The 72,089-nt window shown below is 43.1% G+C and overlaps 1 protein-coding gene across 1 annotated transcript; it reads left to right on the forward strand.

Annotated features, from left to right (window-relative positions):
- The first annotated feature begins 8,636 nt into the window (after positions 1-8,636).
- On the forward strand, positions 8,637-25,585 carry LOC134569186 (suppressor of cytokine signaling 1-like). The gene is made up of 3 exons (XM_063428096.1): positions 8,637-8,674; positions 9,763-10,371; positions 25,498-25,585. Exons 2-3 carry the CDS (start codon positions 9,821-9,823, stop codon positions 25,583-25,585), a joined length of 639 nt encoding a protein of 212 aa, XP_063284166.1. The 5' UTR covers positions 8,637-8,674; positions 9,763-9,820.
- Positions 25,586-72,089: the final 46,504 nt, after the last annotated feature.

Below are 72,089 nucleotides of genomic sequence, written 5' to 3' on the forward strand. Positions count from 1 at the left end.
GTGACTGCTGGAAGTCGACAGGACAGCAGCATGCTCTCCCTTACCATCATTAAATGACCCTCCTACTGTCACGAACGTGGGCTATTGGCCCAGCTGAGACAGTGGGGAGAGTGTGGAAGTGAAAGAGTTAATGACACCAGACCCCTGTTTACCTGTTGCTTGTCCCAGCAACCACTAAATTAACCCCTGCAATCCGTTCTACACTAACCCCCTAGTACACACTTTACTGCCACCACCAAGAATTTATATCTGGGCTTCGTAGGTTACCCCACACACAGTATAATTATACTATCACAACCTTACTTTACTGATCAGACATATATAATTATCCATTTTGGTAACGTGTTTACCTGAGCTTTCCTCAGAAGAGTGAGATCATAGAGAACAAAGACACAAGCTGATTAAGTAAATATTTAATCTGACAAAAGGATTCACAGTGCTGGGTACAAAACGACAGAAATAAATGACATAAAGAAACACAAATAAATAGCAAAACAGTCCATAAAATAAAATAGGAGAAAACACAAGACATATATTTACCGCTTATATAGCATTCTTGTGGGAGATTCAGATGTTAAAGTTCAGTTAAAGTAGCTGTTAAAAAGAAATCTCTCCCTGGATAGTCCAAGATCCTCAATATATACCTTAAAACTAGTTGTTTCTAAGTGGGCAGACCCCTGGGTGGATCAGAGGGGTTTGACCTGGCAGTTTATTGCCCACACCATATTTTCTTAAATTACGTTGTCTTTGAAGACCCCAAAGTCAGAGCATATGCACCAATGTAGTCTTTACCACTCTATACAAATAAAATGGACAGAGTGCAAGCCTATCCAAATTGAGAGGAAAGACAGGGAGTGAACACGGAATAAACTATAGTTGGACAGTAAAACCTTGGCTCACACTATTCTCAACTGGTAAGGTAAGCCCCCATTAAAAGCTCAGAACATAAAATATAAACCTCAAGGATACAAAATCCTAAACGTACCAAGAGACGTGGAGTGGGAAACAAATAACATAAAAAAACAAAACAAAAATAAATATAAAATAAAATTGATGTAAAAAAATAATAATAGGGAGGCGGAGCTAAGCTACTGAAGAAGAAGGTCGCATGGCCGCGAGGCTCCCGACATTAGCTGACTTAAAAGACCATTATCCGCGCCCAAACACGAGCCAGCCTGTCCTCAAAATAATCTTTACTTACCTAAGGGCACGATGGGCCGAAAACTGAAAAAACAGAGAGCGGACAAGCCCCGGCTGGGCATGAACATAGGGGAACTCTGGCGGCAGGCCCACGATGCCACAGACGCCAAGATGGCGTCCCTGCACGGAGGCTGCACGGATTTCTCAGATGAGAACTCCGACGACGCTGACAAAGTCCTGATACCAGCCCCGGCACTGCCACCGCCGATGCGGGCACAGACCCAGCCGGCAGGAACAAACCCCAATCCGGTGACCATGGAGGCCTTGAGCACACTCATGGCGGAACACCACGGCAAGATAGCCGCGGATGTGGCCCTAATCCGGGGAGACCTCAAACTCATTGCAACGCGGCTGGGAGCAGTAGAGGAGACAACCACCAAACACACTTGCCAAATCAAGGAGCTCCAGACAGCCGTGCATAATCTGCAACAACTAACCCTGCAGCACGAACACCAACTTTCAACGATGGAAGATAAACGGCGCCAGACTCACCTAAAGGTCAGAGGGATAGCAGACACGGTACCTGAGGCAGAGCTCCCACACCTCATTAGGAGACTGCTCACCGCACTGCTAAACCCGAAGACAGCCAAAGCCATCCTTATCGATGGGATCTTTCGGGTGCCTCGACCAGCAAATGCACCGCCTAACACCACCAGGGATATGGTGATCCGTTTTCAAACCCTTAAAGACAAGGCAGCAGTACTGGAAGCTACTAGGGGCCACACCACCTACTCTTTCGAGGACATGAATCTGTCCTTCTACGCGGATCTCTCCAGCGGGACACTGGCGTGGAGAAGGTCCTTGCGTCAATTTACCGCTGAACTGCGACAACACCAAATTAAATACCGGTGGGGACCAGGCCGCACTTTACAAGTCACCGCCGGGCAAACCTCACATGTCATTCGGGATCCACGCGAGGCCGCGGAGGCCCTGCACAAGCTTAATCTCCAGGGGAACTCACCTACAGAACCGGGGACCACGTCCGGACAAGGACATTCCTTTAGCAGAGCAGCAGCCGAAGCCCCAGAGTTTGTGCCACTTCGCCCAACAGCAGCATCCTACGCGGCAATTACGACCTGAACCCCAACCCAGGGACACTGCTATCTTGGCACACATCACTGCCCCTCGGCCCCCTGGACACAACCTGATAGTGGTGACTTCTTTCACGCAATTTTGCCGCAGAAACCGGATTGAGGACCGGACTCTCCACATACATGATCAGTACCTTGCTTACCACATTGAGGGACTGTCTGTTGTCAAGTTGGGGGGGCATCTCGGAGTCCATCGGCTCCATAGTATTATATACCAATCTGAGCGTACCCTAGATTTATTACCCACATATAAGGTACCACTGCCCAACACTACACAAGGCTGTAGGAGCAGCAGAGTTCAGTTTCACTCATTGTATAGGCATTAGCCATCCAACAATGTCTCCAGGACACTGTGTTTACAAGTTAGTACCCTGATAAGGGAAATTGTTTATCTTATGTTAATGGTTTCCATAACTATAATCTCCTCCACCGTATGATGCTCTAATCTGGCAGTCAATTGTATGACCATTACAGGTTGCTCCTGCATGTTATCTACTTAAATGATACAAAGTACAACAAATGCATATAATACTGTGTTTTACCACGCGACTCCACGTCACGAAACGTGCCGCATGTCCGACAAGTTAGAGTTCTCCTCTTTGGAAGTGTCCTCATATATTGTTTGTCCTGCCTAGCCTGACTTCTCCTATATTGCACACGCACTGACAACGATTGCCATAATAGTGATTATACCGCCTCTGACCCCCCGTGGATATTTCTGTTGTAGGTATTACTGGACTAAACGCTACGACACCTCTTGCCCGGGGAGACCGCTAAACGTAAAAGGGGAATGTCGGCCCCACTTATCTTAGATGTAAATATTGAAATAAGATGCCCAGAGAACGACCAGAACAGTAAGCGACCTCTAGCTGCCCCATGCCGGTCATAGCAGACACAATACTGGTATGCCAGCACACAAACACAAATTGCCACTACCTGCCTCTTTAGACACACAAGGCCAATCTACTAGAGATGCTTATCGCAGGCAACATCCAATAGCAATACGACAACCCTAGCTCCCGGGGTCTGCTCCACCAAGACATCGGGTCCCATCTTTACTGATTTTAACATTTAATGACTACCCATCACACAATTAGTAAGACACATCACACATCTACTCATCACTCAGCTAATATGTACCATGTTTCTTGTCATCAACAGTTTGTGTAATTTTGTTATGTTCATATCCATAAAATAGAAAATGCGCAATTGTTTCTGCCACTGTATAACTTGTTACTAACTACGTGTACGCTGTTGTGGCGTTTAATAGATATGTTTGTACTCACCTGCGCAAAAAAATAAAGAATTAAAAAAAATAATAAAAAAAAATAATAATAGTAATAATAATATTGAGGGAATAGACAGGAAAAGAGCTGCCCCGAAATGATATGCCTGATATTCCGGCGTGTTTGTAAGTGTTTTTAACCATGTGCTAAAGATTAATAAAGGGTATACGGAGAACACCATGTCTCTATTCTTATGCCACTTTTAGATTCCAAGACATCTTGCAACACAAGAGACCGTTTTATGCACCTATAAGAAGATTTTGTACCTATTCTCACCACTTTGCTGATATATGTCCTATATTATAATACCAGCATCAGATGATTTTAGCTCCTGCTATTTGGTAACAGGAGTCCATCATCTTGGTAGCTGATACATACTTGCTGCATTCATTGCTACTTTGGCTTATACAGACTTTGATTTACACAGACTGTGCTGTTATTTTCATTAGTTGCTACTTGTATCTGCTGATAAACATTTTTTTTACTGTAATTTTTTAACTGGTATTTGTATATACATTTTTTAACTGGTATTTTTTATCTGCTCTTATCCCTTACTATTATTTTATGTTTCTCTTTTCTGCCATTTTGAAAACATTTATATTCACCACTTAGTAGACTGTAGCCCCCTTCATTTCGGGGCAGCTCTTTTCCTGTCTATTCCATTATTTTTTTATTTTTTTTTAACTTCAATTTTTTTTATATAATATTGTTTATTATGTTATTTGTTTCCCACTCCACGTCTCCTGGTACGTTTAGGATTTTGCATCATTGAGGTTTATATTTTACCACTCTATAACCTTAAAATGACACTATAGTCACCCAGATAACTCTAGCTTAATGAAGCTCTGAAGTTTCACTGCTCAATTCTCTACCATTTAGGAGTTAAACTACTTTTGTTTCTTTTTGTGCAGCTGTAGCTACAACTCCCCTGCTGTAACTGACACAGTCTGCATGAAAGCAAAATGGTTTCATTTTCAATCACATCTAACTTACTAGAAGTTTGTATCTTCCTGCTCTGTAAATTTAACTTTAATCACATACAGGAGGCTCCTGCAGGGTCTAGCAAGCTATTAACAGAGCAGGAGATAAGGCATTCTAAATTAAACAGAATTTGCAATAAAGGAAATGTAACATTAGATGACTCTTTACAGGAAGTGTTTAGGAAGGCTGTGTAAGTCACATGCATGGAGGTGTAACTAGGGCTGCATAAACAAAGTGATTTATCCCCTAAATGGCAGAAAATCGAGCAGTGAGACTGCAGGGGCATGATCTATATACCAAAACTGCTTCATATTGAAAATATCAATCATTCATATGGGACTATAGGTTCCCTTATGTCCACCCTGCTTTGCAGCACAAAATTATAATTTAAAAAAAGATTACTTACCTTGCCTCCAATACTAGGACTTCTCTGCTACAGCCTCCCACTCCATCTTTAAAGACATCAGCATGCCTACTGATTTCTTCCGAATCTCCTCCCATCCATTTCTTCTAATAGAGAATTATCAGCATTTTATTCCCAGGCTAAGTTTTTTAGTGTACAGAAGCACCTCTAGTGGCTATCAGGAAGACAGCATCTAGAGGTGGATTTTACCCAATGTTTTATATAGCAGGCTTAAAATGACAGGATCACTGCACCCGTAACACTTCATTGAGATGAAGTGTTCTGGGTGACTATAGTGTTGTTTTAATGTTAATCACAGTGCTCTTAAGGGGGTAATACATTATGTCACTATGTTTAACACGTTTATGTTTTATTTTATCCCTGCACATCTTGGAAGAGATAGGAAGTTACTCTAGTTCTCTCTCCTCTTTTAAAGGAACATTTCAAACCCCACCCACACCCCCATATTGTAAGTAGTAAGAGTGTTTTTAAAACACCAGGGCTAGGAAAATGCTGGCACCATAACTACTAAAGCACACTGTCAAGGTTATGGTACGTCAAGTGTTCCTTTACAATGTCAGCCTGTCTGGGAGGCATAAAGGATGTTCATTGCAGACATTCAAATACTCCTTCCAAGTTGTGGTGGTTGCCCGGCAGTTTTCTAAACTCTTTGCATAGGTTTAAATTGCTGTTGCACACTCCATTGTAGTGAAGCCATTTGCACCCCCAGGAGCACACTGACTGCCTGTAGGGCAGTAGAAGCGGAGGAAATAGGAAATGCAAACTGTATTGAAGCAACTCACAAGTACCATGGCACACTTTTCAATGTAAAATTTCCACTCACCAGGACTGAAATTCCACTCAATCAATGGCTTGTGGGCAAGTGGAAATTTTGAGCCCTTTAAACTGTCAAAAGTAAAGACAAATAAGTCAATGGGACCTGATGGAATACACCCAAAGCTATTAAAAGAGCTTAGTGGTGGACTAGCAAAACCATTAACAGATTTATTTAACCAATCATTGATAACAGGAGTAGTCCCAGAAGATTGGAAGTTAGTGAATGTTGTGCCCATTCACAAGAAAGGTAATAGGGAGGAGTCGGGCAACTATAGGCCAGTAAGCCTTACTTCAGTAGTGGGGAAAGTGATGGAAACCATGTTAAAGGATAGGATTGTTGAACATCTAAAAACACATGGATTTCAAGATCAGAGACAACATGGGTTTACTTCAGGGAGATCATGCCAAACTAATCTTATTGATTTTTTTGATTGGGTAACTAAAAGTATAGATCAGGGAGGTGCAGTGGACATTGCTTACCTAGATTTCAGTAAGGCTTTTGACACTGTTGCACATAGAAGGCTTATCAATCTTTGAGTTTGGATTCCAATATTGTTGAATGGGTAAGGCAGTGGCTGAGTGACAGGCAACAGAGGGTTGTAGTCAATGGAGTATATTCGAAGCTTGGGCTTGTCACCAGTGGGGTACCTCAGGGATCTGTACTTGGACCCATTCTCTTTAATATTTATATTAGTGATATTGCAGAAGGTCTTGATGGTAAGGTGTGTCTTTTTGCGGATGATACTAAGATATGTAACAGGGTTGATGTTCCAGGAGGGATAAGCCAAATGGAAAATGATTTAGGTAAACTTGAAAAATGGTCAGAGTTGTGGCAACTGACATTTAATGTGGATAAGTGCAAGATAATGCATCTTGGACGTAAAAACCCAAGGGCAGAGTACAGAATATTTGATAGAGTCCTAACCTCAACATCTGAGGAAAGGGATTTAGGGGTGATTATTTCTGATGATTTAAAGGTAGGCAGACAATGTAATAGAGCAGCAGGAAATGCTAGCAGAATGCTTGGTTGTATAGGGAGAGGTATTAGCAGTAGAAAGAGGGAAGTGCTCATGCCATTGTACAGAACACTGGTGAGACCTCACTTGGAGTACTGTACACAGTACTGGAGACCCTATCTTCAGAAGGATATTGATACCTTAGAGAGAGTTCCAAGAAGGGCTACTAAACTGGTTCATGGATTGCAGGATAAAACTTACCAGGAAAGGTTAAAGGATCTTAACATGTATAGCTTGGAGGAAAGACGAGACAGGGGGGATATGATAGAAACATTTAAATACATAAAGGGAATCAACACAGTAAAGGAGGAGACTATATTTAAAAGAAGAAAAACTACCAAAACAAGAGGACATAGTCTTAAATTAGAGGGACAAAGGTTTAAAAATAATATCAGGAAGTATTACTTTACTGAGAGGGTAGTGGATGCATGGAATAGCCTTCCAGCTGAAGTGGTAGAGGTTAACACAGTAAAGGAGTTTAACCCCTTAAGGACCAAACTTCTGGAATAAAAGGGAATAATGACATGTCACACATGTCATGTGTCCTTAAGGGGTTAAGCATGCGTGGGATAGGCATAAGGCTATCCTAACTATAAGATAAGGCCAGGGACTAATGAAAGTATTTAGAAAACTGGGCAGACTAGATGGGCCGAATGGTTCTTATCTGCCGTCACATTCTATGTTTCTATGTTTCTTTAACCCCTTAAGGACCAAACTTCTAGAATGAAAGGGAATCATGACATGTCACACATGTCATGTGTCCTTAAGGGGTTAAGTAGTATGTGTTTTTTTGTTAATATCAAAGTTAGGATTATCTTTTTACTAAAAGATAGGATAATCTGCAATTACCTGGAAGGTTATAGTAGGACCCTGAAAAATGTTGGTGCTTGACTGAATTTATTCCAGCTATGGTACAGCATCATCCTATTATTAATGACAGAATGAGTTAATGTTAGAGATCAAAGAGGTGAATCAATACTAATTGTTACAAAGTGAAATAGCTGTTTAAGGAGGATCCAAGTTCTCGGTTAACAATAAACCAAAGTTAAATTGGCACAATCACATTTCAGTTTTTAATGTGATGTACTTTCAAAATAAGTGCAAATACATTTACTTTGAAGTATCGCTCTTTACCCTTATAAAATAATATTTATTATACATAATACTGTGGAAAAATGCCACGGATGGTGACGTCTTCTGTGCAGTTATTCCCAGTAATGAATTCCCATCTTAATGCAGTTCAGTGGCCCTACTCTTGACTTTCATGTCCCCGACTGCCTGAGATTTGTTTGAGCTACACTCTTGATTAACAGCTGCTGCCAGTTTAGTTTATCATTCTCCCTTGCTGAATTAATGGGAGCAGATATAAAACCTGCCGCATGAGACTATAACTCTTGTTAATTTTGGGAAGCACTGAAACATGTATAGGACTGAGGGTTAATACTAATCCAAAGAATATAATTTATTTTAAAAGATAAATAACGGTGTCCTGTGTATTGTGGGAAAAATAATGTAACTAAGGAGTTCTGGAAACGACATAAAGGGTTCTGTCTGGAAGGAGTAATCACAGGTGAAATGTATGTTTCTATGGAGTTTGTCCATTAGAATATTGCACCACTTTTCATAACTGGGCACTCTGATACATTTATCCCTGTTGTATTTGCCTATTTGAGTCAGTGTTCCACTCAGGTGTTTAGCGCTAGCATAGAGCTACAGGTGAGAAAATCAGCCTGGATTTTCTCTTTGTACTCAACACACCTGCTGCTGATTATTAGAGGCAAACATTTGTTAATTATGTAAGTTATATAAAAGGGAGACAGTGCTGCAAAAAGAGCAGAATGGGAAGCTGACATTATCTCTGTAAGGAAACTGTGGTGTTTATTTTGCTGGCAATGAGATTTCAGCCAAGCTTAAAAATGTTTAGTAAATACTCAATTTAACAATCCTGTTACTCTTCCAGGGGGATATTTACATGGTTATTCTCATAAGTGAGAATTGTTGGGAATTCAAAGTGAATTTCAAATTTAAGGCCAAAATGCAGAAAACTGTGCTTTAAATTTGACCTTAAAGGGACACTGTAGGCACCCAGACCAGTTCAGCTCATTGAAGTTGTCTGGGTGCTGTCCCTACTGTGCTTAGTGCTGCGATGCAAAACACTGCAGTTCCAGAGAAACCCCAATGTTTACATTGCAGCTCTAAGTCTGCCCTCTGTGGCTCTCAAACAGCCACTAGAGGGCTTCCAGAATCCAAATGGACTTTTGGTCCGTTATCAGATGCTGGATGTTCTCACTGACCTCCAGTGCCAGACTTTACTCACTATAGGATCCCTTTAAATATATTTTATGGAAAAAGTGTTATGACAAACTAAAGTGTCTATAGGAATTATCCCAATACCACAGAAAAATGGAGACCGCAAAAAAAAAAAAAAAAATAGACAAAACTGAACATATTTTGTGTCTGAGACCCTTCCTCAGCAGTTAACTTATTAATTTAATGAAATGTGTGGTGGGTTTTTTTTTTTTTTTTTTTCCTCTATCCCCTCCATGCCCCATTTGGAAGTGTGTGTGTGTGTGTGTGTGTGGGGGGGGGGGGGGGTATTGGGATAATTTCCATGGACACTCCTATTTTTTTATTTTATTTTTTTTTTTACAATCTGGTCTTGTTTTATGTTCGGTGAATAGTGGTGTGTGTGTGTGTGTGTGGATTTTTTATTATTTTTTTCTTAAATTTGAAGGGAACTGTGCATGACTGGGTAAATGTTTGCTGTTTGGATTCTCACGCTAGTGAATAAATCTGCAAAAGTGAGTTTAAAATTTGCCTCCCAAAAAATGGTTTAGTTGGATTAATTGCAGGTTTGATTTAACTTTTACACCACTTGCTTTGCTATGATTTATTTTCAGTAATGTGAAATCCATGCATTTATTTTAAACTTGCTCTTGTCTCTATAGGTTGATAAACAGAAGTTCTGGAGATTAAGGATGTTCCTTGACGTATGGAGTCTTTGAAATGGTTGGCGCGGGGGTTTGTCCCCAGCAAGAGTCAGCTCGGATTCTGTACCCAGCAAGTCTACCTCTTCTGCCTGAGTCCCGGTACAGACTTTTCAGGGGAAGTGAGCGCCAACTTGTGGAACGTTCCTTGGTTACACTTCAGACCAGTGGTTTTTACTGGGGACCCCTTCCCACGGCTGAAGCGCATGCCATGCTGGAGAGAGAGCCAACTGGCACCTTCCTAGTGCGGGACAGCTCCCAAGGGAGCCATCTGTTTAGTGTTAGCATTAAAATGGAATCTGGCCCTGTCAGCGTCAGAGTCTTGTTTTACAGAGGCTGCTTCTGGTTAAGGGAGATTTTCTCAGACTGCCTTGTTGGACTTCTAGAACTAGCAGTGGAACAAAGCCGCTGCAACCCTCTGCGCTGCCAAAATGGCTCCTTTCTTGTGCTTTCACGGCCCCTGCGGAAGACCAGGACTCTAAGCTTACAGGAGCTCTGTCGCAGACGTATTGTAATCCAGTATGGAAGAGAAGGTCTTGCTAGGCTCCCTCTTCAACCAGCCCTTCGGAGGTATATTGAAGATTTCCCTTTTAAGATTTAATGTTTGTAGTCCGAGCAGAGAGAATATTTTGCCAATTCAAGTTGATGTGAGATCATGATCTGACATACAAGTGCCTTTAAATTGTTAATTCAGTGTTATATTTAAGCTAGATTACTGAATGTGTATTAGACAGTATGCATTCAGCATTAGATACTAAGCTATTACATTAGTAGGCAATATTAACATGGCAAGGGAAGGATTATTGTACACAAAGTGCCTAAAAAAAAAAAAACACTTCTTAAATTCACAGTAAAGGAAAACCTGATCCTTGTTTAGGACCTACTGCTTTATCTTCATTTTTAAAGGGAATTTTTTTTTTTTTTCCACTTGGTTTTTAAATCTGTCTTTATGGTTTGTCATCTCTGGTTTAAATAATGTTATAATTCACTTTGTTTAACATTTGGCCTTCCAGCTGAGGATGGAAGGTCTATTAAACTCTAGTTTGTTCTAAATCTGCTTGTGTGACGTGGCTTCCTGGTCACAATTTACAAACACTGCTGCATTTTAGTGTGTGGGGTAATATGTTGCAGGAAATCTAACTAAAGTAGCTTACATTTTTTTTTTTTTTTTTTTTTTTTTCGTGAACTTGTTCCTTGGTTAACAATGCCACACATTAACGTGGGCCCTTTAGGCACCAATTGCCACTTTTTTACTTATTGAAGTGGTTATGGTGCTAGGATATCAAAACTCTCAATTCTCTCAATTTAATTTCTGAGAACGAGACTCAAATTAAAGCTTAGTCTTGCCTAAAAGTCATCTCAGTGCTGAGAATTGGACTCCTGGCTGTCATTCCAATTAATGAATTGATGCATTGGCATCCTAGACTGAGTGAGTGGGACTTTCATTCGTTGTTCCCTGGTAGAGCACACTTCCAAGTCAGATCAGTGTGCTGAGCTGTGCATGGTTAATATTATAAACCAGTACCTGGAACACCTTCTCATGCAACAGGGTTCCTGACTGATAGGGCTCCTAGGTGGAGGTTTGAACTTCTGTTTTAAGAACCTAAAGCTTATTGAACTTTACATATTGCAGGACTGGACTTCTCATGTACTGCCTATGCACATAAAAAAGCAGAACCTTAAATTTGAAGACTATCGGGGTTCTTCAGTGTAAGAAGTCAGCTATGTTTCAGTTTTGCAAATTTTTATATATTTTTTTTTTTTTTTTTTTGGGGTGCTAATTTTTATAACTATTTTAGAAGTTTTATTTCCCTGTCTTGAAAGATGCTGGGACAGTTGTGGGTTTGGGGTGTCTTTATTGGGGGTGGGGAGGGGGGAATTTATCTCTCCCTGGGTTACTGCGTACTGATCCACTTCCCTTGCCTCTACAAAGAAATGTTAAAATAACAATATTGCCAAGATAAAGTGTTAAACAAAGTGAAATTATGTATAGTGAAAGTTAAATTTCCCATAATTGAACCACCACCCAATATTAAATGGATACCTAATGTTATGTTTACATGGTCACCTAGATCTATTTTATGAATAGAACTGTTGGCTGGCTTTTTTTTTTTTTGGGTAGGCAAACTTGCTGCCACCCCCACACACTTTATAATGCATTAAAAGGACACTCCTAGATAGATATATTCCTTGCATAGGTTATGGTGCAAGGTTGTTCTATATCACATTCTCACTTTAAACGGCATAAGGCTATCCTAACTATAAGAAAAGACCGGGGACTAATGAAAGTATTTAGAAAATTGGGCAGACTAGATGGGCCGAATGGTTCTTATCTGCCGTCACATTCTATGTATCTAGATGTGCACTTTATAAGAATTGCCCTTGCTCAACTCATAAGAGTGAAATATACTTGCATTATTGTGAGAGCTGTATTTTACCAGTTCTTCATTAGAAAGCTGACATACAAATTTATATTCCCATAACCTCCTCTGGCATCTCTTGCATTAGAAATGAGGAAATCATGCAATTTGTGTTTCATTTTTTTTTTTTGTTTGTTTTTGAGTTTATATATTTTTTGTTTTTGACAGATGTTCATAGCAAGCCTGGACCTTTACAGCAAATGCATGCATAAATATGAGCTTTTTACATAATCTGTAATTTATTAATCTGTGGCTTTTTTTTTTAATTTATTTTATTTTTTCCTCTTTACATATTTTGAATGTAAGGAAGCCTTACTGTCTAATATGAAATGGAACAGCCAGGATTACCTGACCTCTCATTTCCTTCAGATGGATGTATGGATCCATAATGCAACTTGTATAATGAAAGGGATGGGCAGCTGTAGCCTGAACAAATTGCAGTACCGAACATCAAATTGGCTCGAGCTAGAATATCCAATAACATTCCTCTGAAGTGTACCCATTTTGGGTCAAAATCTGCCCATCTTTTCTATTCCCATGCACTTAGGGCCACTCGATGGGCCCCATATCTTCAGGGGCCCAGTCAGCGCTGCGGGCGTGGTATAGCGCGACCGGGCCCCTTTAAAAAAAAAAAAAAGCAGCCGCAGCGCAAGTGCTGCTAGGAGCGCACTCTCCTCCCAGCGCACTCCGCGTGGGAGGAGAGACAGCCCGGCAGTGAGGAAGAGTCAGCCGACTGCTCCCATAATCCCCAGCCACCCTCCTGCAACGAAAAGGTAAGAAACAGGAGGGTGGCTGGAAAATGAGCTTTGTGTGTATGTGTCCATGTACGCCTGTATGCGTGTCTGTGTGAATGTCTGTGTATGTGTGAATGTCTGTATGTCCTTATGCATGTGTGCATGTATGTTAGTATGTCTGTCGTTCACTATGTACGCCTGTGTGTGTGTGTGTATCTGTCATTTTGTATCAGTGAATGTGTGAGTGAGTGTGTGTATTCCTGTGGGCGGTTTTGGAGGCGGGGGCCCAGATCCTGAGCTCAGTTAGGGGCCCCAAAATTTCTGGTGGCAGCCCTGTAGTCGTGTAATATAATAATTTCAGTTTCTGTAATAATGTTATATTGCTGGACTATGGGGGACAGGGCTCCCAGTCCACTTCAATGTGAGGTGGTGTATGTGCCCATAGTGTACCCAAGTAAAACTTGCAGTAAGTCACAATTGCTAAAACTTTTATTTTCTCAACTTTCTTGATTGTAATTATTAGAATGCATCCTGAGTACGAACACTAATTGTGTTAAGTCCATAAGGTCATTATATACACTAAATGCCTTTCGTTTGAAATGGCATACTAATTATATTGTGTTTTTGTGTTGGACAAATCATGTTTCCAAATATATCCGCAGTTGCTAAACCACTATAAACATTACATTGCAGTCTATATTACTGTGATGGTCTATTAAAGGACCACTCTAGGCACCCAGACCACTTCAGCGTAATGAAGTGGCCTGGGTGCCAGGTCCAGCTAGCTTTTACCCTTTTTTTTTTTATAAACATAGCAGTTTCAGAGAAACTGCTATGTTTATACTGAGGGTTAAGCCAGCCTCCAGAGCCTCTAGTGGCTGTCTCATTGACAGCCGCTAGAGGCGCTTGCGTGCTTCTCACTGTGAAAATCACAGGAGGGGGAGCAAAAATATAATCTTCACATTTCCCTTTTCAATTTAAAGGGACACTATAGTCACCAAAACAACTTTCACTTAATGAAGCGTTGGTGTATAGATCATGCCCCTCCAGTCTCACTGCTCAATTCTTTGCCATTTAGGAGTTAAATCACTTTTGTTTCTGTTTATGCAGCCCCCCCCTCAGCTGTGACTGACATGGGGAAAAAAAGTTTAATTTTCAATGACAGTGAACTTACTTTAAAGGTTTGTATCTTCTGCTCTGTAAATTAAACTCCAATTACATACAGGAGGCTCCTGTAGAGTCTAGTAAGCGATTAACAGAGCAGGATATAAGAAATTGTACCTTAAACAGAATTTGCAATAAAGGAAGTATATAAACATTAGACTCTTTACAGGAAGTGTTTAGCAAGGCTGTGCAAGTCACATGCAGGGAGGAGTGCCTAGGGCGGCATAAACAAAGTAATTTAACCCCTAAATGGCAGATAATTGAGCAATGAAACTGCAGGGGCATAATCTATACACAAAAACTTCTTAGTTAAGTTTCAGTAAAAAAAATTTTCTATAGTGTCCCTTTAAGCCATTCCTGCTAAATCGTAGATGTAGAAATAAAAACCACTTAAATAAAAAAAAAAAAAAAATTTATCCCTCCTTTACAAAAAATAAATAAATATATAAATCTTTAGCAATTGTGCTAAAACACATTGAGTTAATGCAGTAAGTGAGCGTGCTACCCCTCTTCCCCCGCCCCTTGCCACCTTCATATAGCAAAATCTTATATTTACTCCAGTCTGCACATGAGTTTATTGAATTAAAAACTATATATATTTTTTATATATGTGTGTGTGTGTGTGTGTTCGTTCGGCTTGTCAAGTAGGCAGATCAGAGGCAGCAGAAGACAAACAGCCCTGGCCAATCCGCATCTCTTCAGATACATTGAATCAATGTATCTCTATGAGAAAAGTTCATTATTTCCATGCAGAGGGTGGAGACACTAAATGGCAGTACTACCCCAGGAAGCACCTCTAGTGGCCAATGGAGTTATCAGTAGGCTGTAATGTAAAAAATGCATGTTCTCTGAAAATAGTGTTTACTTCAAAATACCCTGAAAGGAATGATTTATACTCACCAAAACAAATACAATAAGCTGTAGTTCTGATGGCTATAGGGTCACTTTGAGGCTTATCATGACTCTAGGGCACTTTAATTCCCCATAATATACCGTCAACAGATGTACAGGGGAAAAACTCCAATTTACGTTTAAAAACTACAGAACAAAATTATAAACGCAACACTTTTTTGTTTTGCCCCCATTTTGCAAGAGCTGAACTCAAAGATTCAGGACTTTTTCTATGTACACAAAAGGCCTATTTCTCTCAAATAGTGTTCATACATCTGTTAGTGAGCACTTCTCCTTTGCCGAGATAATCCATCCACCTCACTGGTGTGGCATATTAAGATGCTGATTAGACAGCATGATTATTGCACACGTGTGCCTTCGGCTGGCCACTCTAAAATGTGCAGTTTTATCACACAGCACAATGCCACAGATGTCGCTAGTTTTGAGGGAGTGTGCAAATGGCATGCTTACTGCAGTAATGTCCACCAGAGCTGTTGCCCGGGAATTGAATGTTCATTTCTCTACCATAAGCCATCTCCAAAGGCATTTCAGAGTTTTTGGCAGTACATCCAACCGGCCTCATAACCGCAGACCTTGTGTAACCACATCAGCCCAGGACCTCCACATCCAGCATCTTCACCTCCAAGATCTTCTGGGACCAGCCACTCAAACAGCTGCTGCAACAATCGGTTTGCATAACCAAAGAATTTTTGCACAAACTGTCAGAAACCGTCTCAGGGAAACTCATCTGCGTGCTCGTCATCCTCATCGTGATCTCGACCTGACTGCAGTTCGTAATCGTAACCGACTTGAGTGGGCAAATGCTCACATTTGATGGCGTCTGGCACTTTAAAGAGGTGTTCTCTTGAAGGATGAATCCTGGTTTTCACTGTACAGGGCATATGGCAGACAGCATGTATGGTGTCGTGTGGGTGAGCGGTTTGCTGATGTCAATGTTGTGGATCGAGAGGCCCATGGTGGCGATGCGGTTATGGTATGGGCAGGTGTATGTTGTGAACAACGAACACAGGTGCATCTTATTGATGGTGTTTTGAATGCACAGATACCGTGACGAGATCCTGAGGCTCATTGTTGTGCCATTCATCCATGACCATCATCTCATGTTGCAGCATGATAATGCACGGCCCCATGTTGCAAGGATCTGCACACAATTCCTGGAGGCTGAAAGCATCCCCGTTCTTGCATGGCCAGCATACTTACCGGACATGTCACCCATTGAGTATGTTTGGGATGCTCTGAATGAGGGAACAACCGATTTTATCGGTTTTACCGATATTATAGGCCGATATTCGGTATTCTCGGCAATATCGGTATTGGCCAATAGAGATACCGGGACCACTGAGCCTGGCGGTCCTGGGGAGAGAGGGGGGGGGGGGGGCGCAGCAAGAGCTTACTTACCTTTCAAGCAGCTCCCAGTGTAAATCTTGCGAGACCCGCGGCCATGAGAGCGTTGCGACAGGTTACCATGGCAACGCTCTACGCGGCAAGCAGGCCGCGAGATTTACACTGGGAGCTGCTGGAAAGGTAAGCTCTTGCTGCTGCCCCCCCTGCTGCTCAGTACATACCACTGGACCACCAGGGATTGCTATAGCCCCCTCCCTGGCCAGGTAACAAGCAGGGAGGGAGGACAAAATAAATAAAGCATATAAATATTAAAAATAAAATAAGTAACAAGTGTTGGAGATGAGAGATTTTCAGAAAATTCAAAGAGATAATCGCAGCATAGTTTCAATTAGATTCCAGGCAGGGTATACATTTGCTAGCATTCTCAGCAAATCTTGCTTTGTTTTGTCTTTTGCCAAATGAGTACTACATTTAAATGGACACAAATGACATCCCTTCAGAAACACACACAAACACACACACACTCTGCATTCATTATATACACAACTATACAAACACACTGCATTCATTATATACACACTACACAAACACACACTCCATTATATACACACTACACAAACACACTCTGCATTCATTATATACACACACTCTGCATTATACACTACATTCACTACACACTGCATTCACTTTACGCATACTACACACAGACTACATTCACTATACACACTACACAAACACACACTCTGCATTCACTATATATACACACTACACAAACACTGCATTCACTATACACACTACACAAATACACATTGCATCCACCAGACAAACACACAACTCCCCTGTCTAAACACACTGCATCCACTACATGTGGTATGTATATGTTGTGCATTTAGCTTAAGAAATTGTTTTATTTTTTCAAAATGGAAAATGTACAGAATATCGGAAGCTATCGGCCTGAAAGTTCACAGATTATCGGTATCTGCTCTAAAAAAAAAAAAATCAATATCTGATGTTCCTTAATCTGAATCGGCGTATACGACAGCGTGTTCCAGGTCTGCCAATATCCAGCAACTTCGCACAGCCACTGAAGAGGACCCACATTCCACAGGCCACAATCAACAACCTGATCAACTCTATGTGAAGGAGATGTGTTGCACTGCGAGGCAAATGGTGGTCACATCAGATACTGACTGGTTTTCGGACCTCCCCCAGACCGCTCCGGACCCCTCCAATACAGTAAAACTGCACATTTTAGCCTCTTATTGTGGCTGTCTAATCAGCATCTTGATATGCCACACCAGTAAAGTGCTCATTAACACAGATTTGTGAACAATATTTGAGAGAAATAGGCCTTTTGTATACATAGAAAAAGTCTTAGATCTTTGAGTTCAGCTCATGGAAAATGAGGGCAAAAACAAGTGTTGCGTTTTTATAATTTTGTTCATTGTAGATTCCAGTTGAGTGGAAACCTAAGTAGCCAATCATCATAAACAGAATAGAACTGAAATATTGGACACTGGCCAAACATTGACAAATGGAAAACTTCTGGCAGTCCTTTTCCTCCTGTAAAATAGACAATTTCTTGGAAAAAATTAAGGTAGAACATGTCCTTTTTGAGATACCATATATGAACTATTCCAAAAGGTGTACTTTTAAAAAAAAAAAAATATTTATTTTATTTGTGCATAGGGTAAACAAGCAAATTTACACTGCCATAACAGCTGGTGCAAACAGATCTTTAGACATGTGTTTACAGTGGTGTTGCATCAAGAACATTGCACTTTTTATTTATATATATATATATATATATATATAATATATATATATATATACACACTTTTTTTGGGTTAAAACGCAAGCCTACATGTCATATCAATAAACCGTAAATACTCGCATGTAGGTGTGAGGAGGGTGTAGAAATTGAATTGTGACATTCTATATTTTGGCGGGCAAATTAATGTGGTAAAGACAAACATGCTCATTATTGTGGAACTGTTAGAGCATTTGCTGTTCCAAGTAGACAAACCATGACTTATTTTAAACGATACAATAAATCAGGGGTCAGCGACCTATGTGCCATGCACGGCACTCGAGGCTGCCAGAGACAAAAGGGCTCTGGCCTATCAGAAGTCCCAGTGGGACGTCAGATATTTGCTACTGCAAACCGAGCAGTGATTGCAGCTGATGTCAGACACTCGATTCACGCATTGCAGCACATAGAGGAAGTGATCTCTGATCACTTCCTCCCAGGACTTGTGAATGGGAATCTGCACTGGAGTAGAGCTGCCTGCAGCAGCTATCGTAGCTCCTGCATTTGACTGGTACCTTGCCAACCCGGTCCCTACTGGACCCCAGCGAAGCCATCCACACAGGTAGATAAACACAGAGCTGCAGAAGAAGCCTCCTCCTTATACAAAGCCCACAAACCCAACACCACTGACAATCCACATACAAGCACACAAGTAGCCGTTCATGCAATACCACAAGCAGCCCCACACAATGTGACATATCATCCATACACACAATTCCACAAACCGCCACCATTCAAAGGTATCACACACAACAACACAAACTACTCATGAACATATACAATATAATAGCCCACATACGCACAAATATTAAGTTACAAAGCAACTGCAGCACCCATAAATAACACAAGCAGAAACACCCCAATTATAAAAATTGGATCGGCACACCAAAGGACTTCCAAATTCATGTTTTGGCATAGTGCTACTACCAAAATGTTGCCTAACCCTGCAATAGATACTGGTATGAGCTGATGCATAAGGGGAGATATTGGTAAATGCTATGAAAAGCATAACCACTTGTTTTATTGTCCGGCATTACCATGTGGTCATGTTGTTTATGACAGGGTAATGCTAATAATGGAACTCTGTATCCTTGAGAATGGGGTGGGGAGGTGGGCGCAAGTGGTATCCACCGTATCTGGATAGACTTATATTAGCTTAGTGCTGGCATTACTTTAAAGAGGGTTACCGCTTAAGCAACCATATCGTGCGCTTCATAAGCATAACAAAACTTAACTTCAAGAACATTATTACTGGCAAGATATGCCCAATGCAAGACTACTCAACCTTTGTCTGTGGCAGAGCATGGGACAAAAGGGGTAATTGCGGAAAAGTCCCAGGTTGTGGTGGTCCCTGTGTTTGGGCTGGATATGCCCAAGGACTACAGAAAGGTAGCGGAGTTAGCCATTGTGGCGAGTCTATAAGTTTTGCCTTCTTTAGTGGCCGAAAGCGAGTGTGCCCTCCCCCAGCAATATTGAATGTTGGCTGCCCTGAGTAGCTTTGTTATAGGCAGGTAGGATCGGCGCCATTCCCGTGGTACGACCGCAATGGTCTTGTAGAGCTGTGAAGCTTGAGGCCTTGAATTGTAGGGATGACTGCGTCTGCAGTGTCTCCATAACCATCTTTTTGTTGCGGAACAACGAGTAGCGGACCAGCAATCACTAGGCACACCTACCGGCGCTTTATTCGAGGTGGTTAATCGGTGACCGCTTTCAATTAGCAGTGATTTGGCTTGTCGTTGGGGCAGGACAGTTGCCAGCAATCTTCTAACAAAGTGTGGTAGTTCGTAATTCCCCACCATTTCAGCGATGCCCCGGATTTTTGCATCTGTGGTAATCATCTAGGGCATCTAGGTGATTAGCCATCTTTTGCTGCAAGGCCTTTAGTTGGGCCAGGTGTTAAGGCCCTCTGAGATAGTGTCTGGAGCATCCAGGAGTTCCTCCTCCTGAGGTATTCGGCTCCTGCCGCACTGCCATCTTGGGCCTAGGTCCATGCTGTAGCAGGTTGCTGATGTCGTGGGTTCCCTCACCTGACAGGGCTTTGAGCTTCTTGTGTCTCTTCCCCATACCGTCTGTGAGGTGTCAGACAGGTAACTTTGGTGTTTGGCTGGAGAAAAACAAATGTTTGCTTGGTTATCAGCTCTGTATCGCCAGAGCTCAGGAGCCATGCGACTGCTCTCCTTTCTGTCCAAGCAACACCCCAAATTTCTTTCTTTTTAACCCCTTAAGGACCAAACTTCTGGAATAGAAGGGAATCATGACATGTCACACACGTCGTGTGTCCTTAAGGGGTTGAGCACACCCACACTTTTTTTTTGTTTTTGTTTTTTTATTGTATTTTTTACCTTTTTATAACAGAGGTTTTTTTTATTTCATACCTCCTGCATGTATGCAATCTAGTGTGTGTGTGTGTGTATGTAGCTATCTCACATGAGAACTCCTAAAGAATAAGGGGTTTATTCATCAAACCGTTGACGATAGTGAAGCGAAACACAATCACCAATTTAACTCTTCTCACCGCTTGGCTATTTAGTTAATTTTGTTTACAGTTCCTTGAATATTTCACTTGCCCAGGTTTTAGCAATTCCTAGGATTTTCAGCACATTTTAGCAGTTACAAGCTTTATTGTACAAAGAGCACTTTTTTTTTTCCCCCAAAAAACTTATGCTGGGTCTAAGCATAATAGTGGCCTCCTTGTTACAAATATCTACATAAAAGTGTATAATTTGTAAACTTGATTCAGCCATTTTTTTTATCACCATCTACGTAAATTTCTTGTAATAGTACATTTTTGTCAGACACATGGAACTTTTTTGCTTAACCCCTTAAGGACACATGACATGTGTGACATGTCATGATTCCCTTTTATTCCAGAAGTTTGGTCCTTAAGGGGTTAAAGGTACATTGTAGGCACAGAGTCCACTTCAGCTAATTGAAGTGCTGTGACACTTTTGGACTTAATGCTGCAATGTTAAACAATGCTGTTCCAGAGAACTGCAATGTTTACATTGCAGCTTTAAGTCTGCCAGACAGCCACTGGGGGAGCATTCCAGAATCCTCACCGACCTCCAGCGTCAGATTTTCCCCATAGGAAAGCATTGAATAATGCTTTCCTATGGGTAGGTCTAATGCTCGCGCGACCATTGCCGCGCATGTGCTTAGTTCTCCCCCGCCGTCTGACATCAGCGGGGGAGGTGCGTGGGCGGAGCCTGACTCAGCACTGAGGGACATCAGCGCTAGATTCAGGTAAGTGGCTGATGGGGGCACGACGTATGGGGGGGACCTATGAACCCTATTTTCCTGGCACTATAGGATCCCTTTAACCCCTTAAGGACCAAACCTCTGGAATAAAAGGTGATCATGACATGTTACACATGTCATGTGTCCTTAAGGGGTTAAAGTACCCCCCAAAGGCACCTGTACCATTTCATCTCAATGAAGTTGCCCAGATGGAGTGGCTTTAGTTTTAGCCCTGCAAATTAACACATTGCTGTTTAGTAGATACAGCAATGATTACATTGCAGTGTTAAATAAACCTCTCGGCTAACTAACAATGGGAATGCAGAGCTGCCACACGTGCAATCAGTCCCCAATGCTCTGAGATGCTTAGGACTATTGAAGTCTCAATGTGATGTAGGTCAAGCAGCTGCAGGGACTTGATCTCGGTATTGGAAATGGAGGGAGGTGGAGTAACCCCCATAGTTTTTCTTTTTTTTTACCTTTTGAGTCTGATTAATGAAACACAGATTTGTACTCCTAACATTCTATTGCAATGTTAATAGTAACCCCTCGAGTAACTTGAAGCGGCTAAACATTTGGTTTGAGTTTGGGATAGTGTCCTTAATTGCCCTTTGGATCTGTCTATGTATTACGTGATCATATACTGGGGAGGGAACTACTCTTAACAGCTCTGGTCTGTTAAAAAATAAAAATCTGCATTTCCCTGCTCTGAGTGTGTAGACCTCACTTTGTGTGTGTGTGTGTGTGTGTGTGTGTGTGTATATATATATATATATATATATATATATATATATATTTTTTTTATATCAATTGAATTGGAATGCAAACTACAACAGTCCTGCTTGTGCCAAAACACTTCTCATTAATTTATGTGCAGAAACCCCGTACACCGCACATTGTAACAGGGTACTGCCACTGATTTTTGTCAAGTTTAGGGAAAGATGCATAAGACAAAGTTATAATAAAGAAAGCGCACTGTATGCTGTGGTAGTGCCCCTTGAAAAAGAGGGGAGACTACCCAGCAAGCTGGTAAGATGACAGATGAATATAGATATGAGCCTAATCTATCTTAAGATTAGGAGTCCAGTAGATAGGGGTGAACTAGGGGAACAAAATATATATATATATATATATATATATAGGAAAAAACAGCAATAGATAGTGCTGGAAGTAGTGGATACAGTGCAAGAAAAAGTATCTCGAAATCAACAGTGTTACACTGAAACTTTATTAACTGCTTATAGAGAGGGATACACTTGCCACTGTGTATCCAAACATACTTCTGTATCCTATAAATGTTTGAAAAGTCTGTCCCTGGTATGCAAATGAATACTTTGTTCAGAGTGCTATTCCCAGGGAAGTATGCGACAATCAACCCCTAGACAGTATAATCCCTTAAAGATATAAATCGTGCCGTCTATATATGTAACAATGAGAGGCACAATATTCCATAGGGAGAAAAAAAGGGAAAACGTTTAGCCAATACTGATGCACAGTAGTAAGGTAAAAGAGAAGATGTCTAATGACAGACACAGGTAGCGATAATAGTACTTTATCACGAGAGAAAGATCTTTGTTAATACAGTTAAATCGCTAAACTGCTGTGATTCTCTTAACTACTAATATGATCCCTTAAAACTATCAATCGTGCCGTCTATACGTATAAACTCCTTCGTCAGGGGAGTTTTCAGACTCCGAAACGCGCGTCGGGTTTAGACGAGGGGTATTCCCACTCACGGCACTTGGACACTTCACGTGCACCACCGAATATGCACTAAGGGAAACCCCTCTCTGCACTTTTTTCATTATGTTTAATTTTTGTTAACCACTCTTATTGATCATCTAATTTTGGTTTGGAGTCCGATACCATTGATAGGAACAGTATCTAGTTTAACCATCTAGCGTTAGAACACCCACGAAGGTGTTTATTAGCAGAAGCAAAGGGATTTCAAGCAGTTTAGCGATCAATTGGTGTTACCCAAGATTAACCTTTTTTCATTACACTTTACCATTATCGCTGCCTGTGTCTGTCAGCAGACATCCTCCCTTTCTGCTGTATTACTGTGCATTAGTACTTGTTGAATGTGTTTCTCTTTCCTCTTTTCCCTACTGAATACTGTGCCTCTCATTGTTATACGTATAGACGGCACGATTGATAGTTTTAAGGGATCATATTAGTAGTTAAGAGAATCACAGCAGTTTAGCGATTTAACTGTATTAACAAAGATCTTTCTCTCGTGATAAAGTACTATTATCGCTACCTGTGTCTGTCATTAGACATCTTCTCTTTTACCTTACTACTGTGCATCAGTATTGGCTAAACGTTTTCCCTTTTTTTCTCCCTATGGAATATTGTGCCTCTCATTGTTACATATATAGACGGCACGATTTATATCTTTAAGGGATTATACTGTCTAGGGGTTGATTGTCGCATACTTCCCTGGGAATAGCACTCTGAACAAAGTATTCATTTGCATACCAGGGACAGACTTTTCAAACATTTATAGGATACAGAAGTATGTTTGGATACACAGTGGCAAGTGTATCCCTCTCTATAAGCAGTTAATAAAGTTTCAGTGTAACACTGTTGATTTCGAGATACTTTTTCTTGCACTGTATCCACTACTTCCAGCACTATCTATTGCTGTTTTTTCCTATATATATATATTTTGTTCCCCTAGTTCACCCCTATCTACTGGACTCCTAATCTTAACCCCTTAAGGACCAAACTTCTGGAATAAAATGGAATAATGACGTGTCACACACGTCATGTGTCCTTAAGGGGTTAAGATAGATTAGGCTCATATCTATATTCATCTGTCATCTTACCAGCTTGCTGGGTAGTCTCCCCTCTTTTTCAAGGGGCACTACCACAGCATACAGTGCGCTTTCTTTATTATATCTACAATTAAGGGTTCATGCCCATTAGGTGGAGCTGGTACCACCAACTCTGACCCATTTCCCTAACCACAGATCAATCCTTGTTGATCCAGGGCTAAGGGGAATTTCTTCGTTTTCTATATTTTGATAAGACAAAGTTACCCTACTTTGTCTTATAGCTTTTGACTGAATTGGAATTTCAGTGAAATTCCAACACCGTCAATGTGAGGATTTCACCTGCAATATTTCTTATACTTCCCAAACTTCCCTCCCATCTACAGTGTATGGTACCAGGTGTTGGGAAAATATTCCTGGTCATAAATTCCCCCTCTACACAATCTCTAAGGACTATTTGCATCTCTTTATTTCTGTTATAGGTGTATTATTATAACCATCTCAGTTGTAAAATCTGAGAAAGATCCTCGGACTCCTAAAGTTTTCCATTATTGGATAGTTGTTTTGAGTTGGATATGGCTGGAGTCTTAGGTTCCTAGCACATGTAGTTAAGAGACTGCCATTAGCAAAGAAAGCTGCTGTTCTAGAACAAAATCTTAAGGTTCTCCAAACTAATCACAAAAAAGTAAATAAAATAAATATCCCAATTCCCTTCTCTGATCTTACAACAATGAATTAAATCTCTTCTATTGCCAAGCTTGAACAAGTTTTAGAACTATGCTTTAAGTTGTTCAGATCGTTGATGTCAGCAAATTCTGATTTATTTCCCCAGAAATTTGGTTTCCCAAGAAGAAAAAAAAAAAGGCTTGGTTTTATAAATGTAATGATCGTTTTGTACAAGTAGTTTCACTTAGGAAAGTTTGAATATGGAGTCATTGTATCACATGGATGTAAAAATAAGTTATCAAACAAAGAGAGTTAAGTAAACTGTTCTTTTAAGTCTGTTCATGGTAACCTCCTTTATCCAAAAGCTATAATTTCTCATGTACTTTGTATAAGCTATTACTTATTGTAAATGCATTGTTTTATGAACATACTTGGCTTCTGCTATTGTGTTTTTTTTTTTTTGTTTTTTTTTTTTTACATATTTTGTTAAACAATTTTCTTAATAAAACCATTTTTATACTTTTTCTTAAGATGTTTCCAGTGTGTCAGTTTTATTTTGTTCTAACGCAATCCCATTTATTTCTATGTGTTTCAGTCTAACATTTTAGGGATATTTAATTACACATCTTTTACAGGCTATGTCTACGCAGTCGCAGCAACCAGGAAGAAATTGAAATATATCAGCCAATGAGAGATCCTCAAACATTTTGCACATCAGACTGAGAAGTCAAAGTACAAAATAATGGAGATCAAAAATGTATGGTTTCATGGAAGCCATTGGATGTATTATCCTGATTAAAAGGACACTATAGTCATCATAACTTCAGTTTAATTTATGGCGTGTATAGTATGTCCCTAAAGGCTTTTTAATGTATACCATGCCATTTCAGAGAAAAGCCTGTGTTTACATTAAAACCTAGAAAAACATTTAGTGGCCATCACTTAGGCGGCTACTAGATGTGATTCCAGGGTCAGTGTTGCACTGACGTTGGGCATTTCTACTCTCTTAAAGGAGGTGCTAAACATTCATCATAGAGATGCAATGATTCAATGCATCTCTATAAGGAGGTGCTGATTGGCGCAGAAAGGCATTTTGCTGCGCATGTGCAACAGCCTCCCAATGCTTTCCCACAGGAATTACTAATTTACTAAAAAATTATGTATGTAATTGTATTCTAACTGAATTTTAATTTAATATATATTTATATCAAAATACACTTAGAATAGAATGAAATTTATATATATGTAAATAATACAAAATATATATGTCCAAATACATAATTAAATAAATTCATAAATATACACGTAGCGTTCATAATAGTTTTTTGCATTTTTTTTTTTGTCAATCTTTCTTTTATTGAGGCATAAAGTTGCATGGGTACAGATTAAAGAAAGGGAGACGGTAAAGATACAAACAAGATGGAAAAAGGTAAGCGCATTCAGCCGACGGGGCGGAACGGAGGAGGATCGGAGGCAGAGAGCTCCCCGCCCAGCGCTGGAAAAAGGTAAGTTTTACCCCATTTCCCCTTTCCAGAGCCGGGTGGGAGGGGGACCCTGAGGGTGGGGGCATCCTCAGGGCACTATAGTGCCAGGAAAACGAGTGTGTTTTCCTGGCACTATAGTGGTCCTTTAATTTTGGAAAAAATTGCTTGGAAATAGCAAAGTGCTACTTGTTTATTTTATTTATATTTTTATTTAGCACGGGTGTTTTTTTTTTTTTTTTTTTTTTATTCTTTATTTTTGCGTGCATGAAAGTATAACAAGTGGGCTCGTCATGCCCCAACAGCTTGACAAGCATATAAACCAAACATTTAAACATTGGGTGGCATGTAGAATATTCTGCACAATTTTTGTAGAGTAATATTTGAGTAAACTATAATCAGCTTGTGTACATAGTAAAACAGGTTGAATATTACTGTTGCTTTAGATTAGTTAACAAGTACTATAGGGTATGTTTTTGCTGATGATGTGGTTAATGTATATGCGAATAATCAAATGTGTCTAACCCTAAGTAAGTTGAGCAGCAGGCCATGGGTCTCAGCAATAATCGTAATAACCCCTGCAGGCAGTAGACTAGATAGTAGTTGTGCATGGGTTATACATATTCATTTGCGATGCCACAAAAGCAGGTGCGAATTCGATTAACAAACTTAGGAAAACATTTGTTGGTAATTGAGGATCTTGCACATTATTTAAAGTATTTGTTTCCCGAGTGTATATCTTGGCATTGGTATCGAAAAAGTGTCAACTACAGTTATATAGTGTCGGGTGATGCAAAGCAGGCCTGTCAGACGTGTTAACTACAGGCTGACAGTCTATCCCTGAGGGGAGCATAATGAGTGGCATTGCTCTCTGATCTGCATGACCAACATGAGTGAGCTAGAAGTGGTCGTAGGTAACCCGATCTCCTGGTCTCCTCTTATTCATTAGGGGGTTAATGTCTTAAGTGGCAGACTGTAGACCTGCTTCAAGAGGGAGTATGCTAGAAGTGTTGCTACAGCTTTATACATTGGCAGGAGGGATATGTCGATGTAAAAGCTACAGTGTTAAAGTCATCGGATCTACCTGGAGTCTATATAGCCTGGCAGCCCCTATACCTCTTGTGTGGAACCTATAGGCAAGATGACTGCTCTATGCGGTCTGAAAGAAATGATAAAGCAGCAGTGGTAAACCTAATCAATAACAGTTGGTATAATGCTAGTCATAGGTAGAGGTACAGGAAACTATGCATTGAACACATGCTAGGGGTATCGGCAACATACATTAGCAACTGCGCTCTCGTAGGGTAGCAGAGCTGGAAAACTCAAAGTAAAAGTAAAATTAAACGTAGTGGGCGGCAGATCAAAAGCCTTGTCACCCATAGTGTCCCTCAATGTCAGCCTATGCCTTCTGGGGTTTCTGTCCAGACCTGTAAGCCGCATGGGAACTCAGCCGTCGCTGGTCCCAGTCCTGAGAGTCCTGATGCTAGGCTTCCCGCTTTGAGTCCTCGGAGACCTGCTGTATAGCGGCTGGATCTTTCGTCAGTCGGGTCCAGCACAATCAGGTGAGGCGTCGTTGGGCTGAGGCTCCTCTGTATGCTCGGTCCATGTGGATGGTTGGCCGTATAGACAGTGTTCGGTAGGATGCCCTCCTCCAGTATGCATCCGGAGTGCTGTGCTGCTGCTGCTGTGGTAACCGTTGAGCGTCAGATACAGTCTGGGCTTGGGTCTTACGCCTGGGTTCTGTCTCCGCAGGGTAGAGCCCTGCCGTTCCGGGGGTGGGGGTCCTCCCTTGCCCCGGAACCTTGTGGGAGCTGGTGCTCGTGGGCCACGAGCCTGGGAGCCTGCGAGGCCCAGGATCGCCCCTTTCGGGGTGGTACATAGGTGTTTAGTCGGTTGCTTAAGTAGTCCGCTTATCACTCTCCGCCAGTGTGGCTGGCACCTCTGGGTCATACCCAGTGTTGCTACCGGTCCGGGAGGGTCCTTGACGTCGGGATTTAGAGTAGGGGCCATCGAGTTGCCTTGGTGAGTATCCCCCGTCCTCCTTCTGCCGACGGCTCTGACCTTTGCGGGTGGGTTTCGGTTTGGTGTGTCAGGCTGTAAGTATGCCGCTAACTTGGCCCAAAAGTGGTCGAAAATTAATGCGATAGTCTTTTGCGTGGTCTACGGTTTCTGATTTAGCACGCTGTTGCCATCGCTTGTCCGACACACTCGTGTCAGAGTGATCCGCCATCTTGGTGGCCCCTTGCTCCGCGTCATGTTGAGTCTATCGTGCCTGTCGCTTGTTGCGGTGTTCGGGGCATTCTATCCGGCGGGGACCGTGATAACCCCCATCGGTCCTCTGGGGGGGAGGTGAGTGCATGTCGCCTGTTCGGTGCGGGAAGCGTCTGGCGGGAAGGTGACCGCCCTACCCCCGTGCCTCCGCTAGGCCTCACGTAGTTACTGCGGTACCCGGTTGAGTTGGGTGACATGATTAGTGTTGGCATGTCCGTGGTTGCTTCATCTATTCAAGTAGACTACTTGTGGGTAGTTTCCAGCAGGCAATTACTTGATAATTGTCGATTTTTGGCCCTGCACTACAGGAGCTCATGCAGTGTGCGACCGTTCGGATTGCTGGTTGGCTCCGCCCCCGTAGCACGGGTGTTTTTTGGCGGTTGTAGATGTGTAACGGGTTTTGGGGGTCAAAGTTAGAAAAAGTGTGTAGGGTTTTTTTTTTTTTTGCATCATATTTTATAAAAAAAAAAATTTATAGTAAATTATGTGATACAATGAAAATAATGGTATCTTTAGAAAGACCATTTAGTAGCAAGAAACACAGTATATAATATGTGTGGGTGCAGTAAATGAGTAAGAGGACAATTACAGCTAAACATAAACACTGCAGAAATTTAAAAACAACAGCCCTGGTCCCAAACGGTAAGAAAATTGAAAAGCGGTCTGGTCACTAAGCTATATCATCACTGTATTAGCTCATCCATTCACAGCAGAAAGGACAGGAAACTGAACTGTGAAATTCGTATAAATCTTAATGACTTTTTATTTTTTTTTTTGTATTCTTTATTTTTGCACACGACAGGTAAGGCAAGAATATTACAACTATGAGGCTTGCGCAGAAGCCACACTACAAAAAGATCAGTCTTGTAAATACAATAATTTCAAGCCACTTTATAACTTCTATACAACCTGCCTCCAATCGAGGATTATGTGTTTTTTAATTCTCCATTTATACTCGTCTGGTAGAGCAAGTATACTTTAACTCGTTGTATATAGTCATGAGACAATCATACGTATTCAGAGTCAAACATAACGGTATTCCCTATTCTAACCCGGTCCTGGGCCTCTCATGGTTTGCCCCCTATCGAGGACATTTTTAAACTTTTAAACTTTATGAGCCTAATATCAGGTTTGCCAGTGCTCTATGACATCCTAGTGGGGTAGCCAAGAGGCTCCGCTGTTCCTTCAAACCCTTTAATCAGGCTAGAGAGAAGAGAGAAAAGAACAAGAAAAAGAGAAAAGAAACAGTGAAAAGGGACAAAGAGAGGGGGGGGACCCCCCCCAGAGGAATAAGAGAAGAGAGGAGTAGAGAGAGACAAGGGCGATGCCACAGTTAGCAGAGAAGAAGAAATAAGTGGTGGAGGGGAGGGAGGAGGGGGGGGCCACCGATTAGTGATCAAGGTCTCGGCTTCCATCTCGGTCACACCTGGTCATAGGCCATAGGCCTATCTTCTTCCGTCTCTATTCGATCCTAGGACACAGTTGTCCCAAGGTTATCTTAATGACTTTTTAAAAATATATTTGGTTTGTTTCTCGCAGCAGGTAGGAAGGAACCTAGACAGGGGTCAACCTCTTGCCCCTGAAGATCCAGTAAACAGCACCTGATTTACTGAGTGTACCTCTTTCAGTGACTGGGGGTCTGACCTAAGATCTTTTTCTAAGTGATAATGTTTCCTGGGTGCATAAGGAAGTTTCTAATGTGTGATTGTGTTTTTTTTCTTATTTTTATTTAAATAAGGCTGTTTATAAAGTCACCATTTGACGATGACCTATTATGTAAAGGGTCACTACATATTATAGGCATGAAAACAACTTTAGCTAATGAAGCAGTTTTAGTGTATAGTTCATGCCCCTACAGCCTCACTTCTCAATTGTCTGCCATTTAAAAGTTAAATCACTTTGTTTATGCAGCCCTTGCCACATCTCCCCCTGTCGGTGACTCTACTGCTCTTCTAAATTGAACTTTAATCACACACAGGAGACTCCTGCAGGATCGAGAAGGCTATTAAGAGAGCAGGGAATAAGACATTTTACAGAATCTATCTTTACAGAAAGTGCTTATTAAGGTTGTGCAACTCCTATCCAGGAATTTTGTCCTGGCCTGTGGGATTTGTGATCTTGTGCCCTCCGAGGTGGCCGGCTGGCTGCACGTATTGTGGGCAGGCATGGAGCTGTGATCTTCCTGCTCTGCTCCCTCACACGCTGCTTAGTAATGCCAGAGCTGGAATAGGATTTCACTCCGGCTCCAGTATCACCAAGAGGCGTGCGAGGGAGCAGAGCAGGGAGATCATCTCTCGCTCGCCTACAGTATGCGCAGCCAGCCGGCCACCTCCACTGGCTCCTAACACTTTAAAAAAAAAAAAAATTATCTTTTTTTTTTAGCTGGCTCCTAGTTTCAAAGCAAATGTGTCGAGCCCTGGACTAGGGCTGCATAAACACAGTGATTTAACTCCTAAATGGCAGAGAATTGAGCAGTGAGACTGCAGGAGCATGATCTATACAACTGCTGCTTAATTAAAGTTGTTTTGATGCTTATAGTGTCACCTTAATTTAGTTATCCCACAGATAAGTTCATCGGTTGCTTAGACTATTGGCTAGTATAAGTATGGGGGAGGGGCGTTTTGGTATTTCTGCAGTCACTAATACTTCCATTGATGCTTTTGTTTGACAAATGGGTCATATTTGGGAGGTTGTTGGTGAGCATCTGGGTAAGTTGTATATTTCCAGTATTGGAGCTGGATAAACGTGTGTGGCTTATGGCTATACTCGGGGCCGGCGCTACCATAAGGCGGCACAAGCGGCCGCCTTAGGGGGCATGGACCCAAGGGGTGCAAAAATGTCTGAGTGACCGTCGGGAGCACGGAGAACTCCGCTCCCGCTGCTCAATTTCTGCAGTAATCTATCCAGCTGGCTGGGAAACATGCAGCCACTGAGGAAAGGGGGAGGAGCAGCAAGGAGCGACCGCGGCAAATCTCTCCCTGAGCTACAGGCCGCTGGGACACATGACATCATATCCTGGCGGCCAACTGCTGTGGAGAGAGGAGGAAAGCTACAACAGTGCAGCGGGACCTCTGTTTAGCAACTATAAGAAACAGTAAGTCTGTTTGTATGTGTAAGAGTTAGTGTGTGTGTCTGTGTGTGTAAGAGTTAATGTGTGTGTTAGAGCCAGTGTGTCTGTGTAAGAGTTAGTGTGTGTGTGTGTTAGAGCCAGTGTGTGTTTGTGTGTGTATGTTAGAGCCAATGTGTGTATATAACAGTTAGTGTGTGTGTGTGTGTTAGAGCAAGTGTGTGTGTATGTGTGTCTGTCTATAAGCTAAGTGTGTGAGAGACTGTGTGTGAGAGATTGTGTGTGTGTGTTACAGCTAGTGTGTGTGTGTGTATAAGCAGTGTGTGTGTGTGTGACGCAAGGGGGTAAAGAAAAGTAGGATGAAGACACAAAACATAAAAAAGTACCAAACAGGGGATACAATATACAAAAAGGGAAAACAAGTACCTTTTGGCTCGATACGTGGTGTTGATATGTTGACACCTGTGCTTTTAGGACAGAACGTGCCTCCATCAAAGAGTGGATTCTGTCAGACATTTTGTCCCACAATTATCTCTGCAAATCTTACTACTCTACTGCATGTGTGACAAATATAAATTCTGTGTATTAGCTGATTTGAATATTGTGTGTCTGATATGAATGCTGCCTATAAACTAAAGCCCTAATCCCAAAAGATAAAAATATATCTCTAATGGGGAAGTGAATATTATTTGGGATTCTGTTCTCTACTCTCGTGTTTGAAACATGCTTGCATTGTACATATCGTGCTGGAATGCATAATCTGCTTTGCATTGGAATTATTATTTGAAAAATGAATTAGCCACTTCATATAGGAAATCGGTGTGGTGTAGAGTAGACTAATGAGTTTCCCTCCCATTTGGGAAGGAGACCTACAATCTAAAATGGTGGTTATAAAGCAAATAGATCAACATATCCCTCTGAATCATGCAGTGCAAGTTGGTACACAATAAAATAAAAACAGGTATTAGCCCTTTTCACTAACTATTGTAGATATACAAGGTTCCTCAAAATCCTTAATACAAAATGCAAAAGGATAAATCTACAAAAAATATAAAACATAGGACCAAATAGTGTAATATGTCCACAACACTACAAATTATTTTTTTTTTTCCAATTCCATATCATGGATATTCCATTACACTGATCAGCCACAACTTTAAAACCACTTGCCTAATATTGTGTAGGCCCAGTTTGTGCTGCCAAAACAGCTCTGATTACCATGGATTCCCCAAGACCTCCAATGTCCAATGGTAACTGGCAGAAAGACATTAGCAGCAGATCCTTTAAGTCTAGTTGCCAGGTGGGGCCTCCATGGATCGGATTTGGTGTTACAGCATATCCCACAGCTCAATCTGATTTGGAGACCAAGGTTATACATGAACATTCTTTTTTTTTTTTTTTTTAAATCTTTATTTTATTGTGCAATGATTGACAGAGCCTGCATGAAAAAAAAACTGGTTTCACTTTCAAACAGATGTAATTTACCTTAAATAAATGTATCTCAATCTCTAAATTGAACTTTAATCACATACAGGAGGCTTTTGCCGGGTCTAGCAAGCTATTAACATAGCAGGGGATAAGAAAATCTTAATTAAACAGAACTTGCAATAAAGAGCCTAAATAGGGCTCTCTTTAGTGTTTATGGAAGGCTGTGCAAGTCACATGCAGGGAGGTGTGACTAGGGTTCATAAACAAAGGGATTTCACTCCTAAATGGCAGAGGATTGAGCAGTGAGGCTGCAGGGGCATGTTCTATACACCAAAACTGCTTCATTAAGCTAAAGTTGTTCAGGTGACTATAGTGTCCCTTTAACTGCTTGGGGTGTAAAGTCCCGGATCAGCCGATGCCCCAGCTTGGTGGCAGGTTGAGGGGTTGGGCGACATCATGAGGCAGAGTCCGAGCAAGTCCTCCCCATAGCTCCAGGCTGTCATGAAGGCCTGCATCCATGGACCTCGAACTTGGTTGCTCATATGGGAGACAGAGTTCTTCCCTTGCAGGGGACGGCGTTGGATCACGATGGGCAGCTGTCGGATCTTCCACGTTGGTGGCCGATGCGCTGGGAATGCATCCCTGTTGGTCTTTGGCCCAGGTGGGCCCGTTGTGGGAGGCTGCAACACTGCTGTGAAAGGAGCCCGCTCTTTTCCCGCCTCTCTTCCCTCCGCTTACTCTTCCCTCCCGCCTCTCTTCCCTCCTCGACCGAAGCATGGACATCTCTAGGTGGGCTGATATCTTGGCCTAGAAGCTGTTGAACGTCTCAGCCAGGCGCTGCAGTATGTGCTCACACGTGCTCTGTGCTGCCACAGCCGGGTGCTGTGCATGAGGCAATTTTTTTGCCCGTCATATTGAGGTGAGCCGCCTTGTCTGAAATCAGCATCAGTGCAGGTGCTTGGGGGCAGCAATAGTCAGAGGCAGTTGCCAGTGTGGACCGGGATAACCCCCGCTGGTCCAGAGGGGGGGGACAGCAAAGCGTTGGTCGGAGAACTGGCACCAGATGCAGGAGCTCAGACAGGACACATCTGATCCCATTGGCAGGCAAGCTCCACCTCTCTTCAAACCATTCTTGAAGGGACTTTCAGTGGTGGACAGGGGTCATCATGTCCCATACACAGCAAACTATTGCAGTTTGTGTTCTGACATCTTTTTATCCTGGCCAGCATTATGTTTTTCAGCAATTTGAACTACAGTTGCTCTTACTTTGTGATCGGATCAGACTGGTTATCCTTCACTCCCCACGTGCATCAATGAGCCTTTGGCGCCCATGAATCTGTCGCTGATTCACCAATTGTCCTTCCTTGCTCCACTTTTAGTAGATACTAACCACTGCATACCATGAACACATTAAATAATTTTTGGGAATAAAGATTTTCAAAATACCTGTATAATGTAAATAGTTGGGTTTTTTTTACAATTGGATTGCAGAATGGCATTGCAGTCTGCGTGCATGTTTTAATGGCTAATGAAAATATAGTGAAGATGTTATTGAAATGTTGTAGTTTTTAAAACAAAAACAAAAAAAACATTACTTGCCTTTTGTTCTTAAGCTTAAAAAGTTCTGTAAAATAGCGGACTGTCTGTTGTCAACACAAAAGAACACTGCCAAGCATCATAACCTCTACAGTGCGCTACAGTGTTTATGGTGCCAGGAGTGCCCTACCGCCCCTTGATGTAAGTTGTCAAACCGTTTTAGAACATTTGCTTTCTTTCATGGCGTCTGCCTGTCTTCTTCCAACTCTGAGAGCCGGACACTCCTGCTACTGGCTTTCATTAGCATCATCTTTCAGTGAAGGACCATCTCATCGACCAAGGGTGACAGCTGATCTCTCCGATAGTGAGCTAAGCTCTGAACTACCAGGCTTAGCTCAAGCAGAGAGCTTCTGACTCTCACTCAGGAGTGAAACGGTGTCAGGGGACCCCAAGAACTCCAAACCATTTTAAACCTTACATTGGGGACTGCAAGGGCACTCCTTGCACCATAACTACAGCACAGAGTTGTAGTGGTTATAGTGCTTGGAGTGTTCTTTTTTTTTTTAAATAGTTTTTTCTCTAACTCGCCTACTCTGTCCAGTATTTTACAATTCAATTGACAGTTCAGAAGAATTACTGATTTGTGAGTAACCTAATATTTCATTTTTAAATCATGTGATTTAAACCTGTTTGTTGAACATAACTTATATAATGTTTTGAGAAAATGTTCTTCATATGTTGCTGTTTTACACCTCTCACAGAATTCTAGCCTTTTTTTTTTTTTTTTTTTTCTTACACTGAGCCTGTCAACATATGTAGGACACACTTCTAACCACTTGTGAAACTGGGGTTTATTCTTAGAATGTGTATATCTTATTTTCCTAGAAAGCCTATTTATAAAGCAAAACTAATAATGCCTTCTAGGGTTACAGTTACAAATAAAGGCGCTTTTTTTTTTATTATTATTTTTTTTTATCAAGCAGGTCACATCTGAGAGAATCAACAACATGTCAAAGAAGTCCAATACACTGCCCTGTAAATATAAGGGCAAAAACATACAATCAAAAGAGTTTATACGAGAGGGAAGGGTTTCCTCAAGGCAGAGTACACATTATCATTGATTAGCAGGACAGAGGACTTATAACGAGCCATTGTAGGTAAATATAAAGAGAAACAAGCGGCGCAATAACTAACTCAGCTAATTGTAGTGATTATATCATTTTTTTTTACAATTTTGTTTTTTTTTAAATGAGAAAATTAACAATTGTTCAGTAGTTATACAGAAGTACAAGTACAAGTCATTTAAATCAAGTGCGCAGAACATGACTATTTTATCGCCACCTTGTGTAAGTAGCTTGCTTCAGAACAATGGATGTCCAGCCATGCAATCCCCCAAAAAGGGCTACAGTGCAACTAATTGTAGTGATTACAATGCAAAGAGTGAGTGGGCTCCTTCCTATCTTTGTATCAGTCAGTTACCAACAAGCCAGTACTCTCTAAAACAACACTTTTATTGCTACAAAATGACACTGTTATGCCCCGTTTCCAGTGAGTGGTACGGTACGGGTCAGTACAGTCTTGTACGCTATTTTGAGTGTTTCCATTATAAAAGTGGCCCATACAACCGAACCAAACCGCACCATTCCTGGGCCACCTTCAGATGTGGGTTCATAGGAAAAAGTATGGTACGGTTGGGGCGAAGCTACTGGCGTCACACTATACAATCCATTAATTGGCGGACAGGAAAACGTCAATGCTCACGACAAATGACACGCTAGGCATTTTGTCTAAAAATATAAAAACAAAGTGGTAAACCGCGCCAAAATAGTGTAAAAGATAAATCAAAAGTGATTATGGTATATACATACATACAGAAATTCCTGTGGTATGGGGATGTATATAACCCTCAAAAGAAAGAAAAAATACAAAACAATAATAGTGCAATACGTCAATAATATAAGTACATAAATAAACTGTTAAAAGACTAACTCACACTTTGCAGAGCTACTAAGAGCTCTGCCATACAGTGCCTGGACGGTACAATCCCCGTCTCGGGATATAAGGATGATGGTACAGTACGGTATCCGGTTCTCCACAATCGTGTATATAGAAAATATATAAAAAAAATAACAATAAAATCCAATGGTACAGTAAGTACAATAAAAAGATGGTATATAAATAGAAAAAGGTATCCTACTTACATATTCCAGAGCAATGCCATGCTCTGGTATAGACAGCGTGTGGTGGTATGATCCCCAGCAGAGGATATAGGAAGTAAGCAGGATTCTGGATTCACCAGGAACAATCAGTGTAGTAATAAAACTGTAGTAATAAAACTTTATTAATACATAGAAATAAAAGATAATTATAAAAAGTAGACTTAAAGTTTAAACCCCGCATGTCCCCTGGCGGTCCGACTTGCAGTGGAAACACTCACCTGAATAGGCTGGATCATTCTAACCCTTCCGAACCATACCGCTCAGTGGAAATGAGGCATTAGTGACTGGTAATTATAGGAACACTCCAGATACCATAACCACTACAAAGTGCTTTAGTGGCTATGGTGTCGAGTGCCCCGGTGATTGGGCTGTTGCTTTAAAGGCTAACGTACAAAAATAAATGTAAGGTTTTGTGGTTGATATTTTTGGAGAAACATGTTAAAAAAAAAAAAAGGGTGGACGGAAACCTGTTGGTATTTTCTTTTTAACCACAATGCTCTTTTGGCTTTTAGTATCAACAACTCTTAACCAATGCTTTTTATCAGGGAGCATAGAAATGAACACTGTGTTTAATTTAGAGTGGTTTAAAATAGAGCTATCCCAGGCAGCCAAAGCCTGTCCCCTTTGCAGCTGCACCATAATGTGGACATTACATTTCTGTATTATTAGTGCAAATCTGTCCTTGGACTATAGACAAACAGTGGCATTACTTGTACTGGTGTAAAACTCGCCAGTATTGGAAATGTTTCTGATTCAAGATCAGGGTCTGAAGGGGCAGGGTCTTTCTTTACTTTTCACTTTTTTCTCCAATAGAAGCCTCCGCCTCTTTAAATAGACCAGGTGCATAGAGATGCATTGCTATACAAGCAGTGTGTGTGGTGTTATACCAGTACCGGCTGCATGTTGTTATATTGGTCATTGACCGGAAAGCTAGGTTGGAGTGTATGTGAGTACAGCTCCAATTTATTTTTATAAATGCAGTCTCCTCTATCTTTCTCCAGCATCAACACATGTAACCTGGAGGAAGGGGGGGGGGGGGGGGGGGAGAGGTAGACTTGATCAATTTAAGAATAGACAGCACTCATGTATCTTCATACCAGATATTCCCCTGGAGTTTTCCATGAATAGGAATGATTTGTTGAGCAAAATTGACCTACATGGTAAATCAGGGGGCTTGTGATTGTAATTGTAATGGCTAGTTGTAATGTAAGTATGTATGATTGTGTTGCCCGGTGAATGGCTAGTTGTATTGTATGTATGTAAGTATGTATGATTGTGTTGCCCGGTGAATGGCTAGTTGTATTGTATGTATGAATGATCGTTGAATGGCTAGTTGTATTGTATGTATGTATGATTGTGTTGCCCGGTGAATGGCTAGTTGTATTGTATGTATGAATGATCGTTGAATGGCTAGTTGTATTGTATGTATGAATGATCGTGTTGCCTGGTGAATGGCTAGTTGTACACTTATGAGTAATTTAGGGTGATAAAGAATATGGAAAGTAAGTGTATAACTTTGACTGTCGTTGAACAACCAAATAACTAAAAACATGGCTACATATATGTAGTGATTGACACTTGGTTTAGTAAATGTCAAGAAAATGCTACCTTTCCCAACTGCATATTGGGAACTGTAAGAATTAGTAGGGTAGTTATGGTCTGACTTCAAAGTTTGTTCCAGTAAAGGGGAAATCTTTATGGTCAGCATACAATGACATTCTAGACAATTATGTGTTCTGTATTAACAAAGTAGAAACAATAGGAAGCTGCATACTTAAGAAGCTAGGTATTTTGGATAGTTTTGCTTTAGACCAGAAATCCCAGAGTCGTAGTTCTTGAATACATTTAATCTTGAATACAAATGTAAATACTGTATTTATGTTCCCAATCATAATTAGTGCAAGATTGCATAATTCTATTGTTCATTAATTTATATGTTTTGTAGGAAAAGGCTTTCTTTACAATCTTGCAGTGTGAGGGAACACTATTATTTTAGGAATAAAATCTTTTATTCCGAACGCTATAGTGTTCTGCTCACTAATTAGATGACTGCCTCACCCTCTCCCAACAAATAAAATAAAATGTGAACATAAATTTTTACACTACGTTTTTTTTCCAGCACAGATTCTCGCTCGGTGCTATCTGCTCCTTCTCCCGCAATGTTATCTAACAGGCGTCTCTTCCTTGGCATCACGTCCAGTCCAATGCTTCTCATATAAAGCATTGAATCCAATGCTCCCCTATGATCGGTAATTGATTACATTCAATGTTGGACGTCACATGACCAAGTATAACTCGGTTATTGGCTCAGGAAGACAGCCACTAGAGGTAATCAGAACATTACAATATATAAAATGCTCAATTTAAGATTAAGTAATCTGGATAACTTTAGTGTCCCTTTAAGGCTTGGCTTTTCTGTGAATTATAATTGCCAATGTATGACACAAGTGGCCATAGAATTTCTGTATTTGGTGAGCTTCATAACAGATGAAGTTTGTTGTGTTTTCCCAACTGTGGCCAGTAGATGGTCGTATTGGATTACAAATGAATCTTTTGTAGTCTTATGGATCTGCTTATATGGATTAATGCCTGCCTGATTCTATCTAATCCTACAATGTAAGTGTGTTTCTCAATTAAAAACGTGTGTGTGTGTGTGTGTGTGTTTTCTAATGCTGTGCTACATTTTCATAATGTTTTGTGTAAATTCTTTATTTTTGTGTGATTACATTTTGCTACAGAATGTAGACAATCATTAAGAGTATTGTATTAAGTGAAAAACACGAAACACAACATGAAATACATTGTGACAAATATGAACAGTGACAGCACATAATTGGCGATAGTCCATCAATAACCTAACAGAGGAAAAGAGAAGAAGGATTCAGAGAGGAGAAAAATGAATGGCAGAGATAAAATAGTAGAATACATAAAGTTATAAAGTGGAATTTACTCCCATTTACTTAAAAAAAAGCTTCCCATGAAGAACATGTGTGTCATTTGCTACTGTAAAATTACACTATATTCACCAAAACAAATTTAAATTAATAAAGCAGTTTGGGCATATAGATCATGCCCCTGCAGTCTCACTGCTCAATTCTCTGCCATTTAGAAGTTAATTAATTTTGTTTATGCAGCCCTAGTTACAATTCCATGCATTGGACTTGCACAGCCTTCCTAAACACTTCCTGTAGAGTGATATCTGATGTTTACACTTCCTTTATTGCACTATATCTTTAATTTAGAACATCTTATCTGCTGCTCTGTTAATAGCTTGTTAGACTTTGCAGGAGCCTCCTGTGTGTGAGTTTAAATGTAAATTTACTGAGCTTACTGAAAACTTCTAAAGTGAGTTGATAGCTGTTTAACAAAGTGTGGCTATTGCTGCATTGACAGAAACAAAAGCGATGTAACTGCTAAATGGCAGAGAATTGAGCAGTGAGACTGCAGGTGCGTGAGCTACACTAAAACCTCTTTATTACGTTGATTTGGTGACTATAGTGTCACTTTAAAGTGGTTAAAGTTTTAAGCTATTCAAGGTAAACATATGAATTCACTCAGACTTTTTTGTTACTAAATGTGATTAAAAATATGATGTGGGATGAACAGAACTCTGCGAAGCAGTCGTCTCAACAGAGACACCTAGACCTTGAACCACTATTAGGTACACTCACAACGATGTGCAAGGTCTGACCGCAACGAAGATGCACCTCCTAACAGAGGCCCAAACCTGTACACGGTCATAATCTTTAAAGTTTGTACCCAACCACAGACATTGCAGAAGGTCTCATGCTTTATGTTGGTGCCACACCCCACCCTTTCTCTTCTGTACCCCCTATCAAATGAAAAATACCAATAAAAACAGAAACAAAAAAATATAATGTGGATTAAAATTGTCCTTTTCATGACTGTATGATACATGACTTGTATGTGTTTGTATTTTCAGAATGTCATTTTTTTTTATGTACCTTGACACTGGGGCTAGATTAATATAGAGATTGTTGGGGCTAAAGCTCCAGGCCTATGTTTTAAAACATACCTGAAGCAGCCACAATGTAAATATTCCGGGGTGGTTTTTTAATTTAATTTTTTTAAAAACATTTATCATTACCATGCTTTACTTGTTGAAATTATCATTTTATTTATTTATTGCTTTCTTGTCACTGCATCATACTCTGCTGTTCGTGATGGCTGTGTTTCCTGTTCTGTGTGCAACCTCAAAGCCATTTATATAAATATTGCCATAGTGCGATCAGGAGAATTTAGATTCTATGTAGATCAGCTTTCAATCTAGTTAATGTCACACATACAGTCTGTAACAGCTACAATGACAATATGGAAATTCATAAATAATACTTAATAAAAAATCATTAAGTATGATTAAATGTATTAAACTTAAAAAAAAGACAAGGACGGAAAAGTTGAAGAAAGTTGTCTTTTAAGTGCATCACTGGTTATAAGCAACTTTTTTGGTTCTTTGTTTTCAACAACATCCTGTTCGTTTTATGTGTTTGCCTTCCTAGAAACCAATAAACCAAATTGTATAATGGTGTTTTTTTGTTTTTTTTTTAAAATTGAGAAATGTATTCTGAGAGAGCAAAATGAATGGAGAAGCATAAAAAAACCCTATGTAATTATGAATTTAAACTTGTGATTGTCATTCTCTGAAATCTTTTCCCAATTTTGTTGTAAAGCATCACCTGAAGTTGTTTCATTGTTACATTTTCACTTTATTGTCAAACTGCTAATCAAAAAAAGATTATAAAAAATATTTTAAACCATAGAAATAACTCATTAACATCACATGACTGTCAAAATTACTGCAAATGGGCAGTCAGTTTTACAATTTGGCTGGAGTGCTCATTTACTGGCTAGCATGCACATACAGCACCATTTAACTGTCAGAGGAGATGACTTTTTGGGGGCCACAGTTTTGTTTAAAATAAACCCATCATGTTTGGCCATTATATCTTACTTTCTCATTGTTCTCTAGAACAGCAGCAGTGAAAACACAGCTCTGGTCAGGGGCGGATCCAGAACCTAATCTTGGGAGGGGCACTGGTAGGTTATTTAAAGAAACAATCTAGGCACATTAACCACCACAGCTCTCTGGACAGTAGTATGGATTAGGGGCAGTAGTGTGTGTATGAGGGGTGCAGTGTGTGTGTGTCTGTGTGTGTGTGTGTGTGTGTGTGTGTGTATAGGTGTGCAGTATGTGTATGGGGGCAGGAGGGGTGTAGTGTGTGTATATGGGTGGCAGTGTGTATGTATGGGGGGCAATGTGTGTATTGGGGCAGTGTGTGTGTGTGTGTGTGTGTGTATTGGGGGCAGTTGGTGTGTGAGGGGTGCAGTGTGAATATGAGAGGGGCAGTGTGTGTGTATATTGGGGAGTAGTGTGTATTCATTGGGAACAGTGTGTGTATATTAGGGGCAGTGTATGTGTATTGGGGGGCAGGGTGTGTGTATTGGGGAACAGTGTGTGTGTATTGGGGAGCAGTCTGTGTGTGCGTGTGTACTGGGAGCAGTTTGTGTGTGGGGAGTTATTGGGGGGCAGATAAATAAATATATACGTTTATTTAAATCTTTTTTTAAATAACACATTTTTATATCCTCCTCCCTTTTTACCTTTGCTGAGGGAGGGGGGATATTTCCTGCAATCCCTGGTGGTACGGTGGAGAATCCCTGGTGGTCCTAGTGGTGAGAATGATCTCTAGCCTGCAGCTCCTGAGGCTAGAGTTCACTCTCGCAAAAACCGGAGTGTTGCCGTGGTAACAGTGGCAATGTTCTGTGCTCGCGAGAGGAGGACCAGGAGGAGCTGCAGGCTGAGCTCCCAGGTTCTCTGTCAGGGTTTCTTTGCTGTTTTAAACAGCAACCCTTTCTGTTTCAGTGATTGAGTTTCAGCTGCAATTACTACGAGCTCCTTCTGCTTGTTGCCATGGTTACTCACCTGTGAGTAGTTATCAACCCTGCTGCTAATCAGTTCTGCCTATTTAAGCAGCTAAGCCCAGAACCTCCTTGCCCTTGCGTGGTTTCCTGTTTCCCAGAAGTCTCCTTGTTCCTGTGTTTCCTGTTTGTTCATGGTTCCTGACTCCGGCCTTGTTCCTGACTCCGCTGCTCTCCGTGCTCCTGATCCCTGGCTTGTCTGACTACCCGCTCTGGTGACTGACCCCTGCTTGATTCCTGGACTTTGCTTATGTTATTTATTTGTTATTTATCAATAAAGGTGTTTTTGCATCTAGTTCCGTCTCTGTCTGGTTCCTGGTCCCTGACATTACGCAAGGGCCATGAATACAGATGGTACAGGCAAGACACCTATACCTAACCTACTTACCCAGTGGGACCAGCAGAACCACCATTTGGACCAGTATGCCCATCTGGATCCAGTACCCGGCCAGCCTGCGATTGCGGCCGCCTCTGCCTCACTTCCTGTTCTAGCACCGGTTGTAGCCTCCAAACCTGTAGCGGCTAGAGAAATGACTGGGTCTGTCCCGCTCCCTCAGTATTTTGGGGGCAACCCAGCTCAGTGCAGAGAATTTATAAATCAGGTTAAAGGATACCTTGAAATCCTGCCCCAGGCATTTCCTACAGACAGTGACAAAGTTCACTTCATGATTTCTTTGCTGTCTGAAAAGGCCCTAGCTTGGGCAAAACCTCTCTGGGAGGCAGAGAAGCCTATTATTTACAATTACCCTGAATTTGTTGCGTCCTTCAAAAGGGTTTTTGATATTCCAGCTCGCTCCACCCCTACTGCCGAACTACTCATGTCTAATGCTCAGGGCACAAAAACTATTGTCGAGTATGCCAGTGAATTCCGTACCATGGCAGCAGAAGGTGGCTGGAACAACGAGACTCTCGTGGCTGCCTATGCACAGGGTCTCTCCGATGTGTTTAAAAATGAGATTGCAGCCAGAGAATTACCTAAAGATCTCGAGGAACTGATATCATTTGTCACCCTCATTGACATCAGACTCCGAGAGAGATCCTCATCCAGGGAGCGCCTGCGGAGGCCTCTTGTAAATTTGGCACAGAGTTTTTCTTGCCCACCCTCACCTCCCTCACCTCCCATGCCTCCTGGTCCTGAGTCCTCTGTCTGTGTGGAGCCAAGGCGGTTAGGCTTCTCACGCCTCTCGGTCGAGGAGAGAGCCTTTAGGAGAAGGGAGGGTCTGTGCCTATACTGCGGACACCACGGTCACGTGTTAAAGTTTTGCCCGATTCGTCCGGCAAAGGGCCCGCACCCAAGATACTGTCAGGGGCAGATCTTAGGTGGTCTTTCTGCAGACCCAGAGATATGTGTGCGCAAACCCTTGGTGCCTATTATCCTCTCCTGGCCTGATTCATCCATTAAAACCCGGGCATTTCTTGATTCTGGGGCCGCAGGCTTGTTTATAGATTGTGCATTTGCATCAAAGCACTCTATACCCTTACAGTCTCGCAACTTTCCACTAGCCTTCGAAGCCATCGATGGCAGACCAATACAGCCAACCCACGTGACCCAAGAAACCGGGCCCATATCTCTGGCTGTAGGGGCTCTACATCATGAGACGATCCAATTCCAGGTCATTTCCTCTCCATATTACCAGGTTGTTTTGGGATACCCTTGGTTACAGAAGCATAACCCCACAATTGATTGGCGCAAAGCTGAGATATTATCATGGTCCCAGCAATGCACATTTTCCTGTCTCCAGAAACCGGTCAAAGTTTTGGGCGCATGTTCTGCCTCTTCCTTACCCGCTGAGTACCAAGAATTCCAAGATGTATTCGACAAAGGTCAAGCCAGCGTTCTGCCACCACACCGTCCGTATGACTGTGGTATCGAACTCCAACCTGGTGCCAATCCTCCCCGTGGCCGGATTTACCCACTGTCTGTAGCAGAGAATCGAGCCATGGAGGAGTATGTTACCGATGCACTGTCTAAAGGTTTTATTCGGAAGTCATCTTCTCCTGCCGGGGCCGGCTTTTTCTTTGTAAAAAAAAAAGATGGCGAGTTGAGACCCTGTATCGACTATAGGGGTCTCAATCGCATTACTATTAAGAATGTCTACCCCATTCCATTAATCACTGAGTTATTTGACCGCCTCAAGGGAGCAACGGTCTTCACCAAACTTGATCTGAGAGGTGCATATAATCTCGTCCAGATAAAAGAGGACCACGAATGGAAAACCGCATTTAACACCAGGAGCGGCCATTACGAATACCTAGTAATGCCCTTTGGTCTTTGCAATGCTCCGGCGGTTTTCCAAGAATTTATAAATGACGTCCTGCGAGATATGCTGCAGCAATGTGTGGTGGTTTATCTTGATGATATTCTTATCCATTCCACATCTCTCGAGAACCATCACGCAGACGTTTCTCGTGTTCTACAGAGACTTAGAGAAAATAATCTGTTCTGCAAATTGGAAAAATGTGAGTTTAACTGCAAACAGGTCACATTCTTGGGATATGTTATCTCAGATGCTGGATTCTCTATGGATCCTGAGAAACTTTCGGCTGTACTAAAATGGCCTCGACCTACGGGTCTTCGCTCTATACAACGTTTTCTGGGCTTCGCCAATTATTATCGGAAGTTCATACGCAACTTTTCTTCCTTGGTTAAACCTCTCACGGACATGACCAGGAGAGATGCTGATCCACAGCATTGGTCACAAGAAGCCATTACTGCCTTTGAGTCTCTCAAAGTCGCCTTTGCTGCTGCTCCTATACTGGCACACCCTAACCCTGCCTTACCATTCATTCTCGAAGTCGATGCGTCTGAGACAGGAGTAGGCGCCCTCCTGTCTCAACGTCCTAACCCTGAGAGCCCCAGGCATCCGTGCGGGTATTTCTCGAGGAAATTGAACCCGGCGGAATGCAATTACCAGATTGGTGATAGAGAACTTCTAGCCATAATTCTAGCTCTCAAAGAATGGAGGCACCTTCTTGAGGGTACTTCAGTGCCAATCCTCATCCTCACAGACCACAAGAATCTTACATATCTTTCCGAAGCTAAGCGGCTTTCCCCCCGGCAAGCTAGATGGGCTCTATTCCTATCAAGATTCAATTATGTGGTTTCTTACTTGCCCGGTACTAAAAACATTCGGGCTGATGCCTTGTCTCGACAGTTCTCCCCTCCATCTAGAGAGGAGATAACCCCTACTCCTGTGATTCCTCCGGACCATATACTGGCAACCATCCGTACTAACCTCACCTCACCCCTGGGCGAGGAGATTCTGGCTGCACAAAGTAATGCTCCTCCAGAGAAACCTTATGGGCGTTGTTTTGTACCTATTAACCTCCGTCGAAACTATTGAGTACATACCACGACCCCAAAGCAGCTGGACATCCAGGCAAAAACCAGTTAATCTGGTCCGTCTCCCGGCAATTTTGGTGGCCTAGTCTCCGTTCGGATGTCACCGCTTTTGTAGCTGCCTGTCCTGTGTGCGCTCAAAATAAAACCCCACGACGCCCTCCAGTGGGTCTCCTGCAAACCATACCTAATGGTGAACGACCCTGGACCCACTTGTCCATGGATTTTATCGTAGATCTTCCAGTCTCCCGTGGCAATACAGTTGTTCTCATGGTTGTTGACCGATTCTCGAAGATGTCACATTGCATTCCCTTGAAAAAACTACCAACTTCCCAGGAACTTGCAACAATTTTTGCTCGGGAGGTCTTTCGTTTGCATGGGTTACCCAAAGTGATAGTCTCAGATAGGGGTAGCCAGTTCGTGTCCAGATTTTGGAGAGCTTTTTGTACGCAAATGGGAGTTCAGCTTTCCTTCTCCTCGGCCTACCACCCGCAATCCAATGGTGCAGCGGAACGAGCTAACCAAACACTGGAACAGTTTCTGCGTTGCTACATTTCTGACCACCAGAACAACTGGTCTGATCTGCTACCCTGGGCGGAGTTTGCCCACAATAGTGCGATTAATGCCTCCTCCCGGCTATCCCCATTCTTGGCAAACTATGGGTTTCAACCGTCCATGTTGCCTGATACGTTCTTGCCACAGGGGATACCGGCATTGGAGGAACATCTCAGGGAACTCCGTTCCACTTGGGTGCAGGTTCAGAATTCTTTGCAACGCGCAATGCAGAACTACAAACTCCAGGCCGACCGCAGACGCCTTCCTGCACCTACCTATCAGGTCGGAGAGAGGGTCTGGCTGTCTTCCCGCAACCTACGCCTCCGTGTTCCCTCACAAAAACTGGCACCCCGATACGTTGGGCCATTTCGTATACTTCGAAGGGTTAACCCTGTAGCTTACGCACTTGACCTTCCTGCTAACATGCGCATCTCAAATGTTTTCCATGTTTCCCTCTTGAAACCGTTGGTTTGTAATCGCTACACCACCTCAGTGCCACGTCCACGTCCTGTTCTGATTGACAATCATGAGGAATATGAAATACGCAGCATCATTGACTCACGGGTCTTCAGAGGACAGATCCAATACTTGGTGCACTGGAAAGGATACGGTCCAGAGGAACGCTCCTGGGTTCCAGCCTCTGATGTCCATGCACCATCCCTCCTTCGTTCCTATCATGCCGCTTCCCCATGAAGCCCGGACCCACCAGCAGAGATGGGGGGAGTCGTTGAGGGGGAGGTACTGTCAGGGTTTCTTTGCTGTTTTAAACAGCAACCCTTTCTGTTTCAGTGATTGAGTTTCAGCTGCAATTACTATGAGCTGCTTCTGCTTGTTGCCACGGTTACTCACCTGTGAGTAGTAATCAACCCTGCTGCTAATCAGTTCTGCCTATTTAAGCAGCTAAGCCCAGAACCTCCTTGCCCTTGCGTGGTTTCCTGTTTCCCAGAAGTCTCCTTGTTCCTGTGTTTCCTGTTTGTTCCTGGTTCCTGACTCCGGCCTTGTTCCTGACTCCACTGCTCTCCGTGCTCCTGATCCCTGGCTTGTCTGACTACCCGCTCTGGTGACTGACCCCTGCTTGATTCCTGGACTTTGCTTTTGTTATTTATTTGTTATTTATCAATAAAGGTGTGTTTGCATCTAGTTCCGTCTCTGTCTGGTTCCTGGTCCCTGACATTCTCTCTATCTCCGCTGCCAGCAAAGCGCTGATCTCCCCACCAGTCCGTGAAGGCACCCAGCAAGACAGGCAGGGGAGAGCAAAGCACTGTTGTTTCTTGGAGGGAGGAGGGGGCAATTGCCTCGTTGGCCCCCCCGTCCCTTGGATCCGCCAGTGGCTCTGGTGAGTAGAAAGTCACCCCTGGTGCGTGTGCCATGAACTCTCAAGGCCTTCAGTGGCAAGTAACTTTTAAGGCCTGACTACTAACACAGGACTTCAAATTTTAATCCTTGTTAACAGTAAATAATATAATCTTCTACATTGATTTCAATTGCAACAGGAGAAAGAGGTGAGTAACTGAATTTTGAACACGGTTAAAGTTGTGGGACAATCAGGATATGCAGTGACCTTTCCACATTGAGACTTTATAATGCTGATAGGTTTAATAAAGTTTGGAAACTCCATGTACTGCAATACTAATGCACATCTTTCTGTGATAGTCTCGTTTCTTCCTGTACACAAAAAAAAACAAACATATTTTGTTTATTGAAAATGCCTGCTATCGTCTGTTGGATTGTCCTTACAATTGAAAATATGACATTTTAAATTGCAATGCTCTGTATTATATTTTACCTTTGTAAACATTTGACATTTAAGTTTTTGATATGTAAAGATGGAAAACCCACAACCTTAATATTGTTTGAATTGTTATAATGTTGGTTTACAAACAGATTTGTTATGTTTTTTTTTTGTGTGTGAAAAATTTGTTAATAAAATAATTTGAAAAGATAAAAAATATATGGCATTTTCATCTACATAAATAATACATGTATATCAAACTGGAATGTCTATAAGAGGACTGAAAAGCTTTTCTTTATGATTCTAAGAAGTTTAAAGGGTTATTCCAATCGTTTGTGCCAGTTTGCTTTTTTGCTAATATTCTCCCCACACCCCCCACCCATCCCAATGTAAAAAAATGTCAAGCTTTTGAAATTTACCTTTAATCCAGTGCTCGATGAAGTTACTATCACCGATCTCCCACCTCTGCCTGACATCAGCAAAGGCCTTGCTTCTGACAGTGAAGCTTGTCATATAACCGTTTTGCCGGCTCAGAGTGCATGCCCATTATCTGAGCTGGCAAAAGGGAGGGATTATCAATTAAAACAACAAACAAACTTCATTTCAGTAGTGGAAGGAGGTGGGAGGGAGGGGAGAGCACGCTGGTGAAGTGACCTCTGATGAAGTGACCCTGCCGAGTCACGAAACGCGCTAGGCTTTATGGCAGTAGCCGCACGTACATCCAGAAACCGAGTCCCAGTGGAACGCAGATCGGGCAAACAAGGTGGAACGCACGCGAAGGGAATTTCATCTTTTCCCCCACATCAAGACCTCCTAGCCAGCCGGAGGAAGGTTTTTCACCACGATTCCAGCGATCACCCGATCCTGCTGATCCCCACGGACTCCATAGTTGCTTCACTACATTGCACCCTTGTGAGTGTGTTTTATCTTCATTTATAATAAATTTGAAAGTTTTTAATGGAAAGCACTATGGGTGTTTGTTATACATTTCAGATCACAGAGAAGATTCTATCACTATAGATCTGTGTCTGTGATCTACCGTATATACTCGAGTATAAGTCGACCCGAATATAAGTCGAGACCCCTAATTTTACCCCAAAAAACTGGGAAAACTTATTGACTCGAGTATAAGACTATGGTGGGAAATGCAGCTACTACTGATAAATTTCAAAAAAAATTATATCCCCCCAAAATTATATTAATTGAATATTTTTTTACAGTGTGTGTATATAATGAATGCAGTGTGTGTGTGTGTGTGTATATAATGCAGTGTGTTTGTATGAATGCGGTGTGTGTGTGTATAATGCAGTGTGTGTGTATGAGTGCAGTGTGTGTGTGTATGAATGCAGTGTGTGTATATAAGTGCAGTGTGTGTATATGAGTGCAGTGTGTGTATATGAATGCAGTGTGTGTGTGTATGAGTTCAGTGTGTGTGTTTATGAGTGCAGTGTGTGTGTGTGTATGAATGCAGTGTGTGTATATGAGTGCAGTGTGTGTATATGAGTGCAGTGTGTGTATATGAATGCAGTGTGTGTGTGTATGAGTTCAGTGTGTGTGTTTATGAGTGCAGTGTGTGTTTATGAGTGCAGTGTGTGTATGAATGCAGTGTTTGTGTGTGATGCAGAGCCTTGGTGGGGGATGGGCATTTTTATTTTATTTTTTTTAATTATTATTATTTTTTTAAATATTATTATTTTATTTCTATATTATTATTATTTAAATTTGTATTTTATATTTTTATTCGTCCCACCTCCCTAATTGATACATGGCCAGGGAGGGGGGGCTCTCATTCCCTGGTGGTCCAGTGGATGGGCTGTAGGAGGGGGCTGGCAGCGAGCTGTAACTTACCTTCACAGCAGCTCCTGTCAGCTCCCTTCTCTCTCCTCCGGTCAGCTCCCACTGTAAGTCTCGCGACCGGAGGAGAGAGACGGGAGCTGACTGGAGCTGCTGTGAAGGTAAGTTACAGCTCGCTGCCAGCCCCCAACAGGACCGCCGAACTTGTAATGAGCCCGGCGGTATTATGGCAAAAAATGTGCTGAAAAACTCGTCTTATACTCGAGTATATACAGTAAGAGTGATTGTTATTTCATTGCATTATATATATGCATTTATATAGCAAAAGATTTCTCTCTTGCTAGATCCATATGCTAACTTCTGATTTTCAAATGTTTTATTTTAATTTGTAATTTTATTTTTAAATGCTCAAAGATTTGCACGTTTATTACCCATTAATATCTGCAACTAGTAGGGTTTTTCTGGGATATTAAGATATATATGGAGAGAAAAAACGGGTCGCAAGAGTATTCTGAGAACGGACAGCAGCTGAAATAGCCTGCCCTTCGGTGGGTCCCCGCTCAGAACTCAAGCTGGTTTTAGCTCATCTTGTGCCATTACAGAGAGAACATATCTGAAGCATATCAGACTGGTCTCACCCATACGGGCAGTCCAGATCCGAAATGCCAGCAAGTTCTCTCTGCACGAGAGATACAGCAACCCCAGACGATTGTTTCAACCTTGTTAGGCATCATCAGTGAGGCATAGCTGATATCTCTCTAGGCACCGTGAGCAAGGGGTCCACGTCTGGATTACCCTTTAAACTTATGGAGAGAAAAAACGGGTCACAAGAGTATTCTGAGAACGGACAGCAGCTGAAATAGCCTGCCCTTCGGTGGGTCCCCGCTCAGAACTCAAGCTGGTTTTAGCTCATCTTGTGCCATTACAGAGAGAACATATCTGAAGCATATCAGACTGGCCCCACCCATACGGGCAGTCCAGATCCGAAATGCCAGCAAGTTCTCTCTGCACGAGAGATACAGCAACCCCAGACGATTGTTTCAACCTTGTTAGGCATCATCAGTGAAGCATAGCTGATATCTCTCTAGGCACCGTGAGCAAGGGGTCCACGTCTGGATTACCCTTTAAACTTATGGAGAGAAAAAACGGGTCGCAAGAGTATTCTGAGAACGGACAGCAGCTGAAATAGCCTGCCCTTCGGTGGGTCCCCACTCAGAACTCAAGCTGGTTTTAGCTCATCTTGTGCCATTACAGAGAGAACATATCTGAAGCATATCAGACTGGTCCCACCCATACAGGCAGTCCAGATCCGAAATGCCAGCAAGTTCTCTCTGCACGAGAGATACAGCAACCCCAGACGATTGTTTCAACCTTGTTAGGCATCATCAGTGAGGCATAGCTAATATCTCTCTAGGCACCGTGAGCAAGGAGTCCACGTCTGGATTACCCTTTAAACTTATGGAGAGAGAAAACGGGTCGCAAGAGTATTCTGAGAACGGACAGCAGCTGAATAAACTCTCTCCATAAGTTTAAAGGGCAATCCAGACGTGGACCCCTTGCTCACGGTGCCTAGAGAGATATCAGCTATGCCTCACTGATGATGCCTAACAAGGCTGAAACGATCGTCTGGGGTTGCTGTATCTCTCGTGCAGAGAGAACTTGCTGGCATTTCATATCTGGACTGCCCGTACGGGTGGGACCAGTCTGATATGCTTCAGATATGTTCTCTCTGTAATGGCACAAGATGAGCTAAAACCAGCTTGAGTTCTGAGCGGGGACCCACCGAAGGGCAGGCTATTTCAGCTGCTGTCCGTTCTCAGAATACTCTTGCGACCCATTTTTTTCTCTCCATAAGTTTAAAGGGCAATCCAGACGTGGACCCCTTGCTCACGGTGCCTAGAGAGATATCAGCTATGCCTCACTGATGATGCCTAACAAGGCTGAAACGATCGTCTGGGGTTGCTGTATCTCTCGTGCAGAGAGAACTTGCTGGCATTTCGGATCTGGACTGCCCGTATGGGTGGGACCAGTCTGATATGCTTCAGATATGTTCTCTCTGTAATGGCACAAGATGAGCTAAAACCAGCTTGAGTTCTGAGCGGGGACCCACCGAAGGGCAGGCTATTTCAGCTGCTGTCCGTTCTCAGAATACTCTTGCGACCCATTTTTTTCTCTCCATAAGTTTAAAGGGCAATCCAGACGTGGACCCCTTGCTCACGGTGCCTAGAGAGATATCAGCTATGCCTCACTGATGATGCTTAACAAGGCTGAAACGATCGTCTGGGGTTGCTGTATCTCTCGTGCAGAGAGAACTTGCTGGCATTTCGGATCTGGACTGCCCGTATGGGTGGGACCAGTCTGATATGCTTCAGATATGTTCTCTCTGTAATGGCACAAGATGAGCTAAAACCAGCTTGAGTTCTGAGCGGGGACCCACCGAAGGGCAGGCTATTTCAGCTGCTGTCCGTTCTCAGAATACTCTTGCGACCCATTTTTTTCTCTCCATTAAGATATACATATATTGTATAGACTAGAGCTATCTTTTAGGTGATCTCCTAGTACGTGTAGGATATTATTTTTCTATCTGTATTTATCAATATTTCCAAGCCTATATGGGGGCTTTTCTTTACTAGTAGAGATCATCTGTGTGATACTCACCACCTAACGAGGTAGAACCCTAGGAATCTCTGTCCATTCCATATTTTCCACTCAATAAGGCCTGATAAGTCTGTCCATTCCAGTTAATGTTTAAGGTATTGACTGATAATCAATCCTACAAACAATGGTGGAATCCCTTAAACGACTTGGAAGTAAAGGCAAGTTTACTGTGAATATAATCCAACAGGCCAAATTCATAGAACCAAAGCCACCACCTCCCCACCCCCCCCAAAAATAAAGTTACCTGCACAGTATCCCAAATCCCTATGCACATTTAGGTTTTTAGAGTATCTCAATGCAAACTCACCTGCCCCATCAAAGCAAACCTCTTAAATCCTACACTAACAATTCACCTTGCTACTTTCATCCTAAAGGCAAAATATCCAATGTGACAGAAAGGGGTATTCTTAGGAAACCCGACTCACTTATTAATACTTAATAAGATACACGTGGGGTGTGTGGCAGCACTGTAAAATGGCTGTTTAGTTTACTATGAAGTACAAAGCTTAAAAAAAAGAGGTTGTAGATCTATTCAATTTTTCTTCTGCAAAATGGTTTGGATGTTTTATTCAGCAAGAAACCAGATTGTAACACTTAGCTCAACGCAAGCAGTTCTCGTCCTAAACCACTGAAGCATTTTTTACCTACTTATGAAAACCTCAATTTTGAACCTGACAGATGTGATGCACAGCTAGCGGAAACGACACAATATTTCTTAGAAAGAGGGAAATCTTAAAAAAAAACAAAAAAAAAACCTGCTACATAAAGTCAGAATAAAAGCAGCAAACATCTAAAAAATATCACTTTTATTCAGACCCTCAGCTCATCTGCCACGGCACTAGCCGAATCCTATTGGCAAACTATAGTTAAAGATTAACAACCATAATCAAAGACAATGAACAATTTGATGTAGAACACCTGAGAACATAGTCCTCCATACAAGGGGTATTTTTAGAGGATGTCAATTGCCCTCTTGTCATTTTAGAGAGATTAAGCACATACCAGAGAAACCACACGGTGGGGTCTGCTCTACAGGATTTATTTGGAGAAAATGATTTTGAATCTAAACTTGATAACCCCTCTCCATTAGACTTACAGGAAACAAATGTGTTTCTTTTAACCCCTTAAGGACACATGACATGTGTGACATGTCATGATTCCCTTTTATTCCAGAAGTTTGGTCCTTAAGGGGTTAAAGAGATGATCATTTATGGACATGTACTTCTATAAAATGTTCATAAACTAATTTGACAACACCCCTCCCTTGACACGGTGTCCCTTATTTCTAGATTGTGTTAGTGTATGCATGTTATCTGGACTGGGCATAGTGTGTGAATGCATGTGTATGTTTGTGTCTATCTTGCTTTAATTCATCACCCTTTGTGTCTCTCTACCTCCCAAATGTTCTTCCACACACTCAGCCCATGCTTTTCTCATCTCGACTGCCTCCCCCTTTATGGGTCTCTCTGCCATCCTATGCATTCCTATGTTATCTCATCCCACCATCTACCCAGATTTCCGTGTGGCTAAACTGGACCACAGTAGTGAATAGTTGGGAGTGGCAGACTTTGTTCATCCAACTTCTGGCTGTCACCCACACCTGCCCACCCTCCTCTCTACTCTCAGTACACTGTTAGTATGGAATAATTCTAATGGGTACCAGAAACACAGATAAATAGTCATCATTTATTAATGAAATGACAGACAACAGATGAGCAATTATAGCTACATTTCGGTATTGCGTGATTAGTTATGAGACAGGGTTATAGAATAGAATAAACATTAAAGCTCATTTACATGAATATTATTTAATGTGGCCCGGGCATGGTCATGCTGCTTAAAAAGTAGTAAAACTTATTAGCCCTAAAACACAATTGCATGTGCTACCCTAGGTAACATACGTGATGTCTCACAATATTCACAATATCGTGCATCATATTGACAATACCAATTGCTCATACTATTTTTTTTCCTTTTAATTCTTTATTGCTGCACATGACATACAGCATCACATTTGCATCTAATCAAGTGGAGGACTTATGTGCAGTCAGGCATACATTTGTAACTGTTGCATTGAATGTAGCAGTTTTTACAGTAACCACTGGAGTGACTGCCACTACAGTGTCCCTATTGCACTTAGTGCTGCAATGTAAAACATTGTAGTTTTAGAGAACTACCAGAGAGCCACTAGAGGCGATTCCGGAATGTTACTGGACTTTTGGTCCGCTAACTGACGCTGGACGTCCTCGTGCTCTGCAATTTCCCCATAGGAAAGCATTGAATCAATGCTTTCCTATGGGGATACCTAATGCACGCGGCACCGCGCATGTGCATTAGCATCCACTCGTCGAATGAATTTAGAGTAGGCAGAGCCGCAACCCAGCACCGAGAGACATCAGCACTGGGATCAGGTAAGTAAGAATTTTTAACCCTTTATTCAGTGCCAGGGAAGGGAATTGGCCGAGTGAGCTATATACAATACAGAGCTGTATATAATACAAAACTTTGTATTCCTGGCACTATGTATCACTTTAAGCTGTAATCATTCTGGTGACCATAGTGTCCCTTTATAGAGGAGCTGGGACATGTGAGATTTTTGCTCAACTGGATAGCTATTAGTTGTGTTTTTTTTATTCTCTAGTTTCCATTTTTTTCCATTTACATGCCCTGACCGCACAGCTGGCATATCATGTAAATTAGTTTAACCCGAGCTCCTTGCCACCAAGCCACCATTAGCTGTCTCCAGCCCGCCAGCATACCTCAATGGGACGCACAAAGAGACTGGAGAACCAGCAGACCCCCAGGGTGGCACCGCCATCGGGACCGATGGACGGGTTCCTTCAAACCCCGCAGGGACCAAGCCGCGAGGCGCATGGATCCAAGATGGCGCCCATCTCCCCAGCTTCCTCCTGCTCGGAGCCTGAACAGCCTACACTGGCTGATATTGGGTCAGAGATCAGGAGACTGGCAGCCAATATGGTCACCAAGTCCGACCTGCAATCCCTGACAGCCAACCTCATGGCTTCCCTCACGTGCGCGGTCACGGCACTGTGCACTGACAAGGAGGCACAGGGGGGCCGCATCCAGGCCTTAGAAACCCAGGCCCAAGAAGCACAGTGCCAAACAGCCGCAGACACAGCCCTAACAAGGCAGGGCAACATGCTACTGGCACTGCGCAGACAAGTGGAGGACCTGGATAACCGGAGCCGCCGCTCAAACATCCGGGTAAGAGGAGTGCCAGAGAATGAGGGGATGGAAAATGTGGAGGAGCTGCTCACTGCGCTCTTCCTCCACATTCTGGGGACCGCCAGACATACGTTTCAAGCGGGCACACAAGGCCCTAAGACCCAGGATCATGGATGGGGACCCCAGAGACATTATCTGCTGCTTGCACTCATTTCCCCTTAAAGAACGCATAATGCAGTGGGCCAGGACCCGGCCCACGTGGCGATATCAAGAGGCGGAGGTCTCCCTGTACAATGACCTCTCCCCTACCACGTTGGAAGCTAGATGTGCTCTCAGATCTATCACTACAGCACTGAGGGAACGCAATATTCCATACAAATGGGGCTTCCCGTTTAGCATCCAAGTGAGACACCATAACGAATGGGTCGCTGCACGCTGGCCGGATGAAATACCACGCTTTCTCCAAAGGCTGGATACTGGAACCACTAGACCTGGAACCCAGACCCCAGAGACAACCACGGAACCCGCGGAGGGGCCCCAGAGAGAACCGAATGCATGATGCGCCCCCACACCCATCCAACCCAGAGGAATAGCCGTACCCCGATGATACCGGCCTCAGCTCTACTACGCTGCTCGAGCACCGGTCGCACGAGATGGTATGGATACACATAGTTACCCACAGCATTTCTCCACTGCTCACAACTCCCTGATTCAAGGCGAATATTTCACCGGGGTTTTTTTTTTGGGGGGGGGGGGTGAACACACGCCCTGCGACCTCCACGTTTTGGGTGGGGACCGGGAGGGACGAAACATGTATTGACCACAGGGGATGGAACTGATGGTTACTGATTTGAAAGGCCTGCCTGGCTGTGCTGTCTGGGTATTTATATCGGCAGACATTTTGTGCTATGATAGAAATTAAAATGTATATTACCTAAATCATTCTGAACAGAGCAGACTCCATTTTGTTATCTTCAAGCTAACAAAAGACACAAGATTTATATCCCTTCTGTAAAACTAACCACTTTGCCAGAGCTAAAGGAATGCTTAGTATATACAAACCAAATAGATAAGAAATGAGAACGGGGGATGGACAGACTGTCTAAATGCTAATCGAATATAATTAATTCTAAGCCCAGACATTTGTGACAGAGAAGATTAAATAATTTAATTTTACTTTCGATATTGTATAATGTCCCATTGTGAGTCAGAGGTCATACTTAGTTTACGAACTGTCATATTAGAAATTATAACAGAATTGCCAGACACAGTCTGAAGAAAGCCCAAAGAAACTCTTTGAACTGACAGTAAACTTAAGTTATAGACAACCATGAAGATAAAGTAAATTACGTCAAAATAGCAACCAGGAAAAGTTAACTCTTTCCTGGATAGGAATGTTTAGTGGGACGAGACTGCCCTCTATAGACCAAATACTTAAATTGCTATCTGGAAGGTAACCACACCTCCAGTTTTCTATTGGTCTATCACCTAGTGAATTTTTCCCTTTAAAAGTTAAGACAAAGGGAAGAGAGGGGTATGCAAAAGAGGAAAAAGGAAGCAAAGAAGAAAAGTGGTGAGCAGTCGGGGGCAATGCAAAGAAATCCATGACAGATATCCACTCCAGGGCACTCAGATTTTCTTAAAAGGAAGCAAAGAAGAAAAGTGGTGAGCAGTCGGGGGCAATGCAAAGAAATCCATGACAGATATCCACTCCAGGGCACTCAGATTTTCTTACATTTCTTACACACAATCACACATCCATTCAGTTCCTGAGACTACCTACTAATCTGATGAAAATATCTACTCAACTGGTACTGTGGTGGAATCTCGGTAAAAATAAATTTAGTAGGCCGAGATTACCACGTGGCATGTGTACGTGCATATGCTGACGTATCGATCAGTTGGTTGCACGAGGCAAGATACGATCAGTAGTGTACGGAGCATGTGCAAGAATACAGGATGTAGTATTCCCCCTCCTCCATTGTGCTGGACAAGCCATGCGGTCAAGCAGGAAGTTAATTCTTATTTGTATTGATTGGTCAAGAGAATGTGCGGGTGGAGCTTAATATGGGAGGAGTTATGTGCCTATATAAGGAGCCTGCACTATTGTCCGGGGCTCAGAACTTGTGGTATTTTGGTGACGCTAGTCCCTCTGAGTCCCGATCGTGATCCAATAAAGAATCTCTTCCTTCCTGAAGAAACCTGTGTCCATCTCTCTGTGCTTCGCTTCCGTCAGTTTCTCCGGTATCATTTGGTGCATTGGCCGGGAAGCTCATCGTTCAACGGTAGCTGAGAGGCAGAGGCGTGAGACGGTCTATCTTTGCCCACGTTCTCTACGGCTGCACCCCTGAACTTCTGCGTGGACCTCCCTTCGTCTCGGCGCCACTGGTCTGTTGTCCAGGAGATCATCGGCCTCTACGTGAGAAGTGCTGGGGTGTCCCCGTCGATGAGTGTGAACTCAGGTTCAGGAACGAGGAGGTAAGACAACTGCTGTTTTAGACGGCAGACCCACTAGGGGTATACCGATTGTGCGGTAGGCCCATAAGGGGTTATTTGTGTATGGAATCTGCCCCCTCTGTCGGAGGGAAGGAGCGAAGGCGCACCGCTCGATCGAACGCTCTTTAGTCAGACCGTTTGATTTTGTTAGTCAGGCGGGGCTCTGGTGTAAATAGCCCTAGCCGGACACCGGTGTCTTGTCTAGACTAGCGTTCTAGGGTGTATATTTTGTTCGCTAGGTTGGAGGGACCGGGAGACTAAGCGGCGTCTGTGTAAATTCGGTTCGCTAGCTCTCAATCTATCTTGGCTAAGTGGGAAGGCGTGTAAATTTGGAACCCACTAGATTTTTGATAGTAATCGACTAAGAGGCGTCTGTGTAAATTCGGTCCTCTAGCTCGCTATATGTGGTGCTTGGGCAGTGTGGCTAACCAAAACGTATGTAGATTGTTTTTAGGTAGTCCATTCAAGGTACTGGAATTGTAAATGTGATAAAGATTGTTTAGTAAAGTGTATATCTTGTTAGCGCGAGCTCAGCCGTCTAGCGAGAGTGTTAATAGTGTGTTGCTGTATTATAGTGCACGGTACCATAACCCTGTATATTTACTGACACTGTATATAAGTACTAATCATTGTTGTCTATTGCATGTTTAACACCATAACCACTAATAATTGTATTGTGACCTTAACTTGTGCTTTGACCTATGCTAACCGTACTGTAACCGCTATTTGTAAAAGACGATGTTACTGGGGTGTGTTATAGACGGGTAATTCGTATATAGAGAATTATAGCGTGGGTGACTGTATAGTTTCGCCAAAGGGCATAATATTGATTATTTAGTGACTGGTGTAACAGCTGTGTGTGTACGGGAATTCCCTGAGTGTTTATTGTGTTATTGTATACGTTTCACTTGGTAACCGTACCACGTGGTGCTGTTGCCAGAGGAAACGGGTGTGACTGTTGAATAGTACGCGTGCATAGTATTCGTTGTCAACGACGTTCCATTGATAAGTATGGGCGCGTCGCAGTCAACGATTCCGGATCCCTTAGGTTGTATGGTGAAGAATTTTAAAAAGGGATTCAAAACTTGTGATTTTGGGGTTAAAATGTCTCCTGTACGTTTGGTCACTTTGTGTACTAGGGAGTGGCCTACTTTGGTTGCGGCATGGCCGCCACGTGGCAGTTTGGATCCGACTCTGGTACAGCGCCTACACGTGGCTGTATCGGGTAGGCCTGAACTTTACGGCCAGTTTCCTTATATTGATTGTTGGAGACAGGCCGTAAATGACTCGCCAAAATGGCTTCAAACATGCCACTAGGAGCAGTGTCGCCTCATGGTAGCTAGGACTTGTTTGTCCACTAGGACTGGTGTTAGGCCCATTTTGGACACGCCCCCTGAGTCCGAGATCCCTTTGCCGCCCCCTTACTTTCCGTTAAGAGGAAGTGACGCAAATGCAGGAAGTCCTGCAACCCTTCCCTCATTACCCTCATCCACTTCCGCTTCCTCCTCCAGTACAGAATCCACCCCCTCTCGTATTAAGTCTCCCCTTCCGGAACCAGAGCCAATCCCCATTAGATCCGAATATCCTGATTTGGCGCCACTTCAGACTTTCGGTCCAGCTTCATCTAGCTCGACTCGAAGTGTTTTATTTACAACCTTTTCCCAAAACCAAGCTCCCACATCCCCATACCCTATTTCTCCCCGACTGGAACCTATGACTGACGCCCCTCCACGTAGCCCCATACAGACCCGACAACTGACCGGTGCCCAACAATTAAAACACTATCAGATGCCTCTTCGTCTGAATCCTGGGTCAGCCTATATCGATGCCGCAGGCCAAATGGCACATGCTGACCCAGTCTTTGTATATGTCCCGTTCACGACGACCGATCTCTTAAATTGGAAGACCCACAATTCCTCGTATACTGAGAAACCACAAGCTATGACTGATCTGTTCACCTCAATAGTACAGACACATAACCCGACATGGGCTGATTGCCAGCAGTTATTAATGACTTTATTCAACAATGAGGAAAGGACAAGAATTAATCAAGCGGCCATTAAAGCACTAGAGGATAAAGCCCGTACTTTAAACCAAGCCAATCCATCAGCATGGGCCGCAACACATTATCCCAACACCGATCCCGATTGGAATGTAAATGGTGCTGATATGGTTCAACTCAGAGCCTATAGAGACGCTATAATTGCTGGCATGAAAGCCGGAGGAAAGAAAGCCATTAATATGTCGAAGACAGTTGAGGTGATTCAGAAAAGTGATGAAGCGCCCAGTGTCTTTTATGACCGATTATTGGAGGCATACCGCTTGTATACCCCCTTTAATCCGGAAGACGCAGATAATTCCCGAATGGTGAACTCCGCCTTTGTCAGCCAAGCTTACGGAGATATTAAGCGCAAGCTACAGAAGTTAGAAGGGTTTGCAGGTATGTCCATCACCCAATTAATGGAGGTAGCGAATAAAGTATATATGAATAGGGAAACAGAAAGTAAGAAAGAGGAAGAGCGCAAGATGCGTAGAAAGGCAGACATGCTAGCGGTAGCGATCGCAGGCGTATACATCCAGTTGTACCCAATCCATATAACCTGCTTGCTTTAATTCCGGGCGGGGCTACTTACTTTACAGTCTTAGACCTCAAAGATGCCTTCTTTTGCCTCCGAATTGCCGCAGAAAGTCAATGTATTTTCGCTTTCCAATGGGAGAACGCTGTAACGGGCTCAAAACGCCAAATGACTTGGACAAGACTGCCCCAAGGGTTTAAAAATTCACCTACCCTATTTGGTTCAGCTCTAAGTCAGGATCTACTGGATTTCGAGTCCATCCCAGGAGAGTGTGTATTGTTACAGTATGTAGATGACTTGTTGATAGCAGCAGTTACAAAAGAAATCTGTCAGCAAGCAACGCACGATCTACTACACATTCTCTGGAAGGCAGGATACAAGGTGTCTAGAAAGAAGGCTCAGTTGTGTTTGCCAACTGTCAAATATCTGGGATTCCATATCTCTGAAGGTCAAAGAATTATGGGGCCAGAGAGAAAAGAAGCTGTGTGCCAAATACCGATACCCAAGAATAGAAGACAAGTGCGAGAATTCTTGGGGGCAGCAGGCTTCTGTAGGATATGGATTCCCAGCTACGCGATACTGGCAAAACCTCTGTACGCAGCTATCAAAGGTACAGAGCACGACCCCTTCTTATGGACTCAAGAACAGCAAACGGCATTTGAAGATGTGAAGAAGGCTTTGATGAGTGCCCCAGCATTAGGTCTACCTGATCACACACGACCATTCTACCTGTATGTACATGAGCAAAGAAGAATGGCTGTGGGAGTATTGACACAGTACTTGGGATCATGGCAAAGACCTGTTGCCTACATGTCTAAGCAATTGGATGCAGTGGCCAGCGGACTTCCACCTTGTCTAAGAGCCGTAGCTGCAGCCGCCCTGCTAGTAGCTGAAGCTGATAAACTCACTCTGGGTCAAGAACTTTATGTACGAGTCCCACATGCAGTACAGACGTTGTTGGATTACAAAGGAAATCATTGGTTTAGTAACAGCCGTATGACCAAGTATCAAGCAATGTTGTGTGAAAACCCAAGAGTGCATTTAGAGACTGTAAACACCTTAAATCCAGCTACCCTTTTGCCACAACCTACTGAAAGTCAACATGATTGTTTGGAAGTAATGGATGAAGTATTTTCAAGTAGACCAGATCTTCGTGATTTTCCCATCCAGAACCCCGATGTTCAATATTATACCGACGGCAGTAGTTATGTGAAAGAAGGGATCCGCTATGCAGGATATGCAGTAACAACAATAGACAAGGTGATAGAAGCTCGGCCACTGGCGAAAGGAACATCAGCACAAAAGGCAGAATTGATAGCACTGACACGAGCGTTACAATTGGCTGAAGGTTTAAGAGTGAACATCTACACGGACTCCAAATATGCGTTTTTAACCACTCATGCCCACGGAGCTTTGTATAAAGAAAGAGGACTACTGAATTCAGAAGGCAAAGAAATCAAGTACGCGGCTGAAATCCTACAACTATTGGAAGCAGTGTGGGAGCCGAAAGAAGTCGGTATCATACATTGTCGAGCGCATCTGAGAGGAGATGGTGATGTAACCAAGGGAAATCGGATGGCAGATAGTGCAGCTAAGCGTGCTGCTGAATCAGGAAGACAGGAATATGTGGGGCATATAGCTGCACTTATACCAACTCCACTGTCTCAATGGACTCCAGTTTATACAGCTCAAGAAGAGGAGTGGTTAAAGACTGAACCAGGAAAGTATTTGGAGAACAAGTGGTATCAGCTAGAAGATGGAAGAATAGTCATACCAGCATCACTAGCGGTAGAAATTGTCCAAAATTATCACAACGGGACGCATTCTGGGAGAGACAGCACAGAAGAATCTCTCAGAAAACATTTCTACATACCAAGATTGTCCAACTTGACTCAGGCCATTGTACGAAGATGTGTAACGTGTGCTAAAAATAATGCAAGACAAGGACCAGTAAAGCCACCAGGAGTCCAGTTTATGGGGGGACTCCCCATGTCCGATTTACAAATTGACTTTACAGTGATGCCTAAATCGGGTGGACATCGCTACCTGCTGGTAATTGTGTGCACCTATTCAGGCTGGGTAGAAGCATGTCCTACTCGTACAGAGAAAGCAGGAGAAGTTGTGAGATTCCTGCTACGAGAAATAATACCCCGATATGGACTACCCTGCTCTATAGGATCGGACAATGGTCCAGCTTTTGTTCATCAGTGCCTACAACAACTGACTCATATGCTTGGTATAAAGTGGAGGCTTCATACAGCATATAGACCCCAGAGTTCTGGTAAGGTAGAGAGAATGAATAGAACTATTAAGAATCAGTTGGCTAAAATGTGTCAGGAAACCCAACTTAAGTGGAACGTTCTCTTACCCATAGCTCTATTGCGAATCCGCAGTACCCCTACCAGAAGGATGGGCCTCTCTCCTTTTGAAATCATGTATGGGCGACCACCTCCCGTACTTGGTAACTTAAGGGGGGACTTGAGTCAGTTGGGAGAAGGAATTACCCGGCAGCAGGTTGTAGAGTTGGGTAAGACTATGGAGGAGGTACAGAAATGGGTACAAGATAGATTACCTGTGAATATTTATCCCCCAGTTCATAGTTACCATCCAGGAGACCAAGTGTGGATTAAAGAGTGGAATAATGTACCGTTAGGGCCCAAGTGGAGAGGTCCTTATGTTGTTCTTTTGTCTACCCCTACAGCGATAAAAGTAGCCGAAGTGACTCCGTGGATACATCACTCCAGGGTTAAACCAGCAGCAGTCGATTCTTGGCAAGTTACAGCAGATCCAGAGAATCCCTGCAAGATCCGGTTAAAACGCACGACTCAGTCGGAGTAACGAGGAACTATTGTGGATTACAAATTTTATTATTTTTGGGATTTGGTGCGTGAGTGAGAAGGCCATAATAAAGCCTGTCCGCCCACCGACGTATAGTGTATAAGCCAGGGAAAGTCTCGAAGGGACTCCTGTGAAGACGAGCAGAACTCCATTCCCTGCAGCCCTTACATCCTGGAAGCTGAGGTGCCTTCGCACGGACGAAGACTGAGGATGACGGCGAAAGATGTGTTTTTGATAATGTTTATTTATGTGTATTTTTATATTCAGGAAGGTAGAGGTACCGACACTCCTAGCTGTGAGGTATGCATTAAGACTACAAGAACAGGTAACCATATTTCCCAAACCCTAATTTGGCATTCACAATACGAGTGTAAAGGAGATGTATCGAGATGTAGATACCTAAATATAGACTATAGTGTGTGCCATTTAGGAGTAGGAGAACCTAAGTGCTTCAGTCCAGAGTATCAACCTCGTACAATTTGGTTGACTCTCAGGAATGGAGATCCTCAGGGGACCCTAATTAATAAGACGGTGTTAGAATCCGTACATTCTTCGGGTGTTCTGCTATTTGATGCGTGTAAAGCGATATCAAGTGGTAGGAAGCCGTGGAATGTATGTGGGGATCTTAGATGGGAGAGGACGTATGGGTCTAATGATAAATATATTTGTCCCAGTAGTAAAAATAAATATGTGAGTCCTAGATGCCCAAATAAAGACTATAACTTTTGCCCATATTGGTCTTGTGTGGGGTGGGCAACTTGGGGACAAACAGTAGACAAAGACATGATAGTGACTAAGTTGCCTACAAGCCCATATTGTAAGTCTATGGAATGCAATCCCATCCATATACTTATAAATAACCCCGATAAGTTCTTAGACAAGTATGGCAATTTATTTGGGTTTCAAATATACGGGACGGGTTTAGATCCTGGGACAGTGTTGTTTATAGGGATAGAGACTGATACGGTATCCTCCCAAACTCATCAAGTATACCATTCCTTTTATGAAGAGATGAGCATAGATAATAAGATCCCCCATAATGCTAAAAACCTGTTCATTGACTTAGCTGAAAGTATTGCCGGTAGTCTTAATGTTACCAACTGCTATGTGTGTGGAGGTACTAACATGGGAGACCAATGGCCTTGGGAAGCAAAGGAGGTAATGTCCGGTTCTGAGGCAGTTGACCAATTAATATCTACACAAGCCGATTATCATATGAGTGTTAGAGGTAAATCTGAGTGGAGATTAAAGACCTCCATCATAGGTTATGTTTGCATAGCAAGGAAAGGAATAATGTATAATACTTCTGTAGGAGAATTAACTTGTCTAGGGCAAAAGGCTTATGATGATGATACAAAGAATACAACTTGGTGGTCGGCTTCAAATGTCTCAGAACCACCTAACCCGTTTGCTAGATACGCCAATTTAAAGGATGTGTGGTTTGATTTATCCATCACATCTACCTGGAGAGCCCCAGCAAATTTGTACTGGATCTGTGGTAAGAAAGCCTATTCGGAGTTGCCACAGGACTGGGAAGGGGCATGTGTGTTGGGTATGCTCAAACCATCCTTCTTCTTGTTACCGATTGAAACAGGTGAGACTTTAGGTGTTAAAGTGTATGATGTGAATCATAGGAAGAAAAGGGGACCCATAGAGATAGGCGCCTGGGAAGATGATGAATGGCCTCCCCAGCGTATTATAGATTATTATGGGCCAGCCACGTGGGCAGAAGATGGTACCTTTGGTTATAGAACCCCTATTTATATGCTCAACCGTATTATAAGATTACAGGCGGTGGTTGAGATTATTACTAACGAAACATCACAAGCGCTCAATCTTCTAGCGAAGCATAATACCAGGATGAGGACAGCAGTCTACCAAAATAGATAAGCCTTGGATTACCTTTTGGCAGTAGAGGGAGGTGTATGTGGGAAGTTTAACCTGAGCAATTGCTGTCTTCAAATAGATGACGAAGGGCAAGCAATAGCTGAGCTTACTAGCCATATGGTTAAACTAGCGCATGTGCCTACTCAGGTATGGAAAGGGTATAATCCAAGTAGTTGGTTTGGTAGCTGGTATGAGTGGTTTGGAGGGCTTAAGGCAGTGGTAGGTGGAGTCCTACTGATTTTAATGTTGTGTCTACTCCTGCCGTGTCTTATACCCTTAGTAGTTAGGTCTGTGCAAAGCCTGATAGAAAATATAGCAGAGAGGAAGGCTGCTGCACAGATAATGGCAATTTATAAATATGAGGCTCTAGATCAGGGAGAACCAATGCAGGAAGATGAGTGTTGAAGATTCACGTCATAAGTTAAGTCTGGTCTGGTTCAAGGTAACTTGCGGTGTATGCAAACCAAGGTTAAGTGATGCCTCAAGTAATTGTGAAATATCAAGAGGCATCAAAGGGGGGAATGTGGTGGAGTCTCTGTAAAAATAAATTTAGTAGGCCGAGATTACCACGTGGCATGTGTACGTGCATATGCTGACGTATCGATCAGTTGGTTGCACGAGGCAAGATACGATCAGTAGTGTACGGAGCATGTGCAAGAATACAGGATGTAGTATCCCCCCTCCTCCATTGTGCTGGACAAGCCATGCGGTCAAGCAGGAAGTTAATTCTTATTTGTATTGATTGGTCAAGAGAATGTGCGGGTGGAGCTTAATATGGGAGGAGTTATGTGCCTATATAAGGAGCCTGCACTATTGTCCGGGGCTCAGAACTTGTGGTATTTTGGTGACGCTAGTCCCTCTGAGTCCCGATCGGTGATCCAATAAAGAATCTCTTCCTTCCTGAAGAAACCTGTGTCCATCTCTCTGTGCTTCGCTTCCGTCAGTTTCTCCGGTATCAGTACTTATACTGGTTTCATTTAATTAATCTAAATGAATTAAAATTTTCCTAATAGCATGATATATGACTGGATAAATCACGATCAGATTTCGATATTTCGAAATCTTAGTTAAATAAGAAGTACATAGTTATAACCATTCCATTCTGCAGATGGAATTAGAATAATGATGTATTTATGTGATTTATCACATGTTAGCATATCGCAATATTTATCCAGGTGTATTGATTTGCTCTAAAATAAGATAAAATATCTGTTTAGGCAAGTTAAAATTCTGCTTATAGAACATGGTAGATTACTCTTATTGGATGGTTCTAGGAAATGACTAATGAGCTGGTTTAAATGTTATTTTATTTAAAATTACATGAGAATAGATCTTAATTACCTAGGAGGTCTAACCAGCATTGAAAGGGTTATTCTAACTGTCAGCTAAAGTTTTATGGCCTTAAGCTGCAAGCTCTGTGTGTGTAGGTTTCACTTTCGTTTCTCTGTGAAGCCCATCATAAATCATTGTCTTGACAATCGAAGCTGTGTTAACCATTGGAAAATGTATTGCCATGTATATTGCATACTCATGTTATACTGAATATTCATTGATTATTATCACGCATGTTACATATTATTATTATTTAATTTGTCACAATAAATTGTATCTATTTATATGGAATACATTTCACTTACACGATAACGATCTTTGGGATCTGAGAATTGAAATAGTGGGCAATTCTCAACTGTTTACTATTATTATCCCATAAATATCCCCACAGTGCTTTCTCCCACCCTATACCACCTTTTCACAACCTATGGCCCACTGGGGTGGCACCAACGCAGGACTCTTTTGGGAGGAGGGAAAGCTTGTGATAGCTACATGGGAAGCCCTACGGGGCTGAAGAATCAAGGGCCGGTTCACTTGGCTCAACCTGCTACCATACCTGATACGCACCCGTGTCGACAGAGACATCTCAAGCGGGAGGACTCGTACCAACAGGTTCAGGGGGGGACGGTGAACAATAGGTAGACAAAGCATTATGGGCTTGTGAGGGGAGCGGGCGGGAGGGCAAAACACACAAGAATGTATAAATGTGCATGGGGGGTACCATAGAGCCAGCGGGTCCCAAAAAGCAGAGTTCCTAGACCAGCAACTCTGAGTTGGGAAGATGGGGGAGGGAACGGGTGAGAGGGGGGGGATTTGGGACCCATCTGATAGTCGCCTGGCACAGCTGGAGCATAGGTACAGGGGGAGTAGCTGGAGGTTAGCGTGAGCGATACCACCCCATACCCCTCAAGTCTAAGTGAGGCTACAAAAAAGGTACACTGAGGTGGGATAAGGGGGAGGCGCATAAGTAGAACAGGAGGTAAGGGGAACGTGAGGGGTACTCAATGCTGCACTCACTGTATGTATGTTCTATTCTGTGATCCAAGTGGGGAGGAAATGTAATGCAATGTGTGATATGCATTCTATATAGTCATACAGCCATAACGGCACCTCCACTGAGACGACTGGTAATGAACCTCCCCCCAGGCCCTGCCCTGTACCCTGTGGACCGCACGACACGCACGGCACACCGAGGCACCACCCTGCCCACGCTCTCGACCCCAGACCTAGACTCGACACGAAGTAGTCATTGGTTTCGGCCGCCACTCCCCGACCGAAACTGTACATGACACCCCCGACCACTACTTTGCTTAGATGCCCTACGTTATCCAAATCTCCCGACCAACAACGCTCAATTCCATGATCATAAATCGTCCCATCTCGCGGTCATCCACACCATATTACCCCAGGGGAGGAGGGCAAATGAGGGACATAACGGAGTGGGACACCCGCCTCCGCCCCTACACGGTATCCCCCTGATAAGCTGAAAATAACGACAATAGTGATAGCCGCTGGTGGCCCAAGATAGGGACCAATGCTTACAGTAACACGGGCAAAAGACATTCAAACGCTCTCACGCTCTCACGGTGGTGGCACACCCGTTGGGTAATCTCGGACTCATGTACCTAAAACGATATCTAGAAAACACATCCTAATTTAGTGATAAAACAAGGAAACAACCACTAACCCCCGACAAGTTCGCGTGAACAAACCCAAACCACGGGGAGTCGATAGTTGGAGGTCGTTGGACACTGCCTGACAGGCCCGACTACCGGCTGCTGCCGTGGTCACGCGAACCAGCTCTCCCAGGAGGGACTACCGACACCTACCTCTAGGTGCCGTAACCGTCTCCCTCTGGGGACGGAGAATTCATCTTCACCTTCACACCCCCCCTCCCTGCGCAGTCGTGCAGACAGGGGTCTCTTCCTACTCCAACTCAACCCCTTCTCTATCCCCTGCATCGTTCTCCCTATGATTCTGACCCAGCCTCCCCGCGATTACCCCCCCCCCCCCTCCCATTGCCATAGTGCCCGCGGAACTCCCATAGGGACGGGGATAGCCTTTTTACCTGCCGGGTATATTCTTATTCCGTAAACTAGGAGTTGTTTATCCCATTGTACAGCGCTACGGAATTTGCAGTCGCTATATAAATGATTAAATAATAACATTAAAGGGTCACTACAAGGAAGGGGTTTTACTTACCCGGATACAGCGCCGGGATCCTCCTGATTAGAACCACCCCTACCCTTCCCATGAATATTAGAACCACCCCTACCCCTTCCATGCACAAAAGAACTCCACCTACCCCTTCCATGCATATTAACCCCCTACCCCTTCCATGCATATTAGTACCCCCCTAACCACTTCCATGCATATTAGTACCCCCTAACCCCTTCCATGCATATTAGAACCCACCCTACCTCTTCCATTCATATTAGTACTCCTCTAACCCCTTCCAATAATTTTTCTACCTCCCCCTCCTCCCATCCATATTAGTAGCCCCCCTAAACCCTTCCAATTATTTTTCTACCTACCCCTCTCCCCCTATCCTTATTAGTAGCCCCCCTAACCCTTTCCAATTATTTTTCTGCCATGTTAACTAACGCCAGTGCTGGAGTGCCGCCGTGTTTACATTAAAAGGCCTGCAGGGACAGGCTATAGACACCAGAACCACTACATTAAGCTGCAGTGCTTCTGGGGACTATAGTGTTTCTTTAATGTGAGGTAAATTAGAGATTAGTGCCACGAATAATATGCTAGATTGCCTACTTACAACCAGATGAGGATGATGATGGGCTCTAGCTGCAGTCTGGCTCCACTGGTCTGGTGTAGAACAGGCTCTCTGGAGGCTGTTTGTAACTGTGGTCCCAAAAATCAATGTTCTGTGAGAACGGGAAGCAGCTCCATTTTTTGGGGGCCCTTTACACAGCTCAAGGTCTGGGTCCCAGGGTCCACCTTCACGTTCCACTAATGGGGTGGAGTGTGTAGGGGATGTCCTGATATGTGTGTAAGGAATGCATTGTGTGAATCTGTGTTTGTATGTGTAAGGGCTGCAAGGTGTGATTCTGTGTATGTACGGGATGCTGTGTGTGCGTCTGTAAGGGGTGCATTGAGTGTGTGTACGGGGTACATTGAGTGTGTGTAAGGAATGCATTGTGTGTTTCTGTGTGTGTAAGGATTGCATGATTGTGTGAGTGTGCACGGGGTGCATTGAGTGTGTGTAAGGATGAATTGTGTGTTTCTGTGTGTGTAAGGGTGGCATGATTGTGTGATTGTGTGTGTGTGTGATGGATGTCAATCTCTCTCCCTCGTCACTCTCTTTCTCCCCCTCCCTCCCTCCCTTGTCACTCTCTCTCCCCCTCCCTTGTCACTCTTTCTCCCCCTCTCTCCCCCTCCCTGTTTCTTTCTCCCCCTGTTTCTTTCTCCCCCCTCCCTGTTTCTTTACCCCCCCTGTTTCTTTATCCCCCCATCCCTCCCTCCCTGTTTCTTTATCCCCCCCTCCCTCCCTGTTTCTTTATCCCCCCCATCCTCCCTGTTTCTTTATCCACCCTCCCTGTTTCTTTATCCCCCCCTCCCTCCCTGTTTCTTTATCCCCCCTCCTTCCCTGTTTCTTTATCCCCCCCTCCCTGTTTCTTTATCCCATCCCTCCCTCCCTGTTTCTTTATCCCCCCTCCCTCCCTGTTTCTTTATCCCCCCCCTGTTTCTTTATCCCCCCTCCCTGTTTCTTTATCCCCCCCTCCCTCCCTGTTTCTCCCCTCCCTCTCTGTTTCTTTCTTCCCCCCTCCCCTACCTGTGTTGTAGCGTGGCCGAGCTCTGTACTGTCCGCGGGTACAGGGAGCTTTTGTTTCCTGTACCCGGTGGACTAACAGGAAGTGCACACTCAGTGTTCACTTCCTTTTAGTCCGGCCGGGTACAGGAGACAGATGCTCCCTGTACAGGCGGACTATACAGGGCTCGGCCACGCTACAGTGAGGGAGTGACAGGAGGGAGCGCTGAGCGCTTCCCTCCTGTCAGCCCCTCTCCTCTGGCTGCGCCCGGGAGGTGCGCCCTCATGGACGCACCAGCCCAGGCAGAGCTGCAGCCGCCTGAGGCTCTCTGCAGAGCGCTCGGGCGGCTGCAGCAAAAGGGGGGCCGGCGGAGCTGGGGGGGATTTCCCCATTACCTGTCCCCCCGCATGATTTGCTGGGGGGGATGCGTCCCCCCCATCCCCCCGGTTCCTACGCCCATGCTCTAGACACATTTCGATTGCTTTCCTACAGGAAACACATTTTAAGGAAGGACATGCTCCGCTGCTGAAAAGCAAACACTATCCCAACGTGGCCTATAGCAATCACCCGACCGCTCGTAGGGTGGGTGTGGCGGTCCTCCTCCATGCTAAACTACAGTTCCGGGAAACGGAACGGATGGTCGACCCTAACGGCAGATATCTGTTCCTCAAGGGTGATATCCAGGATCGTAGGTATACATTCGCGACGATCTATGTGCCGAATACCAACCAATCACACTACATTCGTAAAACTCTCTCCAAACTCTCCTCATTCACAGAGGGCACGTTGATCGTTGGCGGGGACCTCAATGTACCCCTCATCCCCCTAACAGACTCATCCACGGGACACAGTTGCATCTCCCAAGGAGCCCTCCGGAGTATACAGAAATCACTTAAGAACCTCAGGCTAGTGGACTGCTGGCGCGCAATGAACCCGGCGGACAGGGAAAACACCCACTACTCTGTGATACATAAGCGCTACGCGAGGATCGATTATATCTTTCTCCAACAGGAGCACCTCGACGCCATCCAAAAAGTAGAAATTGGATCGTCAAGCTGGTCGGATCATGGACCTGTGACCCTACAAATGGACTTCCCTAGAGTACGCCCATCCACTTGGACATG

This window comes from Pelobates fuscus, chromosome 7 (assembly GCF_036172605.1).
Source record: "Pelobates fuscus isolate aPelFus1 chromosome 7, aPelFus1.pri, whole genome shotgun sequence".
NCBI lineage: Eukaryota > Metazoa > Chordata > Amphibia > Anura > Pelobatidae > Pelobates > Pelobates fuscus.

What these genes read in the sequence shown, in the direction of transcription:
- LOC134569186 (XM_063428096.1), top strand. Translation starts at nt 9,821, where the DNA reads ATGGTTGGCGCGGGGGTTTGTCCCCAGCAAGAGTCAGCTCGGATTCTG. An exon ending in CTTCAACCAGCCCTTCGGAG is followed by an intron (nt 10,372 to 25,497) that starts GTATATTGAAGA and finishes CATCTTTTACAG; the next exon opens with GCTATGTCTACGCAGTCGCA.